Source organism: Trichosurus vulpecula, chromosome 1 (assembly GCF_011100635.1).
Source record: "Trichosurus vulpecula isolate mTriVul1 chromosome 1, mTriVul1.pri, whole genome shotgun sequence".
Taxonomy (NCBI): Eukaryota; Metazoa; Chordata; class Mammalia; order Diprotodontia; family Phalangeridae; genus Trichosurus; species Trichosurus vulpecula.
This window is the reverse complement of record NC_050573.1, coordinates 37,321,848-37,391,378: the sequence shown is the minus strand read 5'-3', so window position 1 is coordinate 37,391,378 and position 69,531 is coordinate 37,321,848. Positions and strand designations below refer to the sequence as shown.

Genomic DNA, 69,531 nt, shown 5'->3' with positions numbered 1-69,531 from the left:
CCCATCCTGACTCAGTTTGGACCTTCAGGTCACCTCTGGTGGGGGAAGGAGAGGTGGGAGTGAGGGGTGGAGTGTGTCCTTTTTTTCAAAGGCCCCTGAGTGGATGCCTTTAGAAAGCCACTCTTGGCCTCCCTCCCTCCTATTGGATTTTTCTCTTTTCATTTGTGCAGATTTGGTGCCTCCAAAAATATCTACTCCAGTCAGAGCTGGGCCTTCTGTGAAGAGGTAGGTGAAGAGGTGCCCAGCATGTGCTGAGTGTCCACTTCCCTATCCTGCAGGTGGCTCTGTCCGGCCCGCCTTCCCTGCCTGTTAGTCAGCCTCTGCTGTCTCTCTATCAGAAGGCCTTGGGAGATTGCTTGAATGTCAGATACTAGAATAGAAAGCCTCCCTGGGGTCAGTTTTACAGATCCAAGCTCCTCCAGGTATATCCTTGTCATTTTCTGTCTCCCCCAGTCCCATCCTGCCCCATCAGGCATAGGGAAGGACCAGAATTGGCACATGGTGGGGAAGGGGGTGATGGGGGGCCACTGTTGGGCCCACAAGCCTCAGATGAGTGGGAGAAGGGGAAAAGGCAGGCTACCAGCCCCCAAAGAAGGCTGCTGTGATGTACTGGAAAGTCAGAGGAGCTGGCTTAGAATTGCAGTCATGCTGCTCTGCCCCCATGTGACCCAGGCCTTCCTGTGAAGCAGGCATCACAGAGCCTCACTCATGCCCCAGGCCTGTGGCCACCTTGCTCCCATAGCAGGGATTAAGTCAGATGCCGCAGTAGAAACAGCAGCAGCAGGGCTCTCATCTGTCAGAAGCAGATTGGAGCTCCGGGTTCCCAGGCTTCCAGCTGTACTTCTGTCCCTGGCACCATTTTCCCAGGACAAGGAAAGGGCTAGAGAACGCCCAGGTGAAGAAAGCCCCTCTGCCAGTGTAGAGAGTTGCTTAGAGCAGAGGTATCAGATGCAGGGCCTGCAGGGCAGGCCACACAAGGCCCGTGTTACCCCCAAGTGTTTACACACCAGATTAAAACATCACTGGGAAATGCTTAACAAAATAAACAGAACTACCACCAAACAGCAACAATATTAAGAGGTAGTTTTCCACATCGGTATGTGGCCTGCAGGGATCCTTATAGAGGGTTTCGTGGCCCCCATTTCTACTTTTTTTCTTTTGGAGGCAGTCAGTTAAGTGACTTTCCCAGGGTCACATAGCTACTAAGTATCTGAGGGCAGATTTGAATTCAGGTCCTTCTGACTCCCAGGCCAGTGCCCCTCTTCGTTTCTACTGGCATTTGACACCATTGGCCTAGAGCACTGAGAGAGGTTCACTGTTTGTCCAGGGTCCCACAGTCCCTGTGTGTCAGAGGTTGGATTTGAACCCAGATCTTCCTGGTTCTGAAGCCAGCTCCCTGCCCACCAGGCCACAACTGCCCCTTCCTTATTATTGGGCCTGGGGCCCAACGTCCCACTCCATCAGCTAGCTCGCCAGTTTGAGGGGATCTGGTGGTATCTGGTGGATGGACCAGATGACTTGCCACTTCTGGAAAGTTAACCCCTCCTGCCATGTCTCTCTCCTTAAGGGCCAGACCCAAGGGTGGCGGGGAGGCCGCCTACATGGGGAGGATGGAGGCTGCTGTCCCTGTGAGAGGTTCTGGTGAGTGTGGCTGGGCCCAGGGAACCTCCCCCTTTCTCATGGGCCTGTACAGGTGAGCCGGCACCTGGGAGAACACTGGAGCATCTCCCAAACCCTGACGCCGTCTGCTGCCCCCGATCCCATGGGGCTGGACGAGGCAACCGCCGAGCTGCTGAAGGCCGCCCTCCAGAGCATGGTGAAGGAGAAGCAGCACGACTGGGACGAGCATCTGGACCCTGTGGTGTTCAGTTTCCGTACGACCGTCAGCTCCGTCACCAAACACACACCATTCTTCCTCATGTTTAATCGCCGAGTCTGCTTGTCTTCTGAGGTACCTGAGCGGGGCCTGGCTGGACACAGAGGTGGGGCCTTCGTTTTAGCAGACCTCAAGCTCTTGGGCTTGAAGGGATGCCTCCATCCCCTGAAGGGCCCCAGGTTCTTGAGTAACGACCACAGCGATAGTGGCGAGTGTCTATCATCCTCCTTGAGGCTTGCAGGCACTCCACAGGCTGCCTCATGATGAGGAATCGAAGACTCCCAGGAGCAGAGGGATCAGAGGGGTCAGGAGGATTGTAGATTGAGAGCAGGAAGCTCCCTTAGGTGCTTTCCCTTCCAACCCTGTCACGTGACAAATGAGAAAACAGGCAGGATCACACAGCTTAGAATGTCAGAGATGGGACTTGAACCCAAACATTTCAGATTCTAAGTCAGGCATTCTATGCACTGCACCACATTGCCTCTGAGGCCACTGGAGGCTCAGCTGAGGGGCGGGGTGTGTGTGTGTGGGGGGGTGTGTCCGTGTCCCTGTGTCCCTGTATCTGTGTCCACCCCCTAACCGTGGCTCTGCTACATGCTAGAAATCTCAGATCTGTAAATGTCTGTTGATGGATGGGTGGAATGACTTGTGCTTTCCAGAATGATTCTGTGAAGGACCCAAAGGAGGAGGGATCTGGCTCCATGAAAACCGACGGCCTCCCTCCTTTCACAGCTGCTGTCCAAGAGCAGCAGGGGGCTGTGAGGAAGCTCGTAAGTCCTGTTGGCACTCCAGGAAATCGGCCCTTCCAGTCCACTTGGTTTGGAGCCGTATCTTCCAGCCTCCCTCCCCTCCCCCACTCATCCCTCTCTGTCAGGTCCCTGAGTGCAGGCTCTGTCTGTACTTGCTGAGCTCTTACTTAGGAAGGACTCAGAACCAGCTGGGGCACCAGGGGCTTGCCCCCAGATATTCCCACCTGATCGTCTTTGGAATGAAAGACAGCCATGTTGCTTTGAGGAACAGGCTGAGGGTGTCTTTTGTCCCCAGCTCAGCATTTGCTTGTTGCTCTAGGAAGAATGACCACAGCCTTTTCCAGGGTTCCTGATGGAGGGAGCCCTTGTTCTTGCACTGCCCCTCCTCAACCAGTCTCCCTCCTCCCATAGGTGATTGATAACACAGCTGCCTCGGGCTCCAGGAGGAACATGAAGAGGAAAGCTGGGCGCCTCACAGCCCTGGCCTTCAGTGTGGAGGACCGAGGCTTCACAGACAGTCCCTTAAAAAAGCTTAAGAAGAGCCCCTTCATGTCCTTTCAGTTGGAAACCATCCTGCCTTCAGAGCAGCCGCCGGCAGCCGAGGGAAAGCAGTCCCCTTTCGCTGAGCATTGACCCACTAACTCGGTGCCATCGGTCCCTCATCGGTTTGGCTCCTGGAGTAGGCAGTGCTAAACCTTTCCTGCCCCGAGCAGGGTGCTCTGTCTCACACAAGGAGTGCTACTGAGTGACAGCAACACACCCCAGAAGACCACTGAGGCCAACCTCAGAACCTGAACCATCCAAGAGGCCCAGCTAGAAGTGTAAATGCCCTACAGGGGCTCAAGGCAGGCAGCCTGGCCTTGACTCCTTCGGCAGGCCAACAGAGCCTCTCTGGGTCCCTGGAGTCCTGCTCTGGGGGATGCTCATAGGTGTCAGTGCTCATGCAGGGTCTACCAAGTCTCCAGCCATCCAAGGTGATGGACCTGGAAGGACCTTGATTTTCTGTGTCCTGCTTTCACCAGCCAGAGAGTGACTGAGCTCCCCCCAAAGTCCTCTCTCACTCCCAGGGAGCTGAAAACTCAGCTGGCTCCAATATAGTCATAGGCCAGAGCTCCCTTGGGGTGAAAAGTTATTTAAAGTTTAAACAGCATCTCCATTACAGGTGTTGAATGGGGAAGGATGGCATTGGCCTGGGAGGGATCTCCTTGCTGCCCTCTCTGAATTCACTGGTCTTTAAGATCTGCTCTTACAACTCAGGGACCCCTCTGGACACATCTCAGAGGGCCGAGCCCCATCTCACCTGGCTTCACGAGGACTGAACGAGCATGTCCTTCTTGTCTCTTACCTTTGCTCATGGGGAGGAGGGGAGTCACAGTCCACTGAGGCTGCCATCATTTCCTCTTTTCACTAGAGACACATTTGGTGATGACCTTTGGCCGTGAGAGCCAGTGGGCCCTCAGAATGAGATCTGGCTCTGGTTTATATTAAAATGTGTTTGCTTTTGGGAGTGATTCACTCACTGACAGACAGGGAGGAGAGACTGAGCTCAGGAGTCTGATTGGAGAGTAGCCAGGGATGATTCTAAAACCACAGGATGGGATGTTTCAAGCCCAAAGGGACCTCGAGGTCATGCAGCCCACCCCCCTCATTTTCTCAAGATGAGGAAACAGGCCCCAAAAGGTCAAGTGATTTTCCCATGGTCACAGGAAGTTCTGCAGGGGTGGGGTCTGAAATAAATGAGATGGTTGGATAGCCATAAGAAGGGACAGGAACATCAAATTGGGAGCTAGGAAATACCTTGGAGGCCATCTGATGCCATCCCTTCAAATGAACAAGTGTTTATTAATGCTAGGCACTGGCCTAAGGGCTGGGATACAAAGAAAGACAAAAATAACTCATGTCTTCCAGGAGCTCACAGTCTAATGGAGGAGACAACGTGTAAAAAACTGCATAAACGATACAGTAGAGGGGAGGCATTGGCGTTAAGGGGGTCCAGGACAGACCTCTTGTGTTGGGACTTGAGGTTTTAGGTGTGGCTTGAAGGAGGTCGGTGGGGAAAGCGTTCCAGGTATGGAGGTCATTGAGACTCAGAGAGGGAAAGGTTATCCAGATGGCAGATTCGGGGTCAGATCAGTGAGCCCAGATCACCCAGTGGCCCAGTTGGATTGCCTTGGATTTCAGGAGCTCTGGGGCTGAGTCCTGCCCAGACAGAGGTCAGTCATCACAACCCTGAGATGAAGGCTGAGACTGCACGTCTTCTGGATGTGTGACCTTTGCTTCCCTGGTATCCCCTTGTGTTAAAATCCCCCCATATGTAAAAACCAGGTGGAGTTCCGGTTTCTTGTCATTTTTTGCCAATGCCCAGGTCGTAAAGACGGCCGTTTTGCCGCAGGCTAGATCATAGCTGCAAAGGATGAAACGTTTTGAAACTCCTTTGTAAATAAATGGTCTCACAAAAAATGCTCTTTGGGTTGCAGAAATCAATGTATAGGATCATTACCAGAAATTGTTGGGTTTGGGGTTTTGTGTGTGGTGGGGGAGGGTGAAGAGGACTTTAGACTTGGCTGGTGCTCTCTTTCCTCTCCCTGTTCCCACTCCCTTGCCCACAGCGTGTGTCAGCAGAGCCCCGATTTAGCTGACCTGAGGAGAGAGTTCCTTTCTGGGCTTGGCCCTAAATGCCCTACAAGCTGTGATCTCCAGCCAGATTCCCAGGCTGAAGAACTGCATTCACTCAAACAACAGTTACATACTTAGGATATGCTCAGCACTGGGTTGAGATTCCCCAGGGATCCATAGGTTTGTCCCAGATCATAGACTGCAACAAGGCCCTTCCTTGACTTACTCAGAAGGGGGGTGGTCACAGGCGGGCTAAACTGTGGAGGGAGACCTTAAAGCCTGGGCTGAACCTTCCATCCAGAAATAAACTAGCTTTCCCAAGAACAGAAAATGTATTTCTGCCAGCCCCCTGGGGATTTTATTCTTCCTTGGCACTCAGAAAGGTAAGACAATCATCTGAGCCCAGTAACAGCCTCACAGGGTCCCTGGAGTCCTGCCATGGGGGAAGCTCAGATGTGTCAGCTCATACGGTAGCAGGGACCTCCAAGTCTCCAGCCATCCAAGAGGATGGACCTGGAAGGACCTTGAGTTTCCATGTCCATGACATGGTGCTTTCACCAGGCAAACAGTGACTGAGCTCCCCCCAAAGCCCTCACTCCCAGGGAGCTGAAAACTTAGCTGGCTTCAATACAGTTACAGGCCAGAGCTCCCCTAGGTTAGAAGTCATTTAAAGTTTAAACAGGATCTCCACTACAGGTGTTGCCCTCTCATCTTTCAGGCCAGGCCTCAGAGGGGAGAATGCTCCAGAGAACAGATCTCCCTGTAGCAAGCAGGTTAGACCTGTAAGTCATTAAGTCAGCAGGCATTTATTAAGCACCTACTAGGTGTGGGGCAGAGCAGATAGGTGGCACAGAGAGAGTGAGCTTTGAATTTGAACCAGCACTCAGATGCCCAGGCGCTAACCCCAGCTTTTCCACAAACTAGCTCTGGTGACCTTGAACATTTTCTGGGTTTCAGTTGTCATCTTTGTCAAAATAAGCTGGGCCTGACTCTCTGGAGGAAGACAGCTTCCCCACTCCAATATCCTTCAGCTTTGAATTTGCTCCCTGTCTCAGAAGCAGATGGTTTTCCCCTCATCGTCCTTTCAGCTTTTCAGAAAAAAATAAAAGTATTCTTGACTAGTCAGAGTATTAATTAGCAATGTCCATGGCTAGGCCCAGCCTTCAGGCTAGGCAAGTACAGTTAACTTAGCTATATTCACGTTGGTGAAACAGGATGCTGAGACACAGACAATTCCCAAATCATTTAGATTTGGCAGAAAAGAGAGCACCACCTTCTTTTCAATTAGTATTTATTTTCTCTCCCATCTGTACCACCCTGTCCCCCCACCCCTACCCCAAAGAAAATAAAACCCTTGAAACCAATACACAGAGTTAAGCAAAACAAATTCCCGTGTTGGTCTTGTAGGAAAAATGTGTGTCCCGTGCTACACCCCAATTCCATCACCTCTCTGTCAGCACTCTTCATCACCAGTCTTCTGGAATCACAGTTGATCATTGCGTTGAGCAGAGGTTATAAGGTTGTTATTGGAGACACAGTTCTGGTTCTACTCACTTCCTTCTGCATCAGTTCGCATAGGTCTTCACAGGTTTCTTTGAAATCAACCTGTTTGTCAATTTCTTAGAATACAGCAGGATCATTCCATTACCTGCACATACCACAATGTGTTCTGCCATCCCCCATTAGATGGGCATCCCCTTAGTTTCCAGTTCTTTGCAATCATAAAAAGCAGCACAGTTTTCTTACATTACATCTACCTCCTTGATTTTGGCTAATTTTAGAATGAGTGGATTTTTTTAGAGCATGTGTTGACAGGCGCAAACGGGGAGCTGGCTCAGATGTCCGGATTTGCACTCAGCTTACTCACAGGAACCTAGATGTAGAGCTAGAAGAACCTTAGAAGCCATATACTCCAACCCCCTCATTTTTAGAGAGTAGGAAATGGGCCTACGCATGTTGAGTGAGTTGTCCAAGATTGCATAGGTAAGTGGTAAAGCAAGGTATCAAGGTAGTACAGTGGTTAGAACACCACTTGAGACAATGCTTACTCCCAAGCAGCTCCGTAATCTAAATAGGAGACCAAACACATAGATAACCGTGTACCAAAAAGTTAGATACACAAGAAATTTGAAATAATCAGCAGAGGGAAAGCACTAGGATTAAGAGAGGTTAGGAAAGGCTTCCATAAAAGGGAAGGTTTTAGCTAGGATTTGAAGGAAGCTGGAGGCCTTATGAGGAGGAAGAGAATTCCAGGCATGAGGGGACAGCCAAAGAAAACAGAGTCCACAGATGAAGTGTCTTGTCCCAGGAATGTCAGCATCACTGGATGGAAGAGTGTAAAGGGTAAAATGACTGGAAAGGGGTATGGGGAGAATAGTTGGGGGGATGGTCAGGTTGTAAAAGGCTTTGAAAGCCAGAGGATCCTGTATTTGATCCTATAGGTGATAGAAGCCCCAGTGATTTAGGAAGATCACTTTGAGAGCTCTGTGGAGGATGGAGTGGAGTGGGAAGACCAGCCAGTGTGTGGTGATGAGGGCTTCCACCATAGGATGGGAGAGGGCGTGTTCAAAAGCTGTGATGAAAATGATAGGATGCAGAATCCTATGAGTCACTTCTTTCTGGGACTCAGTCTTCTGATCTGTAAAATAAAAGGGGTTAGATTAGAAGACCACAAAGGTTGTATCCACCTCTAGACCTGTGGTCCCTCTGTGGGCTCGTTTCTTCCTCTGTAAAACAAAAAGTTGAACGATGATCTGAAGTCCTTTTCACCTCTGAGTCCTACGAATCTTTTACTCCCTGGGCCTCAGTTTTGTCCCCTTTAAAATGACCTGGACTATACGGTCCCTAAGGTTCCTTCCAGCCAGGCTCCTGTGATTTCATCCCTAGCACGTGCTTGGTCCACCGTGAGGACTTAATAAATGCTTGTTTCCTTCCTTCCTTCCAACGTGCAAGCCAGCGAGCCACATGAATTTATCAAGCGCACCGGGGCCTGCACGGGGTACATCAAGACAAAGATGAAATGGTCCCTGCCCTCCAGGAGCTTCCATTCTGGGGATGGGGATGGAGGGTACAGCCTGGGCTCCTCCAAGATCTCCCCCGTCCTTTCCAGGCTCTTCCCCGGCTGGAGCTTGGGAAGGAAGGGTGGGGCGCTCAGCAGGCGAAGTCAGAGGGCTAGGGTGCTGGAAAGAATCCCCCAGCTGAGTGGGGCAGGGCGGGGGCGGGGCACTGAGAGGGGGCGGGGCGGGGGGGGGATCTAGCCCAAAGGAGCCGCAAGGGGAGGCTTGTGGGCGTGTCAGAACATCTAGACAGCCCCGGGCGGGGGCGGGGCCATGAGCGAGAGGTGGAGCTGCGGAGACAGAGCAGAGAGGGGCGGGGCATAACATTATGGGGCGTGTCGGAAGGGCCTAATCGATTGGAGGCGTATCCTGGAGTGTGGGTGGGGCAAGATGGCTGGGGGCGTAGACGGGGGCAGGGTCAACCTCTGGATGGGGTCGCGGGACTGGATAGGCTCTGGAGCGCGGACTCGAGCACCCCCCCCGGGGGGCGGAGCCATAGAGGTCGTGGGGGGGGGGGGGGCAGGGTCTATCATCTAGAGGCGGGGCCTCAGGACGAGTCCAGCGGATGGGGGTAGGAAGGGCCAAGTGATGGGGCAGGTCATGTGGGTGGGGGCAGAGCCTTCTGCGGCGGAGGGGGGGGGGGTGAAGGGGGAGGGGGAGAGAAGGTAGGGGGGAGGATGGGGGAAACCATGGCTAGGCGAAATATCTAGGGGCGTGCCCTGGGGCGGGGACGGTGGCCGGCTTAGGGGCGTGTCCCAGGCCCAGACTAGGCCGCTGGGGGTGACGCCTAGGTCACGGTGGGGGGAGGAGCGGCGGGAGGCGGGGCCTAGCCTCTGGCGGAGGAAGGGAGAAGGTCGGTGGACAGTCCGGCCTGGGCGGGCCCTCGGGCAGGGTGAGTCACTGGTAGGAGGGGCCTCTGGAATGGACAGGCTGTGGGGGAGGGGAGGAACCGCAGAAGCCAGTGAGGGCGGAGCCTTGCCTCTGGGGCGGAGCCTCAATGTGGGGGCGGGGTGGAGGGCAGATAAGATGGGCGGTGCCTGGTTGTGGGCGGGACCTTTGGGCGGGACAGGCTATGGGGCGGGGCCTTCCTTCGGAGGCGGGGCCTAGGGGAGGGGAAAGGCGGCCTCACGTCAGCCCGGGGCGGCCCCGCCTCCCTCCGTGCGACCTTGCAGCGGCTGCGGCGGCGGCGCCCGAGCTGCCGGGCGGGCTGGCGGTGGGCAGTCGGTGCCCATGAGCCGCGCCGAGCGGAGTGCAGCGCAGCGCCCAGCCCCGGCCCACCTGGCGCCAGGTAACAGGTAAGGCGGGCCTAGGGCGGGCGGGGTCCCGGGACTCTCCTCCTCCCCGGGTCTTCGGGTGCCTTGGAGGATGGAGGCGCGGAGGCTGGTGGGGAGCTGCCCCCCCCCCGGGGCCTCCCCAGCTGCTGCGGGGGTAGGCTCTCCCTTCCCGCACCGACTGGCCTTGGCGGGGGCGGGGCTGGACTTCCCTACAGAGTGTGGTCTAGGGAAAAACGAGGCCAGTGTGGGCTCCAGTGAGACCCCCGCCCCCAGACACCTGTGCCCTCTGGCTGCCCCTCGGGCTTCTGGGAACATCGTCTGCCAGCAGCCCCTAACCGCCGGCGAGGATGTAGGGGGCGGGCTGGCCTCTGGGACTTTGTTTACCTCTAAGGCGATAACATCCCCCGCCCCATGGGGGCTGCGAGGGGCCCTCTGGATGAGCCTCCCACCTTGGCAGGGGAGGAAGGGGGCTGGGGTCTCGAGTCTCGAGTCTCTGTCCAGCATCTGTCCTCAGACACTGGCGACCCCTCTCCCCGGTAACCGCCAAAGCAAACAGCTCCGGGTGGGCCAGGCAGAGGGGGCTGCCGGCTCACCGTGACCTGACCATCACCTGTGGTCCCCATGCCTTCCCTTCCTGGCCAGGAGGGAGAGGAGAGGAAACTGTTCCCTCTCCTCTCTCTCGCCCTCTCCCTCCTTCTCTTTCTCTCCCTCCCTCTGCAGCATCCCTTGCAGGTCTAGGAGGGCTGAGCTTGCGGTTTAATGTTGCAATTATTTTTAACCCTTGAGGCTCCATAGTCTCAGGTGAGGGAAGAATAGGGAGCCCAAGAGCCTCGTTAAGGCCTCAAGGAAAGGGGGAAAGAGGAAAAGCCATTCTTTCCATCACAGCTGGGTCTCTCCAGAATTCTTCTGAGAACTTTATGGGTCCATTTATCTGGAGCTCCTAATCCTGCTTCCTACTCCAAGCCCAAACCATACCTCAGGTTCTGTCTGGGTTCTACCCATTCCTCTCATGGCACCATGGAGTAGTGAGTAGAGGGAGGGGTCAAGAGACCTGGGTTCTGGTTCCAGAACTGTCAATAACTCAGTTTTTGACCTTTGACAAATCACTTAATTGAAGCCTCAGGTTTCCCCTCTAGGCCTCAGTTTCCCTATCTGTCAAAAAGGGAGAAGTATTTTGCCTTGCATATCTACTGGAAAATTAGGCAGGTCAAATGAGATAATGAATGTGAAAATGTCTCACTAATGCAGGGAGTTATGTTTCACTTTACCATAATCCTAAAGCTTTCTCCTCGTACCTCTCTTGGGACATGCTGCTTCCCTGGGTCTTAAAGGGAAGAGACCCCAGGGGTCTTGGCAATGGATTAGCTTCTGGAAGGCCCACATGCTGACCTAGATTGGCTTTCTGCCCTCTGGATAATGTCATCTGGGGACAGTGGCAACTGGCCTAGACTCAATCTTAAATGTAAGGGAGATTAGACAGTTTCCCTGAGCGAGGCTGGTGGTGTGGAGGTCAGTGTCTCTCAGATGCCCCTGGCATGAGGTTAAAGTGAATGACTTCAGGATGCTCTGGCCCAAATGGATCTTTCCTCATTCCCCTGCCTCCTGGACTGAGGGCATCTCATCCTTGTCAGGCTGGTGGGATATATTCCAACAAATGCCAAGGTACCCTCCTTTCTGGGTTGTACCTGGCCAAAGGAAGGGAGAAGAGTGAAGCAGAACATGCCCCATGCTTCTGCCGTCCTTGCTCTACCTCAGCTGGCAGACGGCCTCCCCAGCGACTCTTATCTGGCTCGCCTTGTCATGCTGTTTAATTTTTCCAAGAAGCTTAGTACATGCTTGGTATTCGTTATCTGTGCCAGCTTTGCTAATTCTCCTGCCTTCCTCCTGCCCCCCCTCCCAGGTATGGCTGACATGAAGGAGATACGGAAGGCATTAGGGCCAGGGACCAGAAGTCAGCCGAAGGGAAGGAGAGGAGCCGAGCTGGGCCAAATGACCTTATGGACCCAAAGAGAAGGAGGGTTGTGGAGGTGATTGCATTCCCTCTCTACCTCCTCCTACGGCACTGTAAGCTCCTTGAGGACAGAGGCTGATTCCTTTTTGTCTTTGTGTCTCGGGGCCCTACACAGTACTTGGCACATGGGAGGTACTTAATCAGTTCATGTTGGGATGAATTTAAAGGCAAAATGCCAAACTGAGGCACAGAGGGGTAACCTGGGATATTTAGTCAGGTTGTTCAGAACATCTCAACCTTCTGATCCTTTGAAGGAATAACAACACCGGCTAACATTTATATAGTGCTTACTGTGTGCCAGGCACTGGGGAATTAATTCAAAGACACAACAGAACAATCTCTGTCCTTAAGGAGGAGGAGATGTGGGGAGATTGAAAATATACCCAGATAAATATATTAGAAGATAGGGTGTGGTGAAGGGAAAGGGGTATCCAAGGTGCTCTTGGGGGAAAAAAATGGAGATCAAAGAATCATAAATATAGAGCAGGGAGAGACCATAGAGGTCATTGAATCCAGCCCCTTTGTTACAAGGCAGCAGATTAAGTGATTTGCTCAGGGTCACATAGCTAGTAAGTGTCCAAGGTAGAATTTGAACCCAGGCCTTCCCGACTCCAAGTCTAGTGCTTAGATCAGGGAAAGCTGAGCTGAGGCTTGACTCAATCATCAGTAATTTTGGCTAACACTTCCGTAGCACCTGGAGATTTGCAAAGAACTTCACATAAAAGACCTTACTGGGTCCTCATAACAACCCTGTGAATTTAGGTGCAATGTTTTTTCCTCCATTTTATGAACCAAGACTGAAAGAGGTTAAGGGACTTTATCAGGGTCACACAGCTAAGAAGTATCTGAGGCGAGGCTCAGTCAGTCAGCCAGCATTCATCTGAAGGAAGAGGAAAGGGTGTGAGTAACTGCCTTCTAGACCTACGGTGGGAAGGGAGTGTGGAAACCAACAAACAGAAGCCCAGAACATGAGAGTTGGAAGAGACATCAGTGGCCATCTGGTCCAGCTCCTATGAGAAGAGAATCCCCACTGCTCTATTAAACAGGGGTCACCCAGCCTCTCCTGGAAGACTTCCAAAGAGGGGAACCCACCATTCCTGAGGTGGCCCCTTCCTGCTTGGGGTGACTAATAATGACAAAGTTCTCTCGGATATGCAAGCTCCATGGGCCTCTTAACCACTTATCCATTGATACTGGCCTTGCACTCCAGGGCCCAGAGAAACAAGTCTGATCCCAGAAGTCTCCTGGAATCCGAAGGCTAGCAAAGGGACTTCACCCAGCTCTCCCTATTTGGTCTCAGGCCCACCCCCATCCTGTAACGTATAAGGAAGGTAAGGTCTACAGAAAGCTAAGAGCTGTCCCAAGGTCATATAGTGCAGTAGAGAGTGCTCACCTCAGAGCCAGCAAGAGCTGAGTTCAAATCCTCCCCCACTTACTAGCTGTGTGGCATTATGGTACCTACCTCATAGGGCCATTGCGAGGATCCAGTGAGCCGATATATGTGTATCACATGTGCTCTAGGCTCACATTCCAAGAATCAGGTTGCCCCATCTCCCCCTCAGGGTCTAGGGGTACTCCAAAGGGACTGGGGTACCTCTTCTCTAGTGCTATCGAGTTTTGTGCTAAGTAAACGCCAACTTCTAGTTTTTTTATTGTTTGTTATTATCCCTCATTTTCCTCTTTCCCTCGCCCTTAACCAAGAGCAAGGCAAAGGTGAGGAGCACCTATGGGCTGGCTGAGGGAGTGCGGTGGGGCCCCGCTCTTGCCTCTACCCTGGAGCGCAGGCCTGTGCTGGCATCTTGGGCATTGGGTTCAATTTTTAAAGGATGTACCCTGGCCAGGTGCTGCAGTCCTCTTCTCTACCCCGGCATGCCCATCACCCTGTAACTCCCCAGGTCTGCAAAGAGTGATTTCATCCTGGCCATGACTCGTGGCTGTCATTGGAGAGTGTGCTGGGCAGAGCAGAGACAGGGAGAGGAGGCAGGGCTGTGTGTGTGTGTGTGTGTGTGTGTGTGTGTGTGTGTGTGTGTGTAGGGGGCACTCAGAATGGGGAGATGGATCTGCAAAGGGCATCATTTAGTCTAAATACAGCCTTTTGGGGACATCCAGTCACCACTAGGCTCCTATGCTCTTTTTCACCATACCATTTTTTTTTAACTGTGTCTTTGCTCTCCCGGGAGCTGCACGTAACCTGACCTCTGTCAGCAGACTCAGCTTCAAACTTGGAGGTGATCCTAGTAGGACTGAGTAGTGTAGTAAAAAAGAATATTGGCCTAGGAATGAGAGCTGGGTTCCTGTCTTTGGCCTTAACCAAGTAACCTGAAGCCGTTGGGGGCATCAGTTTCCTCCTCTGTAAAATGAGAAATTTCAGCTCAAAAAGGCAGATGTGAATAGAAGCCCGGGCCTTAGAGTCAGGAAGATCTGGTTTCCGATCCTGCCTTAGAGGCTAGTTGTGTGAGCCTAGGCAAGTCACAAACTCCCTGTACCTCCGTCTTCCCATCTGTAAAAGGAGAGGGTAGATTCTCTGAGGCCCTTCCAGCTCTATCTCAAATGAGGCAGACCCTATTGGCTCCGAGACAAGGATTCTTAACGTGGGATCTGTGAACTGTTGTTCTTGATTTATATTTCAGTATAATCACTTGGCTTTGTAATCCTGTGTATTTTATTTTGTACATTTAAAAACATTCTGAGGAGCCCCTGGGCTTCACCAGACTGACTACCCAGGTCAGGACTGATCCAGGACACAAACAGAGGTTAAGGATTTTTACTCTAGAACCTGGAGGCCAGGGCAGACTCCAGATGGTCCAAGTTCCCGGTCTTTGGCCAGAATGGCCTCCCTACATACTCTTTCTGCTTCCTTCTTGTGGCTCTGAAGCATCCCCTTGCTCTGGGGAAAAGAGGAACAGTCCTGTCTTCATTCTCCTTTCCAAAGAATGATTGCAGCCTAAGGGAGCAAGAGAAGCCCCTCCCCCCATATTGGCCATAGGGAGATGCTCCTGGGATCCCTGGATGTAGCCCAGGAGGCTTGGAGGGGGACAGAGGGAGGGGAGGGGGTAGGCTGGGCCTTTGCCTCCCTCCTCCTCCTCTGGGCCCCAGGCAGGCACTCACTCACATTCACCCTGGGCTCTGCATTGCAGCAGGCAGAGCGGGAAGGCTGAGCCTGCTCGGTCTGGGGCCAGAGAGGAGCAGGTGGGGGTGGAGTCCTTTCCCCACCTTCTGCCTTCCATTCTCTCCTCTTCCTGGTCCAGGGCCCAATATGCAGTCCCCGCCCTTGCACCTCTCTAGCCTTCTGGGAAGGCCCTGAAGATAGAGATAGAGATGCTGACTCAGGTACCTGCTGCAGGGGCCATCCCGCCTGTGGCCACCCTCCCATTTCAGATAACTGGTCCCAGGAAGGCAGGGTCCGAGCAGCACAGGCTTGCCCAGGCAAGTGGGACTTGCTCCTGTGTTCCCTCCCTCTCCATCCCTTCCCTGTCATCCTTGGCCAGGGTACTCATCTTCTCCCGTCTCCTTGGCCCTACTTATGTTCAGTTTCCAAACCGGGATGTGCAAAGGAGGAGGATTCGTTAGGGAGAAGAGAGCTGGCATCTACTAACCCTGGGGAAATTGCTTTGAAATCTCACCTTCTCGGCCCTGCCTTGCTTTGGGCTCATAAGGACTCGGTTTTAGATCTCAGTATTGGAGAACTGAGTGTGGGGGTGGGGGTGGAGTGGGGGAGGTGCTTTTCATCATGAATCTCATGGCTCCTTCAGAGCAGGGAGAGAGGACTTTGTACTGACTTCTGTGTTGCTGGGCTTATTCTGGGCATCGGGGGTGGGGAGATTGTCACGCCATGTCCCTGAGTTTCCAAAGATTTGGGGGAGTGAGTCTCACTGCAGTATCTTGGTTAGAGGGTGCAAGATGGAACTGGGTTATTGTGGAGCGGGGGAAGCTGGAGAGAAGGCTGGTGGCTGGGGCGGGGGAGCAGAGTGCTAAGAGCTAGGTAGGAGAGTAGCTTTGGGGAGGGGGCAGAATGTCGCCTCTGGGGACGTTGGAGAGCTTGTCTGAAAGGCCCTGGAGCTAGAGGCTCTGGTTCAAGTCCCATCACTTACCTGGAAGGGCTGAATGTGGGGGTCACCAGGCCTGGTTCATTTTCCAGTTCCTTGGCCTCAGTTTCCCCCTTTGGAAAAGGAGGGAGTTAGATGGGATGGCTTCTGAGGGCCCTTCCGCTGAATGAGTCTGTTCTCCCCAGCCCCCCATCAAGAAATATACTTGTTAAATGCACTTGGATTTCACTTATTTGGTAAAAACATGAAAAAGGCATTTCCTGAGTGCCAGGGGCCAGACACTGTGCTGCAAATACAATAGCAAGGCAGCAGCGGAGATTCAAGACAGGACGGTCTGGGTTGGGCTCGGTGGCCTCTGGGATTCCTTGCGATGCATTTATAGAGCGCCTTGAGGTCTACAAAGTGCTTTACAAATATCATCTCATTTGATCTGCACAATAGCCTTGGGAGGTGGGCACTATCAGTGTCCCCATTTCACAGATAAGAAACTGGGGCAAAGTGAGGTTAAGTGACTTGCCCAGGCTCACAGACACTAAGTGTCTGAGGCTGGATTTGAACTCAGGTCTTCCTTGACTCCACACATTGCACCATGTAGCTGATTCTGAAATGAATAGTCCCTCCAGGCAGAGCTTCAGGCTTTTCTCCTTCATTTTTCAGGGGAGGGAAACTGAGATCTAGATGAGAGAAGGGATGAGTCCAGATTTTCACAGCCCACCCATTAGTGAGCTGGGGACAGAAGCAGCTCTCCGTGCATGCATGGGTGCTTAGTCAATGCATATCCCATGCTGCTGGGGGCTACCTCCTTCTTTTTAAATGAGAACTCAATGGCAGAGCCCCCCACTGCCAGCCTGGTGCCAAGCCCCAATTGGTCAGGACAATTTCCTGGGTCGCCCTTAGAGCTTCCCCCTCCCCTGCCACCAGAGCCTCCCTGCAGGGGGTGCTCTGAACCACACTTGTGGGTGGATGGAGCCTCCCCCCCACCCTGAAGGCAGCTCCCCACTAGGGTGAAATGGGGGAAGACTTTGGCTCTAGGTGACTTAGAGGGGTGGGGGAGAGGTGCAGAGGGTGGGGATTGGAGGAGGAGGAGGTCATGAGGTCATAGTCCAACCTCCTCCTTTTACAGGTGAGGAAACTGAGGCCCAGAGGAGTTAAGTGACTTGTCCAAGGTCACACGGGCGGTAAGTGAAGTTTCTAGACACTTCTGGGGGGAGGATAAGTGCTTGGGGTTCCTCTCCCTCCCTGGGAGAGTTGGAAGGGGGAGAGTAGCTGGTAACCCTGGTGTATCTTATCATTGGCTGCCAACCTCCCTCCCCCAGCGTGGTTCAGGGAGTGCTACAGGGAAAGCAGCATGAGATTCATACCCAGGGACCTGGGTTTGAATCCTGGCTCTGATACTGACTAACCTGAACAGCCTCCTGGGTGGGGAGAGGGAGTGGAGAGCTCATAGGCCCTTCAGAGACCAATCCAGGTCAAACCCAACATCTCACAGATGAGGAAATGAGGCTCAGAAAGGGGAACGGACCCACCTGAGGGGAAACACGTCTGGACTCTGAGAGGACCTGGGTTCAGAGTCCTGCATGACCCCTCTCTGGGCCTCAGTTCCCTTATCTGTAAAATGGAGGAGGATTAGATTTTTTCTGAGGTCTCTTCCATGGCCTCTCTGGGCCCCAGTTTCCCATCGGTATAGATCAAGGGTGTCGTCTCACTTATTAGAGTGTGGGCTCCTTGAAGTCAGTTTGGAGATTTTTTTTTTTTGGTATCCTTAGCTCTTTGCAGGGGTGCCTGGCACACGAAGTGCTGATGAGTGCTCGTTAACTGTCTGATGGACTCTAAAGTGAGAGGGTTGGACTGCATTGTCTCTGAGGTCCTATGTCTGTGATCCCATAACCTCTGTGGGCCTCAATTTCCTCCTCTGTGAAATGAGGGGGCTGGCCAAAATGGCCTCAGAGACCCCCACCCCAGCTCTTAAGTTTTATGGTCTTCTGACTCCAGATTGAGAGCTCAAAATCCTCACCAGATGAGGGCTGACTCAGGGATTTAGATGGGAAACCTTAGTCCCCTTCCCCCACATCATCTCTCCATCCTCTGACATCATATTCTTGGCTTCCAGGTACCCCAATGTTCACCCAGAAGCGATGAACCCATCTGCTCTGAGCTAAAGATCTGGTCCCTTGCTAGGCCCCTTCCTTGCCCCCTCTGCTCGGCAGGATGAGGGCCTGGAAGGCTGTGGCCATCACAGTGGCCTTCATGAGTGTGGACGTGAGCATCACTACAGTGCTCTATGCCTTCAGTCATCGAGACCGGGGCATGTTGCAGGATCTGAGAGACTTCAACATCTTCAACTCGGTGCTGGACCTCTGGGCTGCCTGCCTGTACCGGAGCTGCCTGCTTCTGGGGGCCACCATTGGCGTGGCCAAGAACAGCGCCTTGGGCCCTCGGCGGCTTGGGGCCTCCTGGACCTTCATCACCCTGGTGTGCCTCTTCGTGGGCATTTACACCATGGTGAAAATGCTCCTCTTCTCTGAGGTACGCAAGCCCATCCGGGACCCCTGGTTCTGGGGCCTCTTTGTCTGGACCTATGCCTCCATCGGGGCCACGTTCTTCCTCTGGTGGCTGCTGTCCACTGTGCGTCCGGGCCACAGGGCACTGGAGCCAGGGGCACCAAGCGAGGGCGTGGGCTACCCAACAGAGGGGCAGCCAAAGGAGGAGGAGGCATCGGGGGCCACGCTGCAGAAACTGCTGTCCTACACTAAGCCTGACCTGGCCTTCTTGGTGGTTGCCTCCTTTTTCTTGGTGGTGGCAGCTCTTGGTGAGTAAGAGAGGATGGGGGCATGCTGGGGTGCAAGGGATGGGGTGCAGCCAAAAGCAGGAGTCCAACTGGGTGCTCCTCCTCATTGGAGAGAGAAAATAAAATCCTTCTAAGAAAATATGCAGTCGAGCAAAACCATTTCCTCATCGGCCACCTCCAGACATGTTGTTCTGTACCCTGAGTCCATCCCCATTCTGCCAGGAGTGGGGCAGCACACTTCATGATGAGTCCTCTGGAATCCTGTATGGTGGTTCATTGCATTGATCAGAGTTCTTGAATCTTTCAAAATTTTCATCTTTATAGTGTCTCTTTTTCAAAAATTCTATTTTTATTTTTTCAATCAGCAAAAATCTACCTTCTCTCTATTCCTCTCCCCTCCCTTCCCCTCCAAATGATAAAGAAAAACAAAATACCTGTTACCAACATGTATTATCAAGCAAAACAAATTGACCATGACCAGAAAAATTTGTCTCATTCTGCACTCTGAGTCCTTCACCTCTCTATCAGGAGGTGAGGAGCGTGTTTCATCATTAGTCCTCTGGAATCCTGGTGGTTGTTATGCTGATCGGCCTAATCCTTTGTTTCAAGGAAGTTATTGTCTTAACCATACTTCACATTGTATATTGTATAACTGTTCCTGGCTCTGCTCACTTCAGTACTTCCAGCTCTTATAAGCATTCCTCTCAGTTCCAAATTGTCTGCCTCTACCAGCAGAGCTACTACAAATATTTTTGTATATCCCTAATTAGAGTTGTTCTGCGTAGAATTAGTCCCTACCATAATAGACTCCTCCTTCCAATTTCCCCTTTTATCCTCTCCCCTTTCCCTCCAATTTCCTTGTTGAGTGAAATGTGTTTCTCTACCCTTCTGTGTGTGTGTGTGTATGCGTATATTCTTCCCTCCTTTGACCATTTCAGATAAGAGTGAGGTTCAAGTGTCAGCCACTTCCCACCCCACCCTCCTCCTCCTTGTTTGTTTGAACCATGATATCATGGGATAAATTTTCCTAATCTTCTTCTCCTCCTTCTTCTCCTCCTTCTTCTCCTCCTTCTTCTCCTCCTCCTTCTTCTCCTTCTCCTTCTTCTTCTTCTTCTTCTTCTTCTTCTTCTCCTCCTTCTTCTTCTCCTTCTCCTTCTTCTTCTTCTTCTTCTTCTCCTCCTTCTCCTCCTTCTCCTTCTTCTCCTTCTTCTTCTTCTTCTTCTTCTTCTCCCTTTCCCTTCTTCTCTTAAGGTCACCAAGATGTAATTACTCCCAGACAAGATGTGATCCCACATGATAATAAGGATCAGAAGGGACACATGTGTCGTCTCCTCATATTTGAATGTAAACAGTTTGGCCTTGTTTAGTCCCTTATGAATGCTCACTCATGTTTGTCTTTTTATATTTCTCTTGACTCTTTTGTTTAAACTTCAAAGTTTCTCTGCAGCTGTGGTCATCAGGGATGCTTGAAAGTCCTCTAATTCATTAAAGATCCATTTTCCCTCCTGTTGTATTGTACTGAGTTTTTCTGGGAAAGTTATTCTTGGCTGTAAGCCCAGATCCTTTGCTTTCTGGAATTACGTATTCTAAGCTCACTGTTTCTTAAAAGTTGTAGCTGCTAAATCTTGTGTGATCCTGACTGACTCCTATGATCCTCAGTATGTGAATTCTTTCTTCCTGGCTGCTTGCAGTATTTTTCTTTGACCTGGAGTTCTGGGTTTGAGCTATGATGATCCTGGGAGTTTTCATTTGGGGGTTTCATTCAGGAGGTGATTGGTAGATTCTATTTCTACTTTGCCCTCGGTTAAGAAGTCTGCACTGTTTTATTTTTAAGATTTCTTGATATATCATGTCCAAGATCTTATTTTTTTGGTCATGACATTCAGAAAGTCCAATCATTGTTAAATATTTTCTCTCCTTGATCTGTTTTTCAGGTCAGTTGTCTTTGCTATGAGATACCTTATATTTTTTTTCAGCCTTTTGACTTGGTTTTAATATATCTTGTCTTGTATAGTTATTGGCTTCTATTTGGTCCATTCTGATTTTCATTTAGTATTTTATTTTTCCCCAGTTACATCTAAAAATAATTTTAAACATCCATTTTAAAAACTTTGAATTCCAAATTTTCTCCTTTGTTCCCTCCTCAACCCCTAATTGAGAAAGCAAGCAGTTCAGTATAGGTTATACATGTATAGTCATGCAAAACATTTCCATTTTAGTCATGTTGTGAAAGAAAATATAGATTAAAAAAAAGAAATCCTCAAGAAAAATAAAGTTTAAAAAAGTATGTTTCGATCTGCATTCAGATACTTCAGTTCTCTCTCTGGGGATGGACAGCATTTTTCATCGCAAGTCCTTCAGGATTGTCTTGGATTGTTTTATTGCTGAGAATAGCTAAGGCATTCATAGCTGGTCACATTACAATATTGCTGTTACTTTGTACACAGTACATTTCACTTTGCATCAGTTCATATAAGTCTTTCCAAGTTTTTCTGAGAGCATCTTGCTCATCATTTCTTATAGGACAATAGTATTCCATCATAATCATTTTGTTCAGCCATTCCCCAATTGATGGGCATCCCCTCAATTTCTAATTCTTTGCCACCAGAAAAGAGCTGCTATAGATATTCTTATACATATAGGTCCTTTTCCTTTTTGTTTTTTGTCTCTTTTGGGATACAGACCTAGTAGTGATATTGCATGGCTTTATAGCCCTTTGGACATAGTTTCAATGTGCTCTACAGAGAGGTTGAATCAGTTCACAATTCTACCAACAGTGCATTAATGCCCCATTTTCCCCACATCCCCTTCATCATTTGTCATTTTCCTTCTCTGTCCTATAAGCCTATCTAATGTTTTAATTTGCATTTCTCCAATCAATAGTGAATTAGGGCATTTTTTCATATGGCTATAGATAGCTTTGATTATTTCATCTGAAAACTGTTCATATCTTTTGTTTTTATAAAGTTGACTCAGTTCTGTATATGTTTAAGAAATAACACCTTTATCAGAAATTAGCTTCAAACTTTTTTTCCACAATTACTATTGCTAACTATATTTCCCTCCATCCTATTCCCCCCTGATTTTGTTCTATTCTCTCTCTCCTTACAAAAGTGTTTTGATTCTGACTACTCTTTTCCCCAGTCTGCCCTCCCTTCTGCCACCCCACTCCCCTTTCTCTCATCCTCTTCCCCTCTTATTTTCCTAGAGTAAGATAGATTTCTATACCCAATTAAGTGTGTATGTTATTCCCTCTTTGAGCCAGCTCTGATGAGATTAAGGTTCACTCACTCCCTTCACCTTTCCCTTCTTCTTCTGTACTGTAAGAGCTTTTTCTTGCTTCTTTTATGTAAGATAAGTTATTCCATACTTTTATCCAAGTATCTCTCACCCCTTAATTTTATTTTTTTTAAGCTATCACCTGTGCCTTCTGTCTATCTATACTCTTTCTAACTGTCATAATAGTGAGAAAGTTCTTATGAGTTACAAGTATCATCTTCACATGTAGGAATGTAAACAGTTTAACCTTATTAAACCCCTTGTGATTTTCCTTTCCTATTTACCTTTTTATGCTTTTCTCGAGTCTTATATTTGAAAGTCAAATTCTGTTCAGTTCTGGTATTTTCATCAAGAATGCTTGAAAGTCTTCTATTTCATTGAAACGCCACTTTTCCCCCTGAAGGATTATACTCAGTTTTACTGGGTAGGTGATTCTTGGTTTGCATTCTAGCTCCTTTGCCCTCCAGAATATCATGTTCTAAGCCCTCTGATCCTATAATGTAGAAGCTGCTAAATTGTGTATTATCCTGACTGTGGCTCCATGATTCTTGAATTGTTTCTCTCTGGCTGCTTGTAATATTTTCTCTTTGATCTGGGAGGTCTGTAATTTGGCTATAATATTCCTGGCAGTTTTCATTTTGGGATCTCTTTCAGGAGGTGATCAGTGGATTCTTTCAATTTTTATTTTGCTCTCTGGTTCTAGAACATCAGGGCAGTTTTCCTTGATAATCTCTTGAATGATGATGTCTAGGCTCTTTTTTTGATCATGGCTTCCAGGTAGTCCAATAATTTTAAATTATCTCTCCTGGATCTATTTTCCAGGTCAGTTCTTTTTCCGTTGAGGTATTTCACATTGTCTTCTATTTTTTTTCATTCTTTTGGTTTTGTTTTATTATTTCTTGAGTTCTCATAAAGTCGTTAGCTTCCATTTGCTCAATTCTAATTTTTAAGGAATATTTTCTTCAGTGAATTTTTATGCCTCTTTTTCCATTTGGGCAATTCTTCTTTTTAAGGCATTCTTCTCCTCATTGGCTTTTTGCATCTCTTTTACTATTTGACCTAGTCTGTTTTTTAAGGTGTTATTTTTTTCAGCATTTTTTTGTGTCTCCTTTACCAAGCTATTGACTCTTTTTTCATGATTTTCTTGCATCACTCTCATTTCTCTTCCCGTTTTTTCCTCTACTTCTCTTAATTGATTTTCAAAATCCTTTTTGAACTCTTCTATGGCCTGAAACCAATTCATATTTTCTGGGAGGCTTTTGATGTAGGAGCTTTGACTTTGTTATCATCTTCTGAGTGTGTGTTTTAATCTTCCTTGTCACCATAGTAACTTTCTATGGTCAGAATTTTTTTTCTGTTTGCTCATTTTCCCAGCTTATCAATTGACTTTTAGCTTTTCATTAAAGTAGGGCTCTGCTTCCAGGGTGAAGGGCACAGTGTCCCAAGCTTCATGGGTTTGGGGCAGCTATTTTCAGTTACTTCTAGAGACCTTTAAGTTTCTGATCTTCCAAGGTGGTATGATCTGAAGACAGTGTGTTTACTCTACTCTCTATTAGCCTGTGGTCTGATCTGCGAGTGACCATAAGCACTCTTTTCTACCCTAGAACTGTGAGGAGGGCCCCTGCTGCACTGTGGCCACAAGCTCTGGTGTGCTAGACCTCTTCCTCCCCAGGACTGTGACCCAAAGATCCAAGTATGGGCAAGGCAACAGAGTCCTGCCTTGGTGCTAGCAAAGAGACCCCTGTAATCTCCTTCTGATCAGTTGTTTGACCCCCTCACCATCTGTGGACGGAGAACTCCAGAAGCAGCCGCTGCTAATTCAGTGGTTTCCAAGACCTGCTCTGCGCTGGCGCAGCCTGTGTTGTCCTGTGCTTCACTCTCACCCAAGTGTGGTGGACCTTTCCTGCTGACCTTCTAAGTTGTCTTTGGCTGGAAAATTATTTCACCTTGTCCTTTTATGGGTTCTGCTGCTCCAGGAATTGTTTTATGATGTTATTTAAAGGTGTTCAGAGGGGTTTTGGGGAGAGCTCAGGAGAGTTATTGACTTTTCTCCACCATCCTGGCTCTGTCCCCCTCATTTTAATTTTCAAGGAATTTGTTGCTTTGACAAAGTTTTGCCACATTGTTAATTTCCTTTTTTAATTCTTTCATAGCTCTCATTTCTTTTCCAGTTTTCCCCCTCATATTCTTATTTCATTGACAAAAATACTTTTTGACTCTTTTTTTAAACTCTTGCTTGATCTCTTCCAGGAATTGTGTTTAAGTTTGTTCCTAAGCTGTGTTTTCCTCTGAGGCTTAGCTCGTGGATGTTCTGGAGTTATTCTCTTCCTCTGGGTTTGTGTCTTGAGTGTCCCTGCTACCATTATGGTGGAATCCTTTTTTTTTTTTTCCTTTCTTCCAGCCTGCTTCCTGACTTGATGTTAGGGCTGGGTTCTGCAGCACTTTTGAAAGGAAGATCTGGGCTGGTTCTGTTGCTGCTTTCTTGGGTTGTTAAATGTTTGTTGTGTTATTCTGGGACCTCAGTGACAGGCTGGGGACCTGCAAGCTTTCTGTGGTCCCAAAGTTGTCTGATCCACGGAAAAGTCTGATTGTTGCCCCCAGGTATGAGGTTCTGTAAGTTCTGACATAGGTTTGGGCCTGAGTTAGAGTAGGTGCTTCTGGTCCCTGCCCTTATCAGCCAGCTGGAAAGCTGTTAGTTCAAAGTGGTAGAATTGTAGACTCTCTTTTGGCCCAAGATTCCTGTTCTTGTTATTTCTCTGCAGGCTTCAGACTGGGCTGGAAGTTGGATTAGAGACCCTGCTCTGCTCCTGGGGCCAAGGCATGCCCCTGCTTGCTTCTGAACCCACTTCTCTCTCAGTACCCCACCTAGAGATTGCTACTGTTCCTTGCCATAGAGTGCCACCCCTGGGTGCAAGTATCCTCCTTAGCCCACCTTAGATCTGAGGTCCCGTACTAGGTGGTGGGCAACACGGCTATCACTTGGCAAATATTCCTGCCCCAGTGCCCCATGATGGACCTGGGACCAGTGGATAGCTTCTCCTTGGGCTTGGGCTGGAGTTCTCCTGATCATGCCCCAACCCCAATGTCTGCAGACTTCTGTCTGTCTCCCTATGATGACCTGGGTTGGGAAAATGACTCACTGTGTCTTTTTCTTGAGTTTCCCTGTCAGAATTCAGTCTTTTTGGAGGAGTTTGTTAGGGACGGGGATGGGGGAGAGTTGGTGAGGTTGTCCCACTTCCTGCCACTCCACCCCCTTGGCTCCTTCCTCTCATTACAGTGTTTCAACAAGCATTAATTAAGTACCTACTATGTGCCAGGCATTGTGCTGAGGTTACAAAGACAAAGAATGAAATAATCCCTGCTCTTGAAGCGCTTAAATTCTCGGGTTGCAGATTGGGGCTCCAAGTTAGCACGGTGGCATTGAGGAGCACTGCACTGCACTTCTCTCTGGGGTCCTTTTCAGGTGTTTGCTGGGGTTTATATGGAACAGCTGGGCTCTGTGACAACCTCTCATGTTGCCATCTTAACTACAAGCCTTCTGCCTTCTCCTCTGCTCCCTGACTGCAGTCAGAGGACCTGGGTTTAAATGTCTGCTTTGCCCCTTATTAGACCTGACCGCCTTCAAGATGTCTTCATGCTCTAGATCTTTGAGCCTAGAACCTGTGGGGTAGATGAAGTCTTGTAGGAGTGAAACAAGATGGAGCCCAGCAAAGACCTAGGCTTTTCGGGAGGCCTTTATGAAGGGCTGGGCCACCATCAATGAATATCAGATTCAGTTATTCAGTAAATAGTTGTTAATTACCTACTGTATGCTGGTAACTATACTGGGCATTTATGAAGGGCTGGGCCACCACCAATAACTATCAGATTCAGTTATTCAGTAAATAGTTGTTAATTACCTACTGTATGCTGGTAACTATACTGGGCATTTATGAAGGGCTGGGCCACCACCAATAACTATCAGATTCAGTTATTCAGTAAATAGTTGTTAATTACCTACTGTATGCTGGTAACTATACTGGGCATTTATGAAGGGCTGGGCCACCACCAATAACTATCAGATTCAGTTATTCAGTAAATAGTTGTTAATTACCTACTGTATGCTGGTAACTGTACTAGGCATCTATGAAGAGCTGGGCCACCACCAATAAATATCAGATTCAGTTATTCAGCAAATAGTTGCTAATTACCTGCTGTATGCTGGTAACTGTACTAGGCATCTATGAAGAGCTGGGCCACCACCAATAAATATCAGATTCAGTTATTCAGCAAATAGTTGCTAATTACCTGCTGTATGCTGGTAACTGTACTAGGCATCTATGAAGGGCTGGGCCACCACCAATAAATATCAGATTCAGTTATTCAGTAAATAGTTGTTAATTACCTACTGTATGCCGGTAACTATACTAGGTTTTGGGGACACAGAGAAAAATGAAACCGCCCTTGCCTGCCCTGAAGGAGCTTACATTCTACTAGGGGATACCAGTTGTGCACAGATCAAGAAATACAAAGTAAAATTGAGGATGGGGAGAGAGGACTAACAACCTAGAGAAATCCAGGAAGACTTCTTGGAGGAGATGTCATCTGAGCTGAGCCCGGAAGGACCCCAGGGTCACGGATCTAGGCCTGGAGGAGGCCCCAGAGTCCCTCTGTTCCAACCCCATCCTTTTATAGATGAGGCCCAGAGAGGGGAGTGACCTCTCCAGCATGTCATGGGTGGTAAATGACAGGCCAATTTGGACCCCAGCCCTCAGTCTTCAAATCCTATACTCTCTCCATTGGCCCAGACTGCCTCCAAGGAAGTAAAGAAGCCCATGGTCTAATCCAGCCATCATTCATGAGGTCCTTACCATGTGCTGGACACTGGGAGGACAGAGACAGGAAGGAAGAGCTGTGGCCACCCTCAGGATGAAGGAAGAGCTGTGGCTGCCCTCAAGTTCCACAGGAGAAGGTGGATAAAACAGGGGAAGAGATAGGTGATACAGCCCCTCACATCGCAGCGCTTTTTTACGTATGTTATCTCACTGCATCCTCACAACCCTGGGAGGTAGGGTCCATTATTATCCCCATTTCACAGATGAGGAAACTGAGGCTCAGAAGGATTCTAGAAGGGGGAGGTAAAGAGGGAGCATTCCAGGAAGAGTTCCACCATTCTCCAGCCTGGGGTAGGACCAGGCTCCTAAGCACTCGCCCCTGCCCCTGGTGGCAGCGTCTATCTCCCTTTATAACTAACTCTAGTCCGCTCTGATCAGGAACACTTTGGGCTGACTCCTCACCGTGACTCTTGGGGGCATCATTGAGGGAGACCCAGCTACTCTGTCATCCCCCCCACGAAGATAGATGTTCAAACCAGGCCAAATTCTCCAGGAATGGCTGTCATCTGGGAGCGAAGCCCTCTTACACGGGAATGCTCAAAAAAGCTTTGATTGCGGCTGTGTGGGGACCTCCCAGGGTGGGGAACCCTTCCACCAAAGCTGCCTCCAACCCCTTGGTGACCTGGTAGATAATCAGTTAACAAGCATTTAATAACGGTCTACGGCTGGCCCTGTCCATCGTGACTTTTAAAGCCCTTCATGACCTGGTCCCCTCTACATTTCCAGTCTTATACTTGCCTCCACTCATCTGTCAGATTGAGCTTCGTAAAGCCCAAGTCTGACCACATCAACCCCACCCCCCATTCATGCAACTCCAGTGGCTCCCCTTGACCTTCAGGATCAACTATAAAATGCTGTTTGGCTTTTGAAGCCCTCCATAACCTGGCCCCTTCCAACCTTTCCAGACTTCTCCACCTTCTGCTCCTCTCTACATACTCCGGGATCCAATGGCAGCAGCCTTCTGGCCATCCCTCGAACATGACCCTCCATCTCTAGATGGTGAGCATTCTCTGACTTTGCTCCATGCTGGGAAGGCTCTCCCTGCTCTGCTCCACCTTCTGCCTTCCCTGGCCTCCTTCAAGCCCCAGCCAAAGTTCCTGCTTCTGCCAGAAGCCTCTCCTAGTTCCCCTGCATTCTAGGGCCTCCCCCTGTTCCATATTTCCAATTTATCCTGTATAAATCTTGTTCTACCTGGTTGTTTTTCATGTCGTCTCCCTCATTAGACCAAAAGCTCCTGGAGAGCAGAGACTGTCTTTTGCCTTTCTTTGTATCCCTAGCAGTTAGCACAGTGCCTGGAGCACAGTAAGTGCTTAATAAATGCTTGCTGATGCCTTAGTAGATAACCAAGCTCACCAGCATTTATTAAGCACCTTCTGTGTTCCAGGCATTGTGCTACCTGCAGTTCTTGGAAACAGCCTAAAGGCTTATAGCCAGATTTACACTGCTAGTAAGTGTTGGAAGTAGGATTTGAATCCAGATCTTCCAGACTCCAAGTGAGTTCTCTTTGTTCCCTACCTTCTCTTTTTCTTTTTTTAATCAAAGCTCTCTATCTGTTTTCCCCCCAGATATTGCAGGGGTTATGCAGGTGAGCTCAGTTCTGTGGCAGACTTTCTCGTCACTGTCTTAACCAGACACCCTCTGCCTCTCCTGCTCCCTGGCTGTAGAGTTAGAGGCCCCAGCACAAATTCTAGCTCTGCCCTTTCTATCTCTGTGACCTTGGGCGAAGCTCTGGTTTGCCTCGGTTTCCCTATCTGGATAATGAGGGGGCTGCTCATCCTCTGTCCAGCTCTACTACACTGCCTCTGGGCAAGCTCTTTGTTTCCATCTATCTGTCTATCTCTCTGTCTGTCTTTCTCTCTCTGCATCTCTGTCTATTTCTGTCTGTGTCTCCGTCTGTCTTTATCTCTGTGTCTCTGTCTATCCTTCTCTCTCTGCATCTGTCTGTTTCTGTCTGTGTCTCTGTCTTTCTCTCTGTGTGTCTCTCTCTGTCTGTCTTTGTGTCTCTGTCTTCCTCTCTCTATCTCTTTCTGTGTCTCTGTCTTTCTCTGCGTCTCTGTCTGTGTGTCTGCCTTTCTCTCTCTCTGTCTATCTCTGTGTCTCTGTCTGTCTTTGTCTGTCTCTGTCTCTCTGTGTGTCTCTGTCTTTCTCTTTGTCTATCTCTGTCTGTGTCTCTGTCTTTCTCTGCATCTCTGTCCATCTGTCTTTCTCTCTATGTCTCTGTCTGTCTATGTTTTTCTCTCTATCTCTGTGTCTCTGTCTGTCTTTCTCTCTCCGTGTCTCTTTTACCAGACCTGTACTTTTGGAGGCACAGGGAGAGCCTGGCTCCCTCTGCTGATGCAGATCATACCTCCTCCTGTTTAATTTCTGCTCTCAGGGAGCAGCTGGGGCACCGAGATGCCAAGTGTCACCCATTTCTCCAGTATGCCCTTAGCCACAGTGATCCAGTGGCCAGCATTTTCTGCCCTCTGCAGGGTGTTATTTGAAATGATCCTAATGGTGACCCTGCAAAGCCCTGAAGTGCCGCCTGAATCATCATCTAAACAATAACTAATTCTCTGAAATTGGTCCTCCATACATGAGGTGTGTTAGCAGATCCCTAACAACAAACACGTTGGAGACAGCCTGGCAGAGCGGGCACAAGGCCAGCCTCGGACTTAGAGCTGGAAGGGACCTCAGAGGCATCACTCTCTCTCTTACTTTACAGATAAGGAGACCGAGGCCCCAGGAGGTTCAGTCACTCTCCCAAGGGTCCTCCTAAGCCTGCACCAGCCTGCCTCTCTTTAAGGCTCCTCCCAGTTCCAGGTCCCATTATCTGCTATTCCATATCCCTGCTCTGTTCTCTCCCACGAGCCAGTCAGTTGGCTCCAGTTTCAGCCAATTCCCATCACCTCCCTCCCTCAAACCCCTCACTAAGTAACCCTCTTTGGGACCTGAGGTGTAGCTGGCTCTGTGCCCCTCAAAGCCTCTGCACACTCCTGTCTCCTGGTGGCTGTTCTGGGGCAAAGCTGGAGCTCTGCTGCCCTCACCAAGGGTGTTTGCAAGGCCTTGGATCTGAGCAAAGGGAGATGGAGACCCCTGTGCCCAGCATGGGCTGGGACCAGTGCCAGGAAGCTGGCAGGCCCCTGGCCAGAGTACCAGCAGAGGGCAGCAGTGACCAAGAAAAAGCCTCCAAGCTCTGCAGCTGGGAGCTGACCCGGCCACACTGAAGTGCTCAGCCTGGGTAGGCAGACCCTTTGAGCTCAGGGACCCTAGCCCCTAGGGGCCCACAGGCACCAGGGGGAAATGCCACCCTTTAGAGGGGCCTTGGGTGTGATGTCTCTGCTGCCAGTGCCCCCTCCCCAGCTGGCACCTCTCATGGAGAATACAGGGCATCCAGAAGTGTGGCCAGCCAGCCAGCACCCCTCTGAGCACAGAGCCCTGTCCTAGGCACTGTGGGGGAGAGGAGAGAATAGCTAATAGCTGCCACTTCCATAGTGCAAAAAAGTGCTCTGAACACGTGATCTCTGAGCTCTCACAATAGCTCTGTGCAGTAGGTGTCGTTCCCCTTTTACAGATGAGGACACTGAGACTCAGAGGGGCCCTAAGAAGGCAGGCATTGCAGGAACAGATCTGGGTGTTCTTCAGCCCCAGCCGTCCTCCCCTTGACCCCAACCTGATTCCTATAGTCTCTTCAATACTAACTCCCACACCGCCTCCCGCCCAAGTCCGGGTGGGCTCTTCATGTGCCTTTAGTGAGACAGAGCCCTCTCAGCCCTCCCTGAGCAGACGAAGGTGTGAAGTTGGTCTCCCTTCTCCTGCCCCGAACGAAGATTCGAATGTAGCTCTCTGATAGGGGAATGAATTCACAAAGGAGCTTGGATTTCAGCAACATGGGGTCCTTCCAGGATGAGAATTCTTTCTACCCATGAAGATCCCGTCTGTGGAAAAGGCAGCTGGGAGCACCAGGCCTGGAATCAGGAAGACTTGAGTTCAAATCTAGCCTCAGACACCTCCAACTGTGTGACCTTGGGCAAGTCACTTTATTCTGTCGGCTTCAGTTTCCTCATCTGTAAAATGGGCTGGAGAAAGAAATGGCAAACCTCTCCAGTGTCTCTGCCAAGAAGACCCCAAATGGGGTCATGAGGAGTCGGGCAGGACTGAACAGACAACAACAAAAAATTAGTTATATTCTGATAGCCGTATTTCAGTATAATCAGCTTCCTTTGTCATCCCGGGCATGTATTTATGTATTCAGAAGCAGGATCCTGAGAAAGGATGACCAGACTACCCAAAGCGACCACAATGCTGCTGGATTCTAGAGAATGCTCTAACGTAGCAAATATTCCTAGGGTCTCGGTTTCAGAGCTCCTCGGGGGCCATCAGGATCAGCCCTCTCTCTTGGCAGGTGATGTCATTGGGGCCCAGAGAATCGAAGTGACTCATCTATGATCACGTGAATAGGAAGTAGCAGGGTCAGGATTTGAACCCAGGACCTCAGCTTCCAAATCCAGCCCCCTTTATTGATTTATCCAGGGGCCTGTTGATCAGACTGCTCTGATACCCTAACTTTCCTGCCCCCTCATAGGTCACCATTTTTAATATTCTTAATGGCAGACCTGCGGAGCTCTGAGGTGCCTTCTGAAGCATCATATGAAGGAAGGAATTCCCATTCTTTCCAATCGGGCATCCATGTATGGTATATATTCTTAGCAGCTCTCTCTTATTCAGATTCTTATTCCGACAACGTGGCACGGCAGACAGAAGACCAGGCCTGGAATCGTATTGGGATCATAGATTGAGAGTCAGAAAGGACCTTGGAGGCCATTGAGTCCAACCCCCTCATCTTACAGATAAGCAAACTGAGGCCCGGAGAGACTAAGTGACTCACCCAAGAGGACGCCCAGACAGTAAGAGCTGGCCTTAGCCTGTACTAGCTGGGTGACCCTGAGCTTTGGGCAATGCCTGGCATTCACTAAGGGCTTAAATATTTTTTTTGTTCATTCATTTCATTCACAAACAAGTCATTTGGCCACTTCGAGCCCCCAAGCAACGAATTCCTCAGACCAAATTTTAGACCACTTGTCTGTTTACATTGGTGGATGGCATTTCCACACCAGGAGTCCCACTGATATACTCAGAGGTCTGGGGCAGAAACCAACAACTAGCCAGGAGGAACCATCTCAACCCTGCTGACCGCCTGCTAGCCTGCTTTGCTTTGCTCTTTTATCCAAAGAAAGCGTCATTAGAGAGTGAGTCTGCTGATGACAAAGTACACATACCTCTCTCCATCGCTCTGCATGTGGCCACTCACTTAAAGGCATCTCACTGCGTGCCTATTTCCAGCCTCCATCACAGAGCAGGCGGGGGATGCACAGGTTCATGCAGGAAGCCGGGGCTTTCAGCACAGGACTTTGTGATGGACAGTTTATGAGGGGGGGGTGCTGCCTGTGTTACCTTAGGCAAGTCACTGAACTCTCTGGGACTCAGTTTCCTCCTCACACTTGCAGAGCTGTGATCTCATGATTTTAAGTCACTTCCCCTCTCTGAGGAGGCTGGTGATTCCCTTGCCAGAGTACCAGCAGAGGGCAGCAGTGACCAAGAGAAAGCCTCCCAGCCCCACAGCTGGGAGCTAGCCTGGCCACATTGACTGGAAAGTGTTCAGCCTGGGTGGATATGATGCTGGCCCAAGGAGGCAGACCCTAGCCCCTGCCCAGAAGCACCTGGGAGAAATGCAGCGCCTTGGAGGGGCCTTGGTTGTGATGCCTTTGCTACCAGTGCCCCCTTCCCAGCTGGCATCTCTCATGGAGAATACAGGGCATCCAGAAGTGTGGCCAGCCAGCCAGCACCCCTCTGAGAACAGAGCCCTGTCCTAGGCACTGTGGGAAAGCAAAGGAGAGAATAAACAGTAGCTGACATTTCTACAGTCTTTCAGATTTGCAGAGTACTTTTACGTGTTAACTGAACTCACAACTGCCTTGTAAAGAACATCTTATTCCCATTTTACAGATGTGGAAATTGAGGTTTTGTTCCCATGTCTTTCCCACGGGTCGTGCAGATGTGCAGGACTCAAACCTAGGTCCTCTGAGCACAGAGACTGTTTCTTTTTTTTGTCCTTAGAGCCTTTCTATAAGGCAGCAAGCATGTATTGAGTGCTTATTATGTGCCAGGCACTATGCTAAGCTCTGGGGATAAGAGACCCAAAAAGGCCCCGCTCTCAGGGAATGTGCATTCTAACTGGTTCATAGCAGGCCCTTACTGGATACACGTGGATTGATTTCCTACAAACCCTCCCTGCTCAGAACCCTTCATCAGCTCCCTGTGTAAGCCTGGAATTAAATACCCCCACAGCCTGGCATTGCGCTAAACGCTGCTGTGTGGAACTTCTGTCCTAACTAGGTGAGGTAGGCGAGGCGGGTATTGTTACACCCCTTCTGCAGATGCGGGTCCAGTGACCTGCCGTACTGATAGAAGCGTCCGAGGTGGGCTTTGAAATGCGGTCCCAGGCTCCTTTCCCGCAACAACACGCTGCCTGCCTTGAAGAGCTGGGAAGCCAGCAGAGGAAGCAGAAAGTACTTGGGATGGCTTTGGAGCTGGCTGTGAGCCAAAGATTGAGGAGAAGAAAGACCCATTTATCCAGAAGCCCAACGTTCTGATCTTCAGTTAAAGAAGGAAACCCGTTCATGTGTGGTGGACTAGTTGGAGCATCAGGCTTGGAGTCTGGAAGACCTGGGTTCAAATCCTACCTCAGACGTGTATTGGCCATGGTCACTTCCATGCTCAGGACTTCCAGACCATTGTCTAGGACTCATTTGCAGATGAGTTGCCAACCTGCATGTGTGCAGGGTGTTTCCATACCTAGAAGTTCCCTGCCCATTGAAATCAAATGTAGGATCACGGATACAGAGTAGGAAGAGACCTTGGAGGCAACCTAACCCAGCCCTTCATTTTATGGATGTGTAAACGGAGACTCAGAGAGGAAATGAACCCCCACCCCTAACCGAGAAAGCAAGTTGCTGGGGTGACGGCATAGTAGAAAGAATATTGGCTCAGAGGCAGAGGCCCTGGGTTCAAATCCTGCCTTGTGCTTACTAAATACCTTTGTGGCCTTGGGAAAGTCATTTAACCCTCCAGGCCTCAGTTTCCTCACCTGTCAAATGAAGAGGATAGACCAGATGTCATGTGAGGTCTCTTATTACTTTATATCTTTGATCCTATAATATTTGGCAATAATAGCCAGCATTTATGTAGCGTTTCAGGTTTATAAAGCACTTTATGTACACTCTCTCACTGATATAACTCAAGAGAGCAGCTTCCAGGACACGGCAGTTGACCACTAAGCATTTATTGATTACTGTGTGCCACACCGGGGGGGAGGGGGAAACCTATGGCCTTGAGGCTGCATGTAGCCTTCTAGGTCCTCAAGTGCGGCCTTTTGACTGAATCCAAACTTTAGAGAACAAATCCGCACGGATGGATTGGCGTGGGATCAGGGGGTGATGACTGAGGCTCGGATGAGACGAGGCCAGCGTCCTTGCCTGCCTAAGATACTCCCATCCTTGGGAATCCCCAGTAGCAAAGACAAACCGGGCTGTATTCAGTGTGACATTTGGCACTCCGTGTGTTTCCCCCTCTTCTGTCTGATCCTTTGATTCAAGGCCTGCCTCCTGCCGCTTACCAGCTGTTGGCATTTGCCTCTGAGCCCTGCATTTCCTCGTCTGTAAAATGCGGACAATACCCCTCTTACTACCTGAGACGCAGGATCATTTGGAGAGAAAAGTTGCTTAGCAATCTGCGCAATGCTGCAGAAATGTGGGTGGTTACTCCCCAAGATGTGATCCAATGCCTAGTGAGCCGGGTGCACTGAGCACTAGAGACACAGACCCATAAATGAAACCCAAGCCCTGTCCTCAAGGATTTCCATGATACATACGTATACTGCTTTGTAAACAGAGAGGGGAAATCAGGGAACGCCTACTAGGAGGGAGGGCATTTGAGCCGGCCCTTGAAGGCTTCTGAGTGGTAGAGGTGAAGAGTTTATTCCAGGCATGAGGGGGATGGCGTCTGCAAATGCTTGGAGGTGGGGGATTTGGTGTTGAGTTCAGGAAATCGCTGATGGTCCAGTGGGCTGGTGGGAGTAAGGGAAGGGCAGAGTCCTCTGAATACCTGATTCTTACCATTAATTTTCTGGATTTGCCGTGCAAACTGAGCTCTTGGGTGCTGGAAGAAGGGGCTGGAGGGAGCTGTGCATAAGCTTACCCACAGGGCTGCCTGGCCCCTGCTAGAGAAGGACTGGAGTGAAGCGGGTAGAGAGCCAGCATGGGAGTCAGGCCTGCCTGTGTGACCCTGGACAGGGCTCCCCCATCAACTGTCGATGACTCAAAGTTGTAGAACTTGATACGCTGTCTGTAAAGCACTTACCACGGTGCCTGGCTCATAGTGGGTGCTTAATTCTCACTCTTTTCCCTTCCCCAGATCGGTTGCTGACCTATATTGGTAGAGGGAATTTCCTCACTGGGAGTTCACAGGATCTTAGAGAACATAGAGGTTATGAGTCCAACTCTTTCATTTTAAGATTAGGAAACTAAGGCAGACACAGGTTAAGTGACTTTCACAGAGTCACACAACTAGTAAAGTGTCTGAGGTGGGATTTGAACCCAGGTCTTCCCAATTCCAAGTCCAGGGCCTTGTCCGCTATATAAAGTTGTATCTCATCTTATACTGGTGAAATTGCGTATCTGGACTGTAGAAAAAAAGTGCCCTCTGTCCTGAGATGACAAGCATGACAGAGACCACTTGTTGACTGGTTCAAATGCCCTTCTACCCTGCTCACTGTGGGAAGGCTGGGCCTGTCTGACCATCCCCCTTTCCTGGCAGGAGAAACATTCCTTCCCTACTACACCGGCCGGGCCATCGATGGCATTGTCATCCAGAAGAGCATGGACCAGTTCTCCACAGCCGTGGTCATCATGTGCCTCCTTGCTCTTGGCAGGTAGCTGACTCCCCACCCCACTTCCCAGAGCCTGTGGTCTTCTCATTTGTAGAATTCGATCCCTTTGATGGGTTCTCTGTTGCCCTAACCTGGTGTCAGATGGAGGGAACCTGCTTTATGATCTAACCTGCAACTTTAAAGTGGGTCCTTTCTGGATGAGGGAGAGAGATGGGAAGGGGCTGTGGGAGATAGGGGAGGAACAGAATCAGTTAATGAGATTTTCCTGGTATGGGATTAAATCTACCACAGCTCGGGGCTCAGACCAGGGGTTCTGAACCTGGGTTCCATGAACTTGTTTTTAAAAAATACTTTAATAACTGTATTTCTTGACTTTCTTTTTTTAAACCTATGTATTTAAAACTCTTATTCTGAGAAAGGGCCCATAGACTTCCTCAGACTGACAGAGAGGTCCAGGACTCCAAAACGGTTAAGAATCCCTAGCTTAGACCCTAGTTTCTAAAAATGGCCACTTTCTGGTAAGTCCTACTGAAGTCTTTAGTAGTGGCTTGTTAAGGTCTAGGCAGAAACAGTTCCCAGCTTAGGATACTTGTGTCCACAGTCTTTGGCCTAGCATGGGGCTGGACCCATCCATAGGGTCTGCTGTTGTAGGTTCTAGGCCATACTCATTCTGTCCTCTGTTGGAAGTAGCCAAATATGCCTTGTCCTAAGGGACTGAAGGAAGAACGGGTGGAGGTGTGTGTGACCTGTGCCCACCTTTGGTGCCACAGTCAGAGCAGGCTGGCCTGGTTCCCCACATTGAGCTAGGCCTGCTTTCGTGTTTTGTGGAAGAGGAATTTGCTTCTCCCTTTTTCCACCATCCTCAGTCTCTCCATCCTCACATCCTCCCCCTTTGCTTGGATTTTTTGGGGACAGAACAAGAAAGCTATGAAATTTCCTATGAAACAATAGTCTTGAGCCCTGGCTTTGGAGCCAGAGGCCCCGGGTTCAAAGCCTAGCTCTGCTTCTTCCCACTGGCAGGCCACTTCTCTTTGGGCAGGCCACTTCTGTCTGGGCCTCAGTTTTTATATTTGTAAACATGAGTACTTCAGACCAAATAGCCTCTGTCCGAGGTCCCTTTAGACTCCATAACTCTGATCTCGTGATCCCTCCAGCTTCCCATAGGTCTTTCCCAAACCATGGAACCCTGGACTTCAAGTCAGAGGACTCAAGTTCCAGCCCCAGCCCTGCCTCTCATTGCCTGCGTGATCTGGGGCAGATCATTCCCTTCTCACCTATAAAATGAGCAGTTTGGACTGGGGATCTCCAAGATCCCTCTGTGACTGTGACTTACGTGGCAGACTAGGAAACTCAATTAGAGAGTTTCTTAGGGGAGGTGGGCAACCCAAGAAAGTTAAGAAGGCTGGAGGGAGTGCCAAGTTTGGGGAAGACAGTGCCCAGGCCTCCTTGGCCCTAGGGGGTCTCCCAGCCCTGCCTGTGGGGAGTGGGGTGGGAGAACACTAGCCTGGCCCACTCCCCTGTGTCATCGGGGTTTGCTGAAACTCGGTGCTGGTTGGACATTTTTCCTTTAACATCTCTCATCTGCAATTAGCTCATTTGCCGCAGGTCTTCGGGGCGGCATTTTTACACTCGTCTTTGCCAGACTCAACATCCGCCTCCGTAACTGCCTCTTCCGCTCCCTGGTGTCACAGGAGACGAGCTTCTTTGATGAGAACCGGACAGGTTGGTGCCACCAGGGCCCTTGATTCATTTTTTGGGCCCAGAGCCTGTCTGGAGTGCCAAGGACACACTAGTCACACAACCAATATTTATATAATGAATGAGTGAATGAAGGGGGTGTGTGTGAAGGAATGAGGAAGCCTGAAGGAAGGAAGGAATAAGGACTGAAGAAATGAATGAATGGGGAGGACTGAAGGAATGAATGAATGAAGAGGACTGAGGGAATGAATGAATGAGGATTGAAGGAATGTATGAGGAGGACTGAGGGAATGAATGAGGAGGACTGAAGAAATGAATGAATGAGGAATGAAGGAATTAATGAGTGATCAGGAATGAATGAGTAAATAAGTAAAAATGGAGGCGTGGATGAAGAAAGGACCCTTCCCCTTGGGTCTGTCTCTAGGCCCTGTTCTTGGCTATACCCAGCCTTGTCCTTCTTGGCTCCCTAGGATGAGGGATGTAAGAGAAGCAAGCCGAGCCAGTGGGTCTGTTCTGTCCTGGCCACTGTCTGTCCTTAGAGGTCTGGCCTGCGTTCTGAGGTTTTTGGTCACAACCTTAGGCCTGAGTTAGGGTAACGTTGGGCTTCCGGCCACACCTCTGTGTGGTCATCCTTGGGGACCAGGGCCAGGCCAGGATGTTGGGCTCCTCCCCACACTGCTCGAGGAGTGTGCAGAGACCACAGTGGGTAGGATGTGTCCAGCAAGGGGTGGAGGAGCACTCCCAGTAAAACAGGCTTTGTCCTCAAGAACTGGAGCCCGAGACATCTCTGCTTGTCCTGAGAGGGCAGCAGTTCAGGCAGAAGAAACAGGCAGGAAAGTAAGGAATACTTTCCCTGGGGAGGGCTGGCTAGTGCAGTATCTGACCTCCCCTTCCAAGTCTTGGACAGGAAGCATTTGCAGTGACAGAAGTGGTACCTGGTGGGAAGGTGCAAGGCTCAGCCGAGGGGTCGCCTGGGTGAGTTCTTAACCTGGGGCTCAGGAGCAGGTTTTTAAAAATACCTCAATAAACTGTATTTCAGTATAATTGCTTTCCTTTGTAATCCTGTGTATTTTATTTTATGCATTAAAAATATGATAATGAGCAGGGCTCCATGGGCTTCCCCAGACTTCCTGAGGCATCCAGGGCACAAAGAAGGTTAAGAATCCCTGCCGTAGAGGGCAGTGGAGCATTTCTCTAGTTCCCAAGGCGGGTGAGGGAGTGTCTCTGCCCTGCGCAGTGGCCTGGCCTTCTCTCACTGCATTTGGCCATTTCTGGGAAGGATGAACTGATGGTCCCCACCTCAATGACAGCAGTCAGCCCCTTGGAGGGGCATGAGATAGGAGAGAAGTTGGGAAAGAGAACCTGGCAGTTCTTAGCAGATGTTCTCAACTCCTCAGGACAAGGACACAGGCAGCACTTGAGGGTACAAGGCAGCCAGGGGGAAATGATGCTTGTGTAAAACAAGCAGTCTGTGTCTGTCTCCCTTTTGCCCTGGGCAGGTGGGTGCTCTAGCTCCTAAAGATCAGCCCTTGAGGGCAGGGATGATTTTATTCTGGTCCTGGCATCTCCAGCACCCGGCACATAGTAGGTGCTTCGTAAGTGCTTTCATCGTCTCGTAAGGCAGTGGGGAAGCCTGCTGTGCCATGGGGAGGGACATCCCCACCCAGGGCCTTCCTAGACCAAGGAGACGGGGGTGGGCGAGACAGAGTCTGGCTGAGGAAACCCCTTAGTGTCCCCTCCCCTCCCTTTCCCACTGTCCCTCTCACTTGGCCGCCGTGCAGAGCTGAGCTGCCTGTGTTCCAGGGGACCTCATCTCCCGCTTAACCTCGGACACCACCATGGTCAGCGATCTCGTCTCCCAGAACATCAACATCTTTCTCCGAAACACAGTCAAGGTCACCGGTGTCGTTGTCTTCATGTTCAGCCTCTCGTGGCAGCTCTCCCTGGTCACCTTCATGGGCTTCCCCATCATCATGATGGTGTCAGATATCTACGGCAAGTACTACAAGGTAGGCCCCAGGACCCCGGGAGGGTGGCAGGGCCCTGGCCCTGGCCTTGAGCTCTCCAGGTGCCGGGCTCCCACCCGTCTCCCAGAGTTCCATGGGATGAGGTCCTGATGGCCGCTCCAGCCCTGGGGCCCCCAGATGCAGGGAACCTCCCATGCTCCTTGTGTCCCCAGGGGAGCTGGCTGTAGGCCTGCTAGAACCTGGGTCCTCCAACAAGTTGGAAGTCCAGTCTTGTGTCGATGTGGCATCTTCTAGCTGGGTGTCCACACAGCAGAACATGTCCCTTGGGGACAGGAACTTTGTTTCACTTTGGCTCTGTGGCATGTGTATGTGGGGGGCAGCATGTATGTGCATCTGTTAAGGACCTACCTTGTGCTAGGCCCCGGGGATAACTGAAACGCCCCCTTCTCTCAAGGTGCTCACATTCCAGCGCAGGAAACAATGTGCGTCTGTGTATGACTATATATAAAATGAATATATACAAAGTAGTCAACACAGAGGAAAGCTGAACGTAGAAGATGGTCCAAGAGGTCAGGGACTGTATGAGGGAGGGCACTTCAGGCCTGTGGCACAGCCAGTGCAAAGGCTTGGCGAGGGGAGGGCATGTCATGCATGAGAGCAGGAAGAGGTTGGTTTGGCCAAATCACAGAGTATGGGATGAGGAGGAAGAGACAGTGAGGCTGCAGAGATAGGTTGGGGCCAGGCTATCAGGGGCTTCACAGGACCAAGCAGACAAGTTTGTATTTTATACAAGAACTTCTGGCGTCGATTGAGTAGGAGAGAAACACAGTCACATCTGTAGTGAAGAATTGTTTTGACAGCGAGTGCAGCTGGCCTGGAGTGGGGAGAGACTTGGGGCGGCCAGATGGGTCAGGAAGAGAATGGGAGAGCAGGGAGCTCACATACAATATAATAGCTTCCATTTTCTCAGCAAAAATAAAGCAGGGTCCTCAGCTGAGAGAGAGAAGGGGGGAGAGAGAGACAGAGACAGAGGGAAAGAGAGGGCAGGGAGGGAGAGAGAGTGTGTGATAGAGAGAGGGAAGGAGAGGGGAGTTTGAGGAAGGCAGAGAAGGTTTGGAATTGATTCCGGGAAGGGTGAGATGGGGGATCAATCCAGGAGGAATAAAAGGAGGGATCTGCAAGGAGACTTTCTCCTGTGCCCTCAGCAGGTGACCCTGAATGAGCAGAGAGAGGAGGAGGAGAAAGAGAAGGAGGGTGGAAGTGAGTGAGGGCCGAGGTTTGTGGGGATGAGCAGTGACCAGGGGCAGTGAAGGATCTGTGAACAGGGTCAGTGCCGAACTGAGGCAGGAGGGGGAGGAGCCTGAGAAAGTAGTGAGTGGGGGAAGGGCAAAGAACAGGTGTAGGAGCGGGGAGGCCCAGGGAGACGTGGAGGTCACGGTCAGATAGGGGCATGCCAGAGTTTGTAATTATGGAAGTGGAACAGGTGTGGGTAGCGGTGAGCTGTGAGTGTGTGCCCAACCCCGTGGGAAGGTCCTGAGATTGAAGGAGGCTGAAGACTAGGAGGTGAGGCGTGGCAACATGAATGTTGAAGCCCCCTGGTATAAGGGAAGTGGGTGGGGAGGAGAGGAAGCTGGGGAGCCAGGGAACCCCTTGGGGAAGAAGGGCAAGTGAGCGGGGACGGGGAGCCACCATATGGAGGTTGCTGGGGAAAGATGAGGAAAGGCTGCTGAGGATCGAGATGCAGCAAAGCCTGGCAGTGACAGCAGCGGGAAGCAGTGTAGAGCCTCCCCCCCCGCCCCCCCACAGGCTTCCGGGGAGAGGAGGGCATCGCCTGGCCATCGTGGAGGGAGCCGGTCTCAGGGCCAGTAAAGGGCAGGATGCAAAGGCATTTGTTCACTATGGAACAGTAATTGCAGAGGGCACAATGGAAGAAGTGGGCTGGGTTATGGAGGGCGGGAATGAAAGAACAGGAGGTGGGAGTTAGCCATAGTTTGTATCTTTGGGCCAGGCATCTATTAATACTAATATGGGGTGGAGAGAGCCGCTGGAAGAGCAATAGGTGTAGAGGGGAGAGGCCTCAGTCTCCTGGAAGTTTGGTGCAGAGAACATCAGGCTGGGCCTGGGTCCAGGTTCAGCCTCGGCCACTGGTTACAGCTGCCACTCCTCTTTCAGGGTGTCTGGAGGAGGGGACGTGGAGGGTCGTGGGCTGGAGGTGCCCCCGGGTGGCCAAGAAGTGGTTGGACTCTGTTTGGGTTTGGCTGTCACCTGTGACTGCTCTAATCTATCCATCCATCTGTTTCTTTCTCTCTCTCTCTCTCTCTCTCTCTCTCTCTCTCTATTTCTATTTGGTTCTATTTAGTTCAAACCCATGACTTCATCTGCATAGGACTCCTTTGTAACTTAAAACTTGAGAGAGTTGTCTGGGGGTGGCTAGGACTTTCCTAGGCTCACACAGCAGGCATGTGCCATGGCAAGGCTTCAGCTTAGGCCTGCCCTCTCCTTCACCAGGCCACCTTGCATAAGAGTTCCCTGGAAATTCCCACTAGAATGTAAACTCTTTGCAAGTAGAGATTATTTACTTCTTTGCCTCTGTATCATCAGTGCCCTTAAAAAAGGCTTGTTGATTGATTGATTGGATTGGGGACTAAGGAGGAGCCTTAGTGATGTCTAGGCAGCCCCTGGCCTGTGCCTCAAGGTGTGTACCTGGGGCCTTTCTTCCCCATCCCTCCCCAGCCACTGCCTCTTGTGGAAGTCAGGACAGCGGTAGTTGTGTGCCAAGCTGGTCAGCCCTGGCCTCCCTTCCATTCCTCCCCACCCCCCTTTTCCTGAAGTGAATCAGTCCCCTAAAAACAGATCCTGCTGTGTTTCCCCAGTTCTACCCTGGAGGCCCCTGCCTGGCCCCCTGGGTCACATGGGTGCCTTTTCCTGGCCAAATGGAAACACTGTATGTGGTTGTGTGTGCCTGTGGGTGGGGCTCACCTGGCAGTTCACCCCATCCCCATCCAGCCAAACTCAGCAGGTCCCAGAACAGCCTTTAGGGTCATAGCTCTGGAGCTGGGAGGGACCGCAGAGGTCATCTAGGCCAACTCCCTTATTTTATAGGTGAGGAAACCAAGGTCACACAAAGGGAAGTGACTTGCCCAAGGTCACACACACACAGTAACAGGACCCAGGTCCTCAGAGTTCAAATCAACTCTCTTACACTCTTTCCACCAAATCACATTGTGGTTCCTTAGGCCCATCCAGCAATCGATCAACAAGCATTTATTGAACACCTACTAAGCGCCAGGCATGGTGCTAGGCTCTTCAAGGTGCTATCGAGGGTGATAGCGCAGTGTGCTCACAGTGTGACTACAGAATATTTGTAAAGTACATACAGTGTAGGCCTCCTCTGGGGCACACACTGTGGCTGAGGCTAAATGGCCAGGGGGGAGACCGTCCCAGGCCTCGGGATAGCCGTGCTTGGGCAGAGGCAGGAGATGAGCAGCTGGGAGGTTGGTAGGCCCGGGAGGTAAAGGTGCCATAAGGCTGGAATGGTAGTCTGGAGCCAGATTGTGAAGGACTTCAGGCAAAACCGAGGAGCGTGAATCTGATCCTAGAGGCAGTGGGGAGCCACAGGGAGGTGAGGGGCTTGAGCAGGAGATGGGCAGAGCTGTGCTTCTGTGACATTGGCAGCGGTGTGAAGGGCTGGCTAGAGAGAGGGGTGACCTGGAGCAGGGGGACTGATGAGAAGGTCAAGTCAGTGGACTAAGGGATCAGTGATGAGGATCCTGCTAGACGAGAGAAGGGAGCTGGTGTCGAGAGATATGGGGAAGATAGAATGGCTGAGGTGTGGCTGCTGACTGGCCGTGGAAGCAGGGGGAGACGGGGGAGGCAGGAGGAGGCAGGGGAGGTAGGGGAGGCAGGGGGAGATGGGGAAGGCTGGGGAGGCAAAGGGAGGCAGGGGAAGAGCGAGACTGACTCCAAGATGTTGAACCTGGGTGACTGGAAAGGTGGGGATGCCCTGGATGGAACCAAGAAAGTCAGCAGCAGGGGTGGGTTTGGGCAAGAAGAGTGAAGGAGGTATGTGGGGGCCTTGGAGACCACCAGTGGGAAATGGCCAGGAGACACATGGTGCCGTAGGACTGGAGCTCAGGAGAGAGGAGAACTGGAGGCGGAGAGACACACATAGAGAGACAGAGATGACGAGAGAGACAAAGGAGAGAAATACCAAGAAAGACAGATGGAGAGAGAGAGAGAGAAGAGAGATGCTGAGAGAGAAACAAGAGAGAGAGAGAGACACTGAGAGGCAGAGGAGAAAGAGAGAAGAGAGACACTGAGAGAGAGAGGAGAAAGACCGATGGAGAGGATTGCTACAGACAGGCAGAAAGACCACAGAAGTTGTACGGAGGACCAGGCCCTGGGTGCGTCTGTGATACATGGCTAACAGCCTGTATCTTCACCTCGAAGCAGAGTGGTCTCTAGATGGGAGCCCTGGGCAGGGGCTATGGAGCACAGGATAGGAGGTCTGAGTGAGTGGAGCAGGGATACTGGAGCATCCAGGGCCCATGGACCCAAACCTGGCCTTCCAGTTTGGGTGTGTGCTGTTAGGAGGAGGATCTTTCGAGGGCTAATGATTCTTTCACCACTCAATAACATTCCATGCCAGAACAACTTAATGACGGCCACCTCCACAAGGCACACTCCCTGCACCTACCATTAGGTAAGGCAGGTGACTTAGCCTTGACTCACATCCTCCCAGAGCTCTCTCTGTTGCCTTTTGGTCACTGACTGCCTGATCTAGGGTGATGAAGGTGCGACATCTGTCCCGTGGGGGTTCCCTCGGGGCTCTGATTCTCTCATAACAGTCGAGTTTATCCAGCACCTTAAGGTCTGCAAAGCATTTTATGTCAATGGTAGATCAGCTGACCTCTCTTGAACCTGATGGGGATATAACCATAGTTCCTCCCTCAGAGGTTTGTTATGAGGCTTAAAAGAGATGATGATATATGTAGAGGACTTTTCAGACCTCAAATTGTGATATAAATTGGTCTCTTCCTCCTCTTCTCTCCTCCTCTTCTCCTTTTCTTTCTCCCCTCTCCCTCCTTCTCTCATCCCTCTCCTCTCTTCTCCCTTCTCTTCCTCCCTCACCACAAGCCTAGACAGGGAAGTGACTTACTCAGGATCACACGTTGTCAGAGGCAGACAATCCAAACCTAGGTCTTTGCTGAGTGTAAAGTTAAGATTCTCCCCTGTGCTTCCCATTGGGAGGTAACTAAGTGGCCAAATACTGAGCACCTAGGTGGCACCTACTAAATAACACTAAAGTTGAAGCTTAAATAGGGCACTGAGGTGGCACAGTGGATAGAGCGCTGGACCTGGGGTCTGGAGGATCTCAGTGCAAATGTGGCCTCAGACACTTACCAGCAGTGTGACCCTGGGCAAGTCACTTAACCCTGTTTGACTCAGTTTCTTCATCTGTAAAATGAGCCGGAGAGGAAATGACAAACCACTCTAGTATCTCTGCCAAGAAAACCCCAAGTGGGGTCATCAAGAGTCAGACACACCTGGGAGACAGTCGAACACCACCATAAAGTAGCAGAGTGGATAGAATTGGACTTGGGGTCAGGAAGATGTGGGTTTGAATCCTGCCTCAGACATTCATCAGCTGTGTGACCTTGGGCAAAACCTTTAGCTTTTCTTAGCCTCAGTTTCCTCCTCTGAAAAGTGGGGCTATCCATAGCAGCTCCCTCCCAGGGCTTCGGTGGGGATGGATCTGAGCACTTTGTGACCCTCCTCAGCTCTTTTGACAGCCCACTGCCTCTGAAGCCTCCCAGGATGCTGGGGTGCCATGTCACTGGAACAGGACTCAGAGGAAGGTGTTGGGGCACCTCATGCCTGCCTCCCTTCCCCTTTTCTCCCAACTCAACTTATCCCCGTGAGGCAGCATTGACATGAGGGTTTGGTGGATCACAGAAGGAGGGTCTTAAGATCAAGCAGTCAGTCAGCAACTAGATGCCCACTGTGTGCCAAGTTAGTGTGCCAGCTTGGGACTCAGGAAGGCCTGGGTTCAAGTGCTGCTTTTGACATCCATTGGCTCCCTTCTGAACAAGACATAACTTCTTGGTAACCCTGTGCCTTCTGCCCTGGGAGAGGATGTTTCCACACTGGGAATTGGCTGAAACAGGGAAATCGTAGATCCAGTCCTCCCTTGTTCCCCCTCGCCGGAGTGGCCTTCCTGGGTTTGGCACTGAAGCCAGAAAAGGCGTTGTTCCCTGTCTTTAAAGAGCTTGGAGATCCCTTATTCCAATATGTGTGTGTGTGTGAGAGAGAGAGAGAGTATGAGAGTGTATGACTGTGGATGTGAGTGTGTGTGAGTGTAAGCATGTGAGAGTGTGTGTGTGTATGTGTGAGAGAGTGAGAGTGTGTGACTGTGTGAATGTGTGTGTGAGTTGTGTAAGAGTGTATCAGAGTGTGTGTGTGTGTGTGTGTGTGTGTGTGTGTGTGTGATGGATCTGCTAGGGAGACTACTGAAGCCTACAGGTCCCTTCTTAGAATCACATTTTCAGACTGGCCACTAGGTGCAGAGAGTGCTGGCCTTAGAGTTCAAATTCTGTCTCAGACACTTCTTAGCTATGTGACCCTGGGTGAGTCACTTCAACAGCCTGCCTCGGTTTCCTCATCCGTAAAGTGGAGATACTAATAGCGCCTCCCTCCGAGGGTTGTTGTGAGGATCAAATGAGCTCGTATTTGTAGAGCAATGCCTCGACCTTAAAGCCCCATAGAAATACTCGCTGTTAGTATTATTTATTAAATGCATAAAATAAAATTCACAGGATTACAAGTTATATTGAAATACTTTTACCAAAATATCTAAAAATCACACCAGGTTCAAACTCTTGGCCTAGAGCAGCACCTTTGTTCTTTCCCAGAGAGGGTGCAGCATCTGCCCAAGGCCCTGTCTGGCAGAAGGCAGCTTGAGCAGCGGAAAGGCTACTCTGGTGTCAGACGTGGGCCGCCTCCATTCCTCCATGGATCCACTAGGGCTCCCCTGGCAGTTCCCCACCACTGGGGGCTGGTCTTAGCAGCTTCCCAAGTCTCCTGTCTGCCAGGGGCAAGACTATTCAGGGGCCAAAACTGTGCCAAGATCTGTTGCTGAAAGTCGTTTCCAGCTGACTGATCAGGGCCTTGGCTAGTTCAGAAAGACTTCACCTTGTTGATCATTTGTTGAACTGAATATATCGATCATCTCCTTGCTGGAGGCATCCCCTCCCTCCAGCCTTGCAGATAGTAACCTCTCCCCTGCTTCTGTTGTGTGACTCTTGTCAATCTTCTGTTGGGTTGGACATATTGTCAGGAAGTGGGGCTTCCTCTAGGCTTCTTGGCATTAGGTGGGTCCCAGCACATCTCTAAGGCCAGCCATCTGCCATTGCCTGCCTTTGCTGCCTGACTGGCCCATCTCCTTTTCCTGTCTCTCTGATAGTATCTTGTATGTTGCTGTGTGCACACAATTCAGCCTTGGTAATTGGCCCATCGGTCATCTCTCCTTTGCCCTTCAGGTAATGTCTTAATCTGTTTCCTCATCTGGAAAACAAGGGTGTTGAACCTTAATTGTGTCCCAGACTCCCCTTAGACATGCTGATGAAACTGATGAATCCTCCTCAGAATAAGGTTTTTAAATGCATAGAATAAAATAAGCAGAACTACAAAGGAATGTGATTATATTGATACATATTTATAAAAATATTTCTTTTTAGTAGCAAATTCACTTCTCTGTGCCTCCGTTTCCTCATCTACACTTCCTGTGTGTCCTTGAGCAAGTCACTTGACCTCCCTGGACCCATGAGAGGGGTGGACTATCTGACCTCAGAGGCCCCTTCCAGCTCTATGAAAAGCTGCCATTTTGACTGCCCAGGGATTGTGGTAATCCATGATTCACATACAGTGAGCAGTCCTGGAAGAATATAAGTATGAAAAAGATGGGATTGGGTTTCAGGGAGAAGCCTAGGCTTGTTAAAAAGGTGTAGCACAATTCCTCAAATGCAATCCAGCCTTGTGCTCTTCCCATCATAGTCTAACTGGAACGTCTGCTCAACATTTATATGCTAACGGTTGTCCACCCTTTGGTACAGCACAGTCTAGATGACAAGCACTTTTTTCATCCAGTTGATTTTTCCTGTGTGGATAGTTAGGCTGAACTGAACACGATGCTCTTGGTGCAGTCTGACCAGTTCAGAGTATGGTGGGATGATCACTTCCTTATCATTTATAATTTGACCTAAGATTGCCTTCTTGCTGACATATTCATTCATTTACTCACATGGAGCTTGAAACCCACCAAAACTCCCCAATCTTCTTCAGACGAACCACTGTCTAACCACATCTCTCCCATCTTGTCCCTGGGATGCCGATTCTTTGAACCCAAATGAAAGATTTTACATGTCCTCCGTTCGCTAGAGTTTCTTACCCACAGCTTGCAGCTCCTTATGTTTTTCAGCATTTGAATATGTTTTGTAGGAGGGACAAAGCAGGGAGAGAACTGGCTGGCCTTGGGTCAGGAAAGCCCAGGCCACCCCCAAATCCCACCTCTGGCCCATATTGTCCATATGACCCTGGGCAAATCATTTAACCCAGAAAACTCTCTGAGATTGTACACCGCAGAGAAGGTGCCCCTCTGCATTGCCAGATGGGAATTCCCAATACCAGTGAGATCATCTGGCTTATGTCACCCACAGAAGGAGAGAAACCCAAAGACGCTCTGTGGTCTCTGTGCGGGAAGCTGCAGTCCTAACACAGCAGTGCAGTGGACCTAGGGGATACAGACTCTGAGATGACACTAATTTGCTGTTTCCTCTCCTTTTCCTTCTTGGATTGGCCCGGACATGTAGCGGCTTTCCAAAGAGGTCCAGAATGCCCTGGCCAGGGCTAGCAATACAGCCGAGGAGACCATCAGTGCTATGAAGACAGTCAGGAGCTTTGCCAATGAGGACGAGGAGGCTGAGGTGTACTCCCGGAAGCTGCAGCAGGTGTACAAGCTGAACAGGAAGGAAGCCATGGCCTATACGTACTATGTGTGGGGTAGTGGGGTAGGTGTCGCCCACACTCCTACCCCTGTCCAACCCTTAGCTTCTCAACCTCCAGGACCTGGCAGAGACATCTGTGCTGGTTGGGTCCCTGGCATACCAGATTTCCCATCCCTCCCCACCAATTTCTGTCCCATTTCCCATATGGAGCACAAATCCCTGGGACCCCAGTGCTTCCCCTTCCCCCCTCCTCCATTTCTGCCCTGCTGTTTTCTAGTCTCTGTTGCCTGTATGGACCAGAGATCCCAGGAAGAGGAAGGGAGGGAACCATGGTGGGAAGATACTGGCTAGAGGGGCCCGATTCAACAAGAGGCTGACAAATAAGCCATATTTCATGGAGTGCCAGGAAACTGGATTTCTAGTTCTTTGGAGGAAAGGCCTAGAGACAGGCCCTGTCAGTGCATTCCCAGTGTCAGGGGAGACAGGGAACACCTCGTATTCATGGTAGTGGTGAGCACACCAACCCTCTAAGGCCCTTTTCATATGGAGCATGGAAAGGGAAAGATCTGTATCAGCTGTCCAGTGATGTCAGAGATTGCTGTTATAGATGGACATTTTGATTTCTTAATGAGTTAGAAAAAGCACTTTATTTTAATAAAAACCACTGTTAGATTTGCATAAAGAAACACATTTTTCAGACAGGATTTAGACAGTTTGAGACAGGAAAAAAGGTCTGTGGTGTAGAATACAGATGTAAATCCCTTTGTGAATGATGTAGGGGAGAGTTCAGTGTTAGAAAGAGGCAGAGTAATATCTCTCTACACCCAGTTTGAAGGCTTTTATCAGTCAGCTGCTCCAGATAATAGGATCATGAAATCATAGCCTGCATTCTAGAGGCTGTCTAGTCCAGCCCCATCATTCTACAGAGACTCACAACAGTTTCCCAGGGTCACATAAGTAGTAAATGGTCAAGCCAGGATTTGAATCCAGGTCCTCTGATGCTAAATCCAGTGCCATTTCCCTGCATCACATTGCCTCTAAGATGACAATAAACTGATAACACCTGGCTTTCCTGGCATCCCCACTTTGTTCTACTTTTCCTTCTCTCTCAAGTCCTGGGGTGGAACCCAAGGGCATCTTCTACAATGGTCATGCAGAATCCCTGGGGCCAGTCTGGCAAACTCCAGAGAGCTACCCGCATACCCACATGACCTAGCTCCTAAGAGCTCATTCCTAGGGCACTATGACTGGGACAAGAACCAACTGACCCCTTGCCCTGGGCTGGTTCAGACTTCTTCCCCAGGAATGGGAAAGCCTCATGAAGTCATTTAAGTTTCTGCCAAAGTTCAGCCCTAGTGAAAGAGGATCAGTTGGGTCAGGAAGCTATAAGGGACCGGGGGAAAGATTTGTCATTGTTCAGTCATGTCTGACTCTTCCTGACCCCATGGATGATGGCACAGCAGGCCATTCTATCCTACGCTATCTCCCAAAGTCTTTCCAAGCTCAGGCTTGTTGCTTCCGTGACGCTATCTAGCAATCTCATCCTCCACCGTCCCCTTCTCCTTTTGCCTTTGACCTTTCCCAACATGCGGTCTTTTCTGATGAGTCCTGCCTTCTCATTGTGTGGCCAAACTGTCTAAGCTTTGTTGTTCATTTGTTTCAGCCGTGTCCGACTCTTCGTAACACCATGTGAGGTGTTCTTGGCAAAGATACTGGAGTGGTTTGCTGTTTCCTTCTCCAGCTCATTTTACAGATGAGGAACCTGAGACAAATAGGGTTAAGTAACTTGCCCAGGGTCACATAATTAGTAAGTGTCTGAGGCCAGATTTGAATTCAAGTCCTCTGGACTCGAGGCCTAGAGCTCTATCCACTGCACCACCTAACTGCTCTATTTAAGCTTCAGCTTTAGTAGTTAACTTTCCAGTGAATAATGTGAATTAATTTAAATATTGACTGACTCGATCTCCCTGCTGAACAAGGGACTCTCAAAAGTCTTCTCCAGCACCACACTTTGAAAGCATCGATTCTGTGGTGTTCAGTTTGCCTCGTAGTCCAACTCTCACAGCCATACGTCGCTACTGGAAAAACCATGGCTTTGACTATATAGATCCTTGTCAGCAAGGTGGTGTCTCTGCTCTTTGGTATGCTGTTCAGATTTGTCTCCTTCCAAGGAGCATGAATCTTTTAATTTCCTGGCTGTAGTCGCCATCTGCAGAGATCTTTGAGCCCAAGACACTGACACTGCTTCCATTTCTTCTGCCTCAGTTTGCCAGGAAGTAATGGGACCAGTTGCCAAGATGTTAGTTATTTTTATGTTAAGCTTCAAGCCAGCCTTTACTCTCTCCTCTTTCACCCTCATCAAGAGGCTTCTTAATTCCTCTTCACTTCCTGCCATCATAGTGGTATTACCTCCACATCTGAGATTGTTGATTTTTTTTCCCGGCAACCTCAGTTCCAGCTTTTGATTTATTTAGTCTGGCATTTCACTTGATATACTCTGCATATTAGTTAAATAAGCAAGGTGATAATATATAGCCTTATTGTACTCCTTTTCCAATCTTATGCTTTATTTTTTTTAATTTATTTAACATATTTAGTTTTCAGCATTGATTTTCACGAGAGTTTGAATTACAAATTTTCTCCCCATTTCTACCCTCCCCCCCACTCCAAGATGGCGTATATTCTGGTTGCCCTGTTCCCCAGTCAGCGCTCCCCTCTGTCACCCCACTCCCCTCCCATCCCCTTTTCCCTTCCTTTCTTGTAGGGCAAGATAAATTTCTACGCCCCATTGTCTGTGTATCTTATTTTCTAGTTGCATGCAAAGACATTTTTGTTTGTTTTTGAACATCTGTTTTTAAAACTTTGAATTCCAAATTCTCTCCCCTCTTCCCTTCCCACCCACCGTCCCTAAGAAGTCAAGCAATTCAACATAGGCCATATGTGTATCATTATGTATAACCCTTCCACAATACTCATATTGTGAAAGACTAACTACATTTTGCTCCTTCCCAACCCATCCCCCTTTATTGAATTTTCTCCCTTGACCCTGTCCACTTTTGGAAGTGTTTGTTTTTGACTACCTCCACCCCCATCAGCCCTCCCCTCCATCATCCCCCCCCATTTTTTTTTCTTCTTCCCTCTTCTTTCCTGTGGGGTAAGACTCCCAATTGGGTATGTATGGTATTCCCTCCTTAGGCCAAATCTGATGAGAGCAATGTTCACTCATTCCCCCCTCACCTGCCCTCTCCCCTCCTCCCACAGAACTGCTTCCTCTTGACACCTTTATGCGAGATAATCCACCCCATTCTATCTCTCCTTATCTCCCTCTCTCAGTATGTTCCTCTCTCATCCCTTAATTTGATTTTATTTCTTTTAGATATCTTCCCTTCATCTTCAACTCACCCTGTGTCCTCTCTCTCTCTCTCTCTCTCTCTCTCTCTCTCTCTCTCTCTCTCCACACACATAGATATATACATACATACATACACATTCACCCATATATATACATAAACATATATGTATGCATATTCCCTTCAGCTACCTTAATACTGAGGTCTCATGAATCATACACATCATCTTTCCATGTAGGAATGTCAACAAAACAGTTCACCTTTAGTAAGTCCCTTGCAATTTCTTTTTCTTGTTCTTTTTCTTGTTTACCTTTTCATGCTTCTCTTGATTCTTGTGTTTGAAAGTCAAATTTTCTATTCAGCTCTGGTCTTTTCACTGAGAAAGCTTGAAAGTCCTCTATTTTATTGAAAATCCATATTTTGCCTTGGATCATGATACTCAGTTTTGCTGGGTAGGTGATTCTTGGTTTTAATCCTAGCTCCATTGACCTCCGGAATATCGCATTCCAAGCCCTTCGATCTCTTAATGTAGAGGCTACCAGATCTTGGGTTATTCTGATTATGTTTCTACAATACTCAAATTGTTTCTTTCTGGCTGCTTGCAGTATTTTCTCCTTGATCTGGGAGCTCTGGAATTTGGCGACAATATTCCTGGGAGATTTCTTTTTGGGATCTATTTGGGGAGGCGATCAATGGATTCTTTCAATTTCTATTTTGCCCTGTGGCTCTAGAATATCAGGGCAGTTCTCCTTGATAATTTCTTGAAAGATGATATCTAGGCTCTTTTTTTGATCATGGCTTTCAGGTAGTCCAATAATTTTTAAATTATCTCTCCTGGATCTGTTTTCCAGGTCAGCGGTTTTTCCAATGAGTTATTTGACATTGTCTTCCATTTTTTCATTCCTTTGGTTCTGTTTTATAATATCTTGATTTCTCATCAAGTTAATAGCTTCCACTTGCTCCAATCTCATTTTTAAAGTAGTATTTTCTTCAGTGGTCTTTTGGACCTCCTTTTCCATTTGGCTAATTCTGCCTTTCGAGGCATTCTTCTCCTCATTGGCTTTTTGGAGCTCTTTTGCCATTTGAGTTAGTCTGTTTTTTAAGGTGTTGTTTTCTTCAGTGTATTTTTCAGTATTTTTTTGGGTCTCCTTTAGCAAGTCATTGACTTGTTTTTCAAGGTTTTCTTGCATCCTTCTCATTTCTCTTCCCAGTTTTTCCTCTACTTCTCTAACTTGCTTTTCCAAATCCTTTTTGAGCTCTTCCATGGCCTGGGACCAGTTCATGTTTTTCTTGGAGGCTTTTGGTGTAGCTCTTGTACTTTATTGACTTCTTTAGGCTGTATGTTTTGGTCTTCTTTGTCAGCAAAGAAAGAATGCAAAGTCTGAGACTGAATCTGGGTGTGTTTTTGCTGCCTGGCCATATTCCCAGCCAACTAACTTGACCTTTGAGTTTTTCAGTGGGGTATGACTGCTTGTAGACTAGAGAGTTCTATGTTCCACGTTTGGGGGGGAGGTGCCGGCTCTGCCACACCAGCACTGCTCCTTCCCCAAGAACCCCCAACCCGGACTGGGCTTAGATCTTCAGCAGGCTGTGCACTCCTGCTCTGATCCACCACTTAATTCCTCCCACCAGGTGGGCCTGGAGCCAGAAGCAACAACAGCTGTAGCTGCCCCACCTCCGCTGCCCCCGGGGCTGGAAGCCGAACTGCGAACTCCTTCCACTCCCGCAGCTTTTCCCACTAACCTTCTCAGCAGTCTTTGGTGTTTGTGGGTTGAGAAGTCTGGTAACTGCCGCAGCTCACTGATTCAGGGCACTAGGGCATGCTCTGCCCGGTTGCTGGTCTTGTTGGTCCACGCCACTCACACTGGGCTCTGCTCCACTCCGTTCCCAGCTCCCAGCTCCGTGTGGGATAGACCTCACCCAGAGACCATCCAGGCTGTCCTGGACTGGAGCCCTGCTTCCCTCTGCTGTTCTGTGGGTTCTGCCATTCTAGATTTGGTTCAGAGCCATTTTTTATAGGTTTTTGGAGGGACTCGGTATGGAGCTCACGCTAGTCCCTGCTTACCAGCTGCCATCTTGGCTCCGCCCCCTCCTTTTCCAATCTTAAGCCAATCAGTTGTTCCATGTCCAGTTCTAACTGTTGCTTCTTGGCCCACATACAGGTTCCTCAGGAGACAAGTAAGATGATCTGGTACTCCCATCTCTTTGAGCACTTGCCACATTTGGTTGTGATCCACACAGTCCAAAGCTTTAGTGTAGTCAACAAAGCACAAGTAGATGTCTCTCTAGACTTCCCTTGCTTTCCCCCTAATCCAGAGAAATGTTGGCAATTTGGTCTTTGGTTCCTCGGCCTCTTCAAAAGCCAGCCTACTTTTCGGGTAATTCTCAGTTCACATATTGCTGAAGCCTAGCTTGCAGAATCTCAAACGTAACCTGCTGACCTGTGGAATGAGTGCCCTTGTTCGGTAATTTGAACATTCCTTGGCACTACCCTTATTTAGGACTGAGATGTGAACTGATCCTTTCCAATCCGGCGGCCACTTTTGTGTTTTCCAAATTTGCTGGCATATTGAGTACAGCACCTTAACAGTGTCTTCTAGGATTTTAACTAGCTTAGCTGGAATCCCATCACTTCCACTGGCCTTATTGGTAGTGATGCTTCCTAAGGCCCACTCAACGTCATCCTCCAGGATGTCTGGCTCTAGATCAGTAACCGCACCATGGTGGTTATTGGTGATGTGAAGACCTTTCTTTATATTTCTTGTGTGCATTCCACCTCTTCTTAATTTCTTCTGCTTCCTTTAAATCTCTGCCATTTTTGTCTTTTATGTCCATTTTTGCATGAAATGTTCCCTCGATATTTAACTTTCTCGAAGAGATCTCTCATCTTTCCCATTCTATTATTTTCTTCTATTTCTCTGCGTTGGTCATTTAAGAAAACCTTATCTCTCCTTGATGTTCTCTGATATTCTGCATGCAGTTGGGTCTATCTTTCCCTTTCTCCTTGACCTTTCCCTTTCCTTCTTTCCTCAGCTATTTGTAAAGCCTCATCAGACACCATTTTGCTTTCTTGCTCTTCTTTTTCTTTGAGATGTTTTTCTGTTGCTGCCTCTTGCACAGTATTGCAGTCCTCTGTCCATAGTTCTTTAGGCTCTCTATCTACCAAATCTATTCATCTTAAATCTATTTATCCCCTCCACTTCCTATTCATAGGCCATACCAACATCACATGATGGTTTTCCTGACTTTCTTCAATTTAAGTCTGAATTTTGCAGTAAGAAGCTCATGATCTGAGCCACAGTCAGCTCAGGTCTTGTTTTAACTCATGGTATAGAGCTTCTCCACCTTTGGCTGCAGAGTATAGACTCAATCTGATTTTGATTTTAACCATCTGGTGTAGAATTTTGGGTTGTGGAAAAGAGTGTTTGTTATGACCAGAGAGTTATCTTGACAAAACTCTGTTAGTCTCTGGCCTACTTCATTTTGTACTCCAAAGCCAAACTTGTCTGTTCCAATTATCTTTTAATTTCCTACTTTAGCATTCCAGTCCCCTATGATGAACGTGACTTCTCTTCTTTGAGTATTCTTTCTAGAAGATATTGTAGGTCTGCGTAAAGCTGATCCACTTAGGCCTCTTTGGCATCTGTGGTTAGAGCATACACTTGTATTGCTGTGGTGTTGAACGATTTGCTTTGCATTAGAACAGATATCATCTGGTCATTTTGAGATTATGCCCCAGTATTGCTTTTCTCACTTTTTTTTTTTGACAATGAGGGATACTCTACATTAAGAGATTCTTGCTCACAGAAGTATATGTAGTGATCTTCTGAATTCAATTCACCCATTCCCATCCATTTAAGTTCACTGACACCCAAGATGTCAATACTTAATCTTTCCACCTCCTTTCTGACCACATCTTTCTGGAGCTCCTTGTAGTTGTCCTCCACTCTTCCCCATTGGTGTGTTGGACACCTTCTGACCTGAGATTCAACTTCTACTGTCCTGTTTTTTATCTTTTTAGTACTGTCCATGGGGTCTTCTCGGCAAAGATACTGGAGTGGTTTGCCTTTTTTTTGTCAGAGCTCTCCATTATGACTTGCCTGTCCATCTTGGGTAGCTCTGCATGGTATAAGCTCGTAGCTTCATTGAGCTACACAAACCCCACTGCCATGACAAAGTGGTGGTCCAGGAGATGGCAGGGGTGGGGGAGTATTGGGAAAGGTTTATCTTTGTTTAGTAAGAGGAGGCCACTTGGGTACTGCTGCTCAGGTGAGACAAGGTCTAGAACTGGCCTCACCCTAATTTTCTGTTTGAAATAGAAGAGTTTTCTGGGACACTTAGTTAAGTGACTTGCCCAGGGTCATATAAGTCGTATGTGTCAGAGGTTGGATTCAGGTATAGCCAGTTCTCTCTCTGCTATGTCCCTCATACAAAACATACTCAAATGTTAAAAAATGAAAACAGCTGCCAGCTGTGGGTAAGAAATTAGAATAAATAAGAATACAAAGAATCGGTGCCTGAGGACAGTCTGGGAGAGGCATGGTTAGACAGTAGTTTATCCTTCCTGGCTCAGTTTCCTTGTATGTAACATGGGGATGAATCCCTCCCCTGTGTCACAGATAATGTAGTTGTTTGTGTAAGGGACATTTTCCAGTCTTTTGGTTTCTTGCCCTCCTTTCCCTTTCTCCAAAGGGCAGGAAGGCATTCTCCTTTCCTATCGGTCCCTTACCAGAGGGCCGGTACAGTGTCATACAGGAGAAAAAGCACTGGCTGGAGTCAGAGGACCTCTGAGGCTTTCTACCTATGTGTCCCTGAGTAAACCCACTTAAATTCCCTTTGAGGTCCCTCCAAGCTCCAAATCTAGGATTCCGTAAATCACTCTGCCTCTCGGGGACTCGCTTTCCTCATGAGGAGGGGGTGGACTTGGGCCAGATGGCTTCTGAGGTCCTTTCCAGTTGGGGAGCTGTGGTCCCAGGATCCCGTGGGAGTGCACAAAGGGGATTCCTGCCCAAATTTGAGTTTTTCTCTGCTGAGTCCCTTGACACACCCACCCCCATCTCTGTTTCCTGTCAGGCTAGTGGGGTACAGGGAGATGGGGGAGGATCAGCCTGAGTCAGGACCTTTTGACCCAAATCCCAATTCCCTTTGTCCCCTGGGCCTCCAGCTCACCCTGCTGGTGGTACAGGTCAGCATCCTCTACTACGGGGGCCACCTTGTCATTTCGGGCCAGATGACCAGCGGGAACCTCATCTCTTTCATCATCTATGAGTTTGTTCTGGGAGATTGCATGGAGGTGAGCCCGGGGTGAGGAGAGCAGGCCAAGGCACACCCATGGGCAGGGTGGGGCAGTGGGATGACCCAGGGGCGGGAGGGGGTTGCAGAGGGAGATCAGCTGACAGGAGTGGGCATGTTCAATCTGAACAGGAGAAGCCTTGGGGAGCAGTGAGAGGGACAGGAGAGCCAAGTTCCAGAGTTTGGAGGGTGGTTGCATGGAGGAGGGACCAGCCTTGTTGTGCTGGGCTCCCAGAGTGCGACAAAGAGGCAGACATAAGCTCAGTGTCAGGAAATGCTTCCTAGCAATGACAGCTGTCCCACAGTGGTGCAGGCTGGCTCCCCAGTGGGCTTCCCTCTCTGGAGGCCTTTAAGCAGGGCCTCAGCACCCCTTGTTAGAGAGATGGTAGTGAGGATTCTCATTCAGGGAGGAGCTAAAGGAAATAGCTACTGAGGTCTGCCCCAGCTCTCCAAGGCTAAAAAAAGCCCTAAATGTGTGTGAGGGAAGGGGGACCCAGCTCCCATGGAGACACAGCCCCTGTAGGGAAGCTGATGGGGCAGAAGCAGGTCACCCCTGGGTCTTCAGGAAGATCCTTGCCTCTCTGCCATCTCTCTTCAGGATGGGGGTGGGGGCAGACCTTCCCTTCTTGTCCTCTGTGCTCAGCCTCTGTATTCTTTTGGCTCATGGGATTGGGACTCCCAGAAGTTACCAGGTAGTAATTTGGAGGGAATGGGGGGGATGGTTTGTGTCTCTCCAGTCGGTCGGCTCTGTCTACAGTGGCTTGATGCAGGGGGTAGGAGCAGCCGAGAAGGTGTTTGAGTTCATTGACCGGCAGCCAACCATGTTGTATGATGGGACCCTGGCCCCTGATCACCTGGAGGGCCGAGTGGACTTTGAGAATGTCACCTTTACCTACCACACCCGTCCTCACACCCAAGTCCTGCAGGTAAGCAGGAGAGCCCAGGGGCAGCGATGTTCCCAGCTGGAGGCCAAGAGTGGCAGGCAGGCCTTCTGACTGGTGGGGAGAGAGTTGGGGACTTCAATGACCTTTGTTCCTTTTCCTCCTAGACATTAGTACTCTGTCCTCAAATTATCCTGCACATGCTTCTGTGTTACATGTGGTAACCGCTCCCTCCCCATTAGTAATTACAGCACCTTATACAGTCGGTGTTTAATACATGCTTCTTGGGTTGGATGGTCTTTTCCTCCTCCGGAAAATGACTGGGTTGGCCCAGATAATCTCTAAGGGCTCTTCCAGCTCTGGCATTTTGTACTATTTGGCCATCCCTGTCTAGGAGGGAGATGGGCAGAGAAGGCCTAGGAGTCAGGAGAGAGCAGTGTCGACCGGGCAGAAGCAGGGCTGATGAAGAGGCGTAGGCCTTCAAGGCCTTCCACAGCCTGGGGGCTCAGAAACAGCGGACTGGAGAGAGGGGGTTGTTGGGAGGTAAGGGGAGAGGATCCTAGATTTCCTAAGCACTGAGGGTCCTAGAAATGACAGCACTGGGAGTGGTGAGCTAACACTGGATGCCAGGCTACACCATTGGGCTTAAAGCAGTAGAATCAAATTCACCAAGTAGAAATGTCACATCTTTAGCTTGGATTTAAAAAACTAGTGTCAGAAGTTCAAAATGGGGAGGTGTGGTTAGGTAGCAGTGTGTCTGAAAAAGATCTGAAGGTTTTAATGGCCTGCACACTCAGTTTCACTTAATTGTGTGCTATGGTAGCCGGGTGGCATTGAGAGAGTCATGGCGTCTAGGCACGAGAAGGCAGTTATATTACCGTCCTCCGCTCCATCAGACCAGATGTAGAATCCTGTTCAGTTCTGGCCACCACAGTTTAAGAAGGGCAACGAGCTGAAGAATATTCAGGGGACAGTCAGGTCAGAGAAGGGTCTCATATTTGCCATGAAAACAGTGAAAAGAACTAGGTACATTGAACATAGAGAAGAACTTGGGGAGGGGAGCCCAAGGGTTGTCTTCAGGCATTGGCAAGGTTAAGTTGTTCCGCTTGGCCCTGGAGGGCTGAACCAGGAGCAACTGGCAGAGACAAGGAAGCTTCCAGTTCAGTCTGGATGGCAAGAAGAGAGTGGGAACTCCCCCAAAGTGCCTCGGGCTGCCTTAGGAGGGCAGCTCATCCCTGGAGGTCTCAGAAGGACCACTTGTCAGGGTTGGGCTGAGTGGCCTCAGAGACCCCTTCCAGGCCTGGCGTTTCGAGATTCAGCCTCAAAGCATGGGCAGGGGGAGACCCCTAAGCACTGTGTCTCCATCTTCTACAGAATGTGTCCTTCACCCTCTCCCCGGGGAAGGTGACTGCCCTCGTGGGCCCCTCAGGGAGTGGGAAGAGCTCCTGCGTCAACATTCTGGAGAACTTTTACCCCCTGGAGGAGGGTCGGGTGCTGCTGGATGGGAAGCCCATCAGCTCCTATGACCACAAGTACCTACACAGAGTGGTAGGTAGGCCAGGGTCCTCTGGGCAGTGGATGGGAGTTGGGCCACTAGGACCTTGGGCTTGTTATCCTCAATAGAAAGCAAGCTTCTTGATGGCGAGGACCATTTTGTTTATGCCATTGTAGCCTCAGTACTTTGTGTAGTGCCTAACACGTAGTAGGGCTCAAACTGGTGATTGAGCTGTGTTTCTGGCTGCTGGTACATTGTAGGCACCTAATAAATGCTTACTGATTAGTTGATGGATCAGCCCAACCACTTACCCATTGGAGCAGGGACAGCTTGAGTAGACTTATGGCTCATGAGTTTTCCATGCTCCCCAGAGTCGGTTTTTTGTCGGGTGGAATGGGATGGTGGATTCCAACTCAGCTGTCCATCTTCCTCATCTCTTCTTCCTTTCCCACCCCCACCCCCACCCCCGCCCCGTGCAGATCTCCCTGGTGAGTCAGGAGCCCGTTCTGTTTGCTCGCTCCATCACAGACAATATCTCCTACGGGCTGCCCACGGTGCCCTTTGAGATGGTGGTAGACGCGGCCCAGAAGGCCAACGCTCATGATTTCATCATGGAGCTGCAGGATGGCTATAACACAGGTATGGGCCCTGAGGGGTGGGAAGGGTGCCAAGAATGCCTTCATGCCTAAAGAAGGTTTCCCCTCCCAAAACTGGAGATTCCTCACTAGAATGGTGTGTGGTCACATCCTGCCTTGGACCCTCACCAGCTGTGTGACCAGGAGCAAGCCTCTTGACTTAATCCATTAAATCATAAGCTTCTTGAGGGCAGGGACTGTCTTTGGCCTCTTTGTGTATCCCCAGCACTTAGCACAGGCCTGGCACACAGTAGGCGCTCAGTAAGTGTTTATGGAACTGAAGTACCTTCATCTGTAAAATGGGAATATAATACCTGTAGCACTTGCCTCACTGGACTGTCACAAGAACCAAAGTAATGGCCAGAAGCACCATGGAGATGTCAGTTTATTCTTGCCAAATTCTGTTTCTAGCTCTTCTATTTATAGCTTTTTTCATGCTATCCCAATTTCTGCATATACCCTTCCCTTTCCCCTACCCAACCAGTCATCCCTTGTAACAAAATTAAGAAAGAAATGGGGGGGAAGCAGTTCTGCAAAATTACCCCCCCCATCAGCTGAATCTGACAGTGTATGTAGTGTTCTACACCTCCCCCCACCCACCCACCTCTACTGCAAAGGAGTGGAGCTGAATTTTCTTATCTCGGGTTGTTTATGTTGGTCTTTATGTTCATTTTTTTAATTTAAGTTTTTATAATTTTCTTCCAATTAGCATTTATTTTCTCTCACTTTCTTCCACTTTCCTTTTTTCTCTTCTTCTCTTCTTTCCTCCCTTCTCCTCTCCTCCCTTCTCTTCTCCTTCCTTCTCCTCCTCTCCTCTCCCTAGCCTTACCCCTCCTCCTATTCTCGCTTTCCCCAGTTGTGGAAAAAAAGAAAAAGAAAGCCCTCATGACAAGCGTTCATAGTCAAGTAAACAAATTCCCATTTTAGAAATACCCAAAAATGTGTTTCCTTCTCCACCCTGAGTCCATCACTTCTCTGTGGGGAGGTGGGCTCTGCTGCTCCATCCTCCATCTTCAGGAATCATGGTTGGTCCTTGCACTGACCAGAGTCCTTCAGTCTTTTACAGTTGTTTTTCTTAGGAACGTTGTTGCTGTATTAATTGTTCTGATTCTGTTCACTTCAGTCTGCATCAGTTCATAGAAGTCTTCCCGTGCTTCTCCGAATTCCTCACGTAGTGCAGTATGCTAGTGCTCAGCCCTTCCCCAGTCAGGTGGATCGCCAACCTCTTAAGAACACACAAGAGGAGGGGGAAACATTAAGGTTCTTCCACTGCAGAGTGGACAAGCTTTAACTTGCTACTTTCTTCTCTGGAAGGGACACAGGGCGGGTGGGGAGAGTCACAAGGAGGGCTGGGGCCACCAATCATCCATTCCCCTTGGGGAAGGCCTTGAACTTTTGCCAGCATCTTGAGCCAACCTTGTTGCCTGCCACAGAGACTGGAGAAAAGGGGGCCCAGCTGTCTGGTGGTCAAAAGCAGCGAGTGGCCATGGCCAGAGCCTTGGTCCGGAACCCACCTGTGCTCATCCTGGACGAGGCCACCAGTGCCCTGGATGCAGAAAGCGAATACATGGTAGGTGGGGGCAGGGAGGGGCAAGAGCAAGGCAGGCCCAGGGCAGGCCCTCCAGCCTCCCAGAGGCCCTTGGATTGTTGGGCTCAGCAGTTAGACGAGTTGGAAGAAGACGGTCCTTGACTTGCTCTGGGATTTTGAACAAGTCTCCTCACCTCTGTGAGCCTCAGTTTCCCCAACTGTGAAATGGGAGGGTGGAGATGAAGAGAGGCAGCATGGTGTGCTGGACCATTCACCTCTGTGAGCCTCGGTTTCCTCAGGAGCTAAATGACTTCTGAGGGTTATGCCGGCTGTAGATCCGTGATCTGTGCTCCTAAGTCACTCAGCTTCTCTGAAACTCGGGGGTCGGACTAGATCTCCAAAGTCCCTTGCAACTCTAAATGCAGGGCATTTAATGAACCTAGAGGCTGGCTAATACAGTAGATGATAGGCAAAATCCCAAAAGATATCAACAGGCTAGATCATTGGACCGAACATAACAAGATGAAATTTAGTAGGGATAAATGTAAAGTCTTGTACTTGTGTCAAAAAAAAATCAACTTCATAAGCATAGGACAAGGGAGGAATGATGCGCCAAAGTTCCGGAGAAGATCTTGGGGTCTAAGTGGACCACAAGGTCAAGATGAGCCAGGAGTATTGTGTGTTGGCCAAAAGTAAGTCTGTTCTCGTGTTGCATAAGGAGTAGCACAGCTTCTAGGAATAGGCAGGAGGTCACTCTCACTGTCCTCTGCCCTTGCCAGCCCTCAGCTGGAGTGTTGTGTTCTATTCTGGGCCTCACCATTTAATAGATAGATTGATAAGCTGGAGAGTGTCCAGAGGAGGGCAACCAGGAGGGTGAAGGACCTTGGGTCCATGACCTAGGAGAATGGGTTAAAGGAGCTGGTGTGGTTATCCTGGAGAGGAGGACCCTGGGGAGGGACACATTAGGGTTAGCATTTGGTTGGGGGCATCACAGCGGGGGATCCCTTTGTGTATGGGTTGGGCTCGTGGGCCACTGAGGCCGGGGAAGGGAACCCAGGGCCAGGATTGCAGCTCTGGGCCCACTGTGCCAACCGTCCTGCTCCCTGCCTTCCTCCTGTCCTGCCCCACCCCACCATCCCACCCTCTGTCCCCCAGATCCAGCAGGCAATCCACGGCAACCTCCAGAAGCACACAGTCCTGATCATTGCCCACCGCCTGAGCACCGTGGAGAAGGCCCACAGCATCATTGTGCTGGACAAGGGGCGCGTGGTACAGCAGGGGACTCACAAGCAGCTGCTGGCCCAGGACGGCCTCTACGCCAAGTTGGTTCAGAGGCAGATCCTGGGACTGGAAACGGGCACAGAAGATGACAGTGGGGGTGGCGGGGGCAGCCGGCAGGAGATGATGCGTTTCCCCTCCAGCCACAAGGAGCCCCCGGATGGGCATGGCGAGGTGCACAAGGCATGAGGCCCTCTTCCCTCTACCCCCATCCCCTGCCCCAGGATGGGAGCGGAGGCTGCAGTGCCCAAGCTGGCAGAAGCCCCCGAGGGAGGCCCAGGGCAGCCCAACCCAGAACCTGCTGGGACCTGGGGCCCATCTTACTTGAAGGCAGAGGCTCAAGACCACTCCCTAGAGGGCAAGGCCTGTTTACTAGTTGAGCACATTACTGCTTCATGCTCCCCTCCCCGCCTCAGGACCATCCCCACCTCCTCCCTCCTGGCACCTCTAGGCTGGGCTCCCAGCAGAAGCTGGAGGTGTGCCCACCTTTACCAGGCAGTGCCATCTCACCCCCATGGTCTTCTCTCCAGCCCTGCCTGAGTCACAGGGTCATTGGAGGAGGAAGCAGTACTCGTAGGACTCCCTGGTGCCCATCCAGCACTGCACTGGCAGGGGCCTCTGCCTAGGCAACTTGGGAGGAGCAGAGATTTCCCTGGGTTTTTAATCCTTGGGTCCAGCTGAGTATAGCCCCCTGCAGCTTTTGGTTGTTCTTAAAAAAAATCATTTCTCCATTAAATAGCCAGGAAAGACTCTGGGTAGGCCCATAAGAAATTCCCCAAACCTCTATTATCCCTGGGAGCCGAGAGTGACTCATCCTCCCCACTGGAAAACAGGCCAGTGGTAGCTGTGAAGGGTTGGCATCTGCCACCGTCCCTGCCCTCACCCACCCCCTGCCCTGGCATGGGAGAGGAGACCACGGAGTCCCAGGGAAGAGCGTCTCCTTTATTCCAGAGGCCTCAGGGTGGGAGGGCCAGCCCTGCTCCCTTTATCCCCTTGCCCCCTGCCTGTTGAATTAAGGAGAGGAGGGTGGGAGGAGGTGGGCCACAGGGCCAGGCCAGGCTGGAGTAAGGGGGAATTCCTCAGTGTCTTCCTCCCTTCCATGCTGCTGAAGCCAAGCCAGTCTCACTGTGAACCACGATGAACCTTAACCCTGGGGAGTGAGGGGCCACAGGGCAGACCATGGCACTGCCTTGAGGTGGCTGGCACCCATCTCCAGCACTTTAGGCCCCCGGACCCTGCCAGCTGGCAGCCTCTCCTTCTCTGCCCTCTGCTGTTTGCGGGGCTTTTGATTGCGATGTTCCGTTCTCACTGTTTGTAGGGTTGCTGGGAGGGTCAGGGGAGGCTGAGCCTGGTTCCGGGCTTTTTCCAAACCCTTGGAGGAGCTCTCCTCTCAATAAAGTACTACCTCTGTCCCTCCAGCCACCAGCTGCCTTCTGTCTCCCTCCCTCTGCTCCACCCCTGGAGGTTCTGATTGGATGGGAGGCTGGGGAGGCTGGCTCCACAGGTGACTCCCTGCTTGCCCTCCCTAGCTAGGCCTTGTGTGTTTCCCCGGAATTGACGCAGTCACACATACACACACACACTTGGGGATCCCAAGGGCATCGGAGCCAAGGGGGGATTTTCTTCTCCCCATTGTTGACAAGATTATGAAGCTCTCCAGCCCCTTCTCTCCACAGCATTTCCATCCAGGTCCCTGTCCTAGGCAGGAGGTCAGTTGTAGGGCCAAAGGCTTCAGGAGAAACTGAAGAGAACAGAGGGAGGGCCCTGGACCCATAGCTCCACATGCATCCTTGGCTAGGCCTGCCTTTCCCGGCTAGGATCCTGCCAGCTGGTGGCTTTCCCATGGTCTTAGTTCCAGTGTGTGTGTGTGTGCGCGCGCGCGCGCCTGCCTCCATGAGATGGTGTGGGTCCTCCTGCCTCTGTGTGATGGTGTGGGTCCACCTGCCTCCGTGTGATGGTGAGGGTCTACCTGCCTCTGTGTGATGGTGTGGGTCCACCTGCCTCCGTGTGATGGTGAGGGTCCACCTGCCTCCGTGAGATGGTGAGGGTCCTCCTGCCTCCGTGTGATGGTGTGGGTCCACCTGCCTCCGTGTGATGGTGAGGGTCCACCTGCCTCCGTGAGATGGTGAGGGTCCTCCTGCCTCCGTGAGACTTGTGCCTTTTAATAAAACAAGGAATCTTCATGGAGCTTTCCCTTCCCCCTCCCCTTGGTGCTCCTGGGACTCCCTGGGACTCCTGAGAATTCTCCCACCTTCCCATTGGCCTTGCCCTTTCCTGTGGCCTTTCTTTCAGCAACACTCTGAGCCTGGCAGGTTCCCAAGGCACCATATGTAAGTCACGTGGTGCTGTGGGTGGAGCACTGAGCCTGGAGTCAGGAAGACCCGAGTTCGAATCCAGCCTCAGACCCTAACTAGCCTGAGCTAGATCAGGCTTAAACCCTGTTTGCTGCAGTTTCCTTAGCTGTAAAATGGGATGATAGCCCAGCAATATTGTGAGGATCAGATGAGACAATGTTTGTGGCGCCTGTCAGTGCTTATCATCCCTCTGCTTTCCCTCCCGTGGCTTCTGCAAAGACTGGCCTCCCGTCCTCCTCTGTTTTCCAGATGAGCAGATAGAGGCCAAAGGTCACACCAGCCCTTTGGATTTGGAGCAAAGGGACCAAAAGCTCATTCAACGCCCTTCATTTTATGCGTCACACGCTCGCTGTCTGTGTAGCAGAGGCTGGATCAGAACCCAGGTCCCCCCAGAGCGGACAGTTACCTGGTGCTTTCCTGACAACCTTGTCAATGAGGTGTTCTTATCTCCAGTATAAGGATGAGGAAACTGAGGCTGGGGGGTGGGGAGTGGCTCGGTCAGGGTCTGGGGCAGGATTTGAATCCAGATCTTTTTGATCCCAATTATACCATTTAGCTGCCATAACCCATGACCTAGAGACACATGCTTGGCTACCCAAACCTCTCAGTCCATCTTACCGCTCACCCCCACCACCCTTTTCACCTTGTTCTGGAATTTGGCCATTCTTTACCCTGGCTTCTTTGAGTTAGAAGCGCTGACCACTCCCTCACCCCCCAAACCCGTTTTAATTTCCTTCTGCTGCCTTGATGTCTCTTGGCAGAGGCTGCTGAGCCGGGCAGGATGTGGGTTTGTGATCCATGCAACCAGCAGGCCTTCCTCCTGGGAAGTACCATGGCTGGGCTGAGCTGTGTCTTCACCTCCAGGGACTCACTCTTCCCTGGAGGGAAGGTAGGACCAAGGCTGGTCCTGGAACTGACCCTCCCTTAGCAAACATGAGTGGGTTGTACTGAGCCCTGATGCTCCAGACCCGTCAAAAGGGAATTAGATACTGGCTTGGAAGGAAGAGAGAGAGAGACTGTCTGTCTGTGTGCTGGTGCCTGTGCCAGACCACTGTGTGCTTTGTGCTGTTTGAGCCAAGGAAGGGAGGGCGGGAGATTGTTTCCTGCTCAGTAACAGGAATCTGACGTCAGCTCCTTCACTGCCCCCCACCCCAGGCCATGCCAACTGTCAGAATTCTAGAGCTGAAGGGGACCTCAGAAGCCTTCTAGAGCAACCTCCTGATTTTACATTTGTGGAAACTGAGGCCCGAGGAGGAAGTGCTTCCCCAAAGGGGAATGGAGAGATGACTGATCTGTGGCCCCCATGGGAGATTAAGCAACTGCCCAAAGTCACATAAATAGTATTGGGACAGTTTCCTTTTAACAGACCTGAGGCTATTTATATTTGAATGTTTTCCCTTCAACAATAAATTCTCCCACTTCACCTCTGCAAACCAGCTTTCCATGCAAGTCACATTAGTGAGGAAGCAATAATAAAAATGCCAGTCAACAATTCTACTGCTTTTACAATTTATAAAGCAATCCCTTTAATGAGAGCTCATTTTCTTGACCAGCCTCCTGCAACAATTGGGACAATTGTATTAACTCTTATGGAGTACTCCTCTGATAAACTCACAGGTTTTTGCAGGTTGGGTCCCTAAGGGTGGAACCACTTTGAGTACTAGGGTATCCTGTATGTGGCTGTTTCTAACATTATAGCTGAGGGGTCCCCACTGGGGTGCTTCCCATTAACAATCATTCCATAAACTCAACTCTTAGCAAAGGCATTTGCTAAGATGATGTGAATGAATGAAGCATTTATTAAGCCCTTACTAAGTGGAAATACTTACTACTTACTGGAAATAGAAAAGTCAGACAGTCCCTGCTTCTGAAGAGCTCCCATTCTACTAATGAAGACAGCAGTTATAGAAGGTTTCTGCAGCAGGTCAGGTGGAAAGGTTCCACAGTCCTTGAGATGTAGATGTTAATGTCTCTGTCATTTCCATGGATAAAAGTATATTAGTTTTTGATGTAGAACCATCTGACAGGGTCAAGAACTTTGAGGGCAAGGATATCCTTTTCTGGGTCGATTTAATGTGTGATCTTTCCCTGTTGAATTGTGAGCTCCTTGAGGGCAGAGACTGTCTTTTGCTTCTCTTTATATCCCCAGCACTTAGCACAGTGCTTGGCACCTAGTAGGTGCCTAATAAATGTTTATTGATTGGTTGGCTGAAAGTAGGTAGGACTGTAGCACCTGCAGGAGCAATTGCCAGGCGGTAGCTCCACCAGGGTCTTTTCCCAGGATGATGGCTGAGGGCACTGGGCTGGAAGCATGGCTGTTCTCAAGGCTCTTGTGTTCAGGGTCCTGGGCGGTCTCCATCAGGTTCCAAGGGGAGACGGTAACCCAAGGTGGTGTTGGTGGTTTGACTTGCCTGGCCCATGCTGCCTCCCAACATCTTCATCATAAATCTGGACACGCTTCTACACAGCACCCACAGGAAGAGTGATATCAAACAGAATATAATGGTAGTGAATCACACACGCAGGATACATGCATGGTAAAGGTAATTCAACTCCTGGTACACCAAGACCTGGAAGGCTTTTCTCCCTTCACAGAGTCCTCATGCACCGTCCCTTTTGTTTTGTTTTGCTTTGCTTTTTGTTTTGTTTGTTTTGGAGGTGGGATGGACTGCCCTGAACTCCTTTCTGGAGGTGTGAATACCTTTCTGGCTGAGGCACCTCAGTCCTGCCTCTGCTGGGCTGGTAGCTCAGCTGGGTTGCCAGAGTCTAGTTATCTTCCTAGCTGGCTCTTTTCTAGGCTGCCAGGGATCATCATGCTCTTTGAAGTTACTTCCTCCCTTGAGTGACTCTGCATCTGTCTGTCTGTCTGCAGTATGTCTCCCCTTTTCACTAGATATATACAGTGTCTTCTATTGGTCTAGTAGCTCCCCTTCAAAATTATCCAATGGAGGGAATGGGGGACCGGAAGAAGAAAGAAATTCCTTCCTTCCCCCTGCAGGGATCTGTCTCCTAAGGTCTCTTGCAGTTCTGAATTTATGATCTTATGATTCTCTATGGGCGAGTTCTGGCTTGCAATCTCACCTGCTTTCAAATCTGAAATTCACCCTGGCCTTAGCCGTTTAAAGCCTCTGGTGGTATTGCTAATTGTTTGCTCAGCCAATTAAATTGTGCCCTTCTTGACTCAAGTCAGTGAGCATGCTCACTATTAAACGCCTACTATATGCCATATACTGTGCTACATACAAAGAAAAAGGCAAAAGACCTCAAGCGTAGGGTCTAATGGGGAAGATAAGTATGAACAAACAGCATGTAAACCGGATGAACGGGAGATAATCCACAAAGGGAAGGCATTAGCTCTAAGGAGTGGGGGAGGACTATGTGTATGGGGGAGAGCCAGGAAAGACTTCCCATAAGATGTGAGCTGAGTCTGGAAGGAAGCCAGGAAGTGGAGGTGAGGGGAGGGAGCGAATTCCAGGCGTGCGGGGGAGGGGGGGGGAATGCCCAAGTAGGGAGTTGGTACAATTGTGCACGGCACAGCAAGGAAGCCAGCATCACCCAATCGAGAGGGCAGTGAGGTGGTTCCTGGCACGTAGGAGGTGCTTAATAAATGTTTACTGAGGAAAGGGTAAGAAGACTAGAAAGGAAGAGAATCTGCACCTACTATGTGCCAGGAACCCTTCTAAGCACCTTTATAGCTGTTCTCTCATTTGTTCCTTACAACAACCTTGGGAGGTAGGTGCTATTATCACCCCCATTTTATAACTGAGGAAACTGAGGCAAACAGAAGTTAAGTGACTTGCCTAGAGCCACACAGCGAGCAGGTATCTGAGGCCAGGTTTTAACTCAGGTCTTTCTAACTCCATGCCCAGCCATCTAACCCCAAAAGGGCTTTGAACACCAAATAGAGGATTGCGTGTTTGATCCTGGAGGAGCCTCTGGAGTTTATTGAGGAGTGGGTGCCATGGTCAGACCAGCATTTTAGGAAGGTCAGCTTGACAGCCGAGTGGAGGACGGATTACATCAGATTAGGCAGGGAGAAAACTATCAGAAAGCCAGGGCTATGATCCAGGATTGACGTGCCTCAGCCAGAAAGGTGCTCATACCTCTCAAAAGGATTTCAGGGCAGTCCATCTTGCTAACACATCAAAACTTCATCCCCACCCCCAAAACAAACAAAACAAAAAGCAAAAACAAAACAAAGCCCATCCCCTGTGACTACATTCTGTGGCTGTGGCTATAGGAACTGAGCAAGGGAGAGAGGTGGGAATCTTACGCAGCAAGTTTGATCATCCCCATTTCAGAGGTGAGGGAACTGAGGCTCTCAGGAGGGTAAATGAGAAGGCAAGTGGTGCAGTGGAGTCTGGCTTCAGACCCAAGCCTTTGTCTCAGTCCAGGCTGTCTCTCCCAGCCCCATCTTCGACTCCATGGAGGGAGATATTAGGACCTGACACTGATATGAGCGGCACGGGGGCTTCTTGGTGGATGAAGTGACAGCTTTGGTATTTCCGTGATCTGGGTTCAGGTCCCTGCCTCTGGCACATCCTAGCTGTAGGGCT

At 49.9% G+C, this 69,531-nt stretch overlaps 2 protein-coding genes across 3 annotated transcripts; one reads left to right on the top strand and one right to left on the bottom strand.

Moving 5' to 3' along the window:
• Positions 1-8,645: 8,645 nt before the first annotated feature.
• LOC118854719 (extensin-like) lies at positions 8,646-10,194 on the bottom strand. Its single transcript, XM_036765020.1, has 4 exons — positions 10,021-10,194; positions 9,427-9,794; positions 9,030-9,227; positions 8,646-8,919 (listed from the first exon to the last, which is right to left on the bottom strand). Exons 1-4 carry the CDS (start codon positions 10,192-10,194, stop codon positions 8,646-8,648), a joined length of 1,014 nt encoding a protein of 337 aa, XP_036620915.1.
• A 6,557-nt stretch (positions 10,195-16,751) lies between these two features.
• On the top strand, positions 16,752-64,044 carry ABCB9 (ATP binding cassette subfamily B member 9). 2 transcript variants are annotated; one of them, XM_036745756.1, is made up of 12 exons: positions 16,752-16,806; positions 17,739-18,437; positions 35,423-35,537; positions 37,087-37,217; positions 38,997-39,202; positions 48,028-48,225; positions 56,677-56,805; positions 57,542-57,730; positions 59,060-59,233; positions 59,660-59,819; positions 61,249-61,385; positions 62,499-64,044. In XM_036745756.1, the coding sequence occupies exons 2-12, from the start codon at positions 17,837-17,839 to the stop codon at positions 62,808-62,810; spliced, it is 2,352 nt and encodes a 783-aa protein (XP_036601651.1). In that variant the 5' UTR covers positions 16,752-16,806; positions 17,739-17,836; the 3' UTR covers positions 62,811-64,044. The 2 variants fall into 2 exon arrangements, with proteins under 2 accessions (XP_036601651.1, XP_036601659.1); XM_036745764.1 differs by lacking the exon at positions 16,752-16,806 and having other exon boundaries at positions 18,127-18,437; positions 37,101-37,217.
• The last annotated feature ends 5,487 nt before the right edge of the window (positions 64,045-69,531 follow it).

What these genes read in the sequence shown, in the direction of transcription:
- LOC118854719 (XM_036765020.1), bottom strand. Translation starts at nt 10,194, where the DNA reads ATGGGGACCACAGGTGATGGTCAGGTCACGGTGAGCCGGCAGCCCCCT. An exon ending in CCCCTTCCTCCCCTGCCAAG is followed by an intron (nt 9,795 to 10,020) that starts GTGGGAGGCTCA and finishes GTTTTTCCCTAG; the next exon opens with ACCACACTCTGTAGGGAAGT. An exon ending in CGGGGCCGCCCCGGGCTGAC is followed by an intron (nt 9,228 to 9,426) that starts GTGAGGCCGCCT and finishes CCTCCCCCACAG; the next exon opens with CCTGTCCATTCCAGAGGCCC.
- ABCB9 (XM_036745756.1), top strand. Translation starts at nt 17,837, where the DNA reads ATGAGGGCCTGGAAGGCTGTGGCCATCACAGTGGCCTTCATGAGTGTG. An exon ending in TGCCTCCTTGCTCTTGGCAG is followed by an intron (nt 35,538 to 37,086) that starts GTAGCTGACTCC and finishes ATCTGCAATTAG; the next exon opens with CTCATTTGCCGCAGGTCTTC. An exon ending in TCTACGGCAAGTACTACAAG is followed by an intron (nt 39,203 to 48,027) that starts GTAGGCCCCAGG and finishes CCGGACATGTAG; the next exon opens with CGGCTTTCCAAAGAGGTCCA.